This window comes from Dipteris shenzhenensis, chromosome 21 (assembly GCF_047967505.1).
Source record: "Dipteris shenzhenensis isolate YYH24624 ecotype China chromosome 21, Dip_SZ_1.0, whole genome shotgun sequence".
Classification (NCBI taxonomy): domain Eukaryota; kingdom Viridiplantae; phylum Streptophyta; class Polypodiopsida; order Gleicheniales; family Dipteridaceae; genus Dipteris; species Dipteris shenzhenensis.
Window position 1 is genome coordinate 24,240,620 of NC_141616.1, and position 50,965 is coordinate 24,291,584.

At 42.3% G+C, this 50,965-nt stretch overlaps 2 protein-coding genes and 1 pseudogene across 5 annotated transcripts; 2 read left to right on the forward strand and 1 right to left on the reverse strand.

The window, feature by feature from the left end:
• Positions 1-17,750: 17,750 nt before the first annotated feature.
• LOC147888662 (F-box protein At2g32560-like) lies at positions 17,751-21,402 on the reverse strand. The gene is made up of 5 exons (XM_087392941.1): positions 20,312-21,402; positions 20,121-20,200; positions 19,724-19,902; positions 19,556-19,630; positions 17,751-18,199 (listed from the first exon to the last, which is right to left on the reverse strand). The coding sequence occupies exons 1-5, from the start codon at positions 20,864-20,866 to the stop codon at positions 18,012-18,014; spliced, it is 1,077 nt and encodes a 358-aa protein (XP_087249067.1). The 5' UTR covers positions 20,867-21,402; the 3' UTR covers positions 17,751-18,011.
• Positions 21,403-41,129: 19,727 nt separating this feature from the next.
• LOC147888663 (pentatricopeptide repeat-containing protein At2g34400-like) lies at positions 41,130-43,072 on the forward strand. Its single transcript, XM_087392341.1, has 6 exons — positions 41,130-41,321; positions 41,527-41,961; positions 42,070-42,235; positions 42,347-42,409; positions 42,650-42,973; positions 43,068-43,072. The coding sequence occupies exons 1-6, from the start codon at positions 41,130-41,132 to the stop codon at positions 43,070-43,072; spliced, it is 1,185 nt and encodes a 394-aa protein (XP_087248467.1).
• Positions 41,183-44,310, forward strand: LOC147888664 (pentatricopeptide repeat-containing protein At3g24000, mitochondrial pseudogene; annotated as a pseudogene). 3 transcript variants are annotated; one of them, XR_015543044.1, is made up of 3 exons: positions 41,183-41,298; positions 41,371-41,447; positions 41,527-44,310. The product of XR_015543044.1 is annotated as a pentatricopeptide repeat-containing protein At3g24000, mitochondrial pseudogene, transcript variant X1 (transcript). The 3 variants fall into 3 exon arrangements; XR_015543046.1 differs by having other exon boundaries at positions 41,380-41,447; XR_015543045.1 differs by having other exon boundaries at positions 41,371-44,310.
• The last annotated feature ends 6,655 nt before the right edge of the window (positions 44,311-50,965 follow it).

The following is a 50,965-nucleotide window of genomic DNA, read 5'->3' on the forward strand; positions in this document are numbered from 1 at the left end:
AATTGTGGGTGCTTGGGGTACCTTGCCTCTTTCCAAGCTGGACATGTGTTGAAAGCACCTATAAGTAGGGCAGATAGTGGCACCTTGGAGTTGCAAATGAATGGTGTTGTCAGCTTGTTGGTGTGGACTTGCATGGTCCTAGCATGAGCATCCACTAGGAGTAGCGTGGCCTTGAGGTCTTGGTAGCCTAGTAGCTTAGCTTGATCTTGTGCGACCCTTGTGTAGATTATTTCCTTTGAATCTGATACCTTCAAAGTAGAGGTAGCAGTAGGTTCTTGTGGTACTACTCCCATTTTAAGAGTAGGTTCTTGGGGTGCTAGCAAGCTAAATGTTGATGTAGAAGCAAAAGTAGAGGCAAAACTTAGGGGTTTGCCCTTGGAAACCCATCGAGGCTCACCAATTGCTTGGAATTCTGGCTCGCCTCTTGATGCAATAGGTTCTTGTGTCTGTGCCCCCTTTTTAGAAGCAAATTCTTGTGGGAATTCCACAAATGTCGATGGCGTTCTCCCTTATAACATCAAGTGTCAAGGGCATAGTGATGTCATCTGTGACCTTGTTGAGGTGGTTCTTTCTTTTGATGGGCAAGCAATAGGTTTTTGTGGGGCTACCTCTATATTGGAGGCAAGTTATTGTTGGTCTATTGCTGCCATGCTGCTTGATGAGGCTAGAGATTGCCTTCTGCCCTTGGGTTGATTGATGGAAGGTAGAGTAGCCATGTGGTGGGTCTTTGGTACCCAAATACACGCACTGCTATCATAGTAGCACTAAGCTTTTAGTAATTGCTTAGGGATCCACATTGGGTGACTTGTTTTCTTCTTGGGTTTCATTGCACATCTTCTTCTTTGAGATTTCCTTTGTTTGGGGGCTTGAACTAGGTTTAATGTGGGAATTAAAGGCAAAAGCAAAGGTGTTTGTTGAGTCTCTCTCCCTGGATTTCAAATAACATTGGCTTGGAGAGGTTGGTGATACTCGTATGTCACAACTTACCAAATCACATGTCCATAGCTACATCGACTAGCTTTACATCGGGATGCCTCGTCTATAGATCAACTATATAGTCCATGGCAAATCATGACATGTTCAGCCTTGACATGCAGCCATACACATCATCATTCACGCAGTCATCTTTCGATTGACCAATCTTTGATCCAAGTGGACTTTACTTTCTGCATATTTCCTTCATCCTCCCTTTGGCCTAGCTTCTAGGTTTTATTCCCAAAGGCAAAGGATGACCCACAAATTAAGAGGGGGAAATGCACATCTTATACAACACCACATAAGTTGTACTCATTGTACATGCTTTTGTGACATAGTAATTGTGCTCACACACACACATACTACTTCGATTTCTTTTCACTTTTCTTTTCTTGTTTTGGATGCTATCATATGCACCAAACAAAACACAAAAACTTATTGTACATGCACTCTCTTCTTACCCAATGCAATTTAAGAGGGGGTGTTGAGGATGGTGTAAATTGCACCATACCTCTAGGGCATTAGGGGCAAACCCAAACCCTAACGCTAAGGGGTTCACATGTATGTATTCATGTTTATGTTCAATACAACATAGTGTATAGGTAGCTATATCCTGTGCGCTCCTCTCTCTCTCTCTCTCTCTCTCGCCCTCTCACTCCCCACTTCATTAAGGAACACTAAGTGAAAGCTTAAATATTATGGAATGGGTCCGTATTGAGTTGTGTAAATCATGCCACAAGGGTCATGTTGCATCATGACCCTCAATGGAGTTGAAATGGATGGTTTTGTTAAGGAAGTGAAATTAAATGCTATTATGGCCCCTTGACCCTCCAAACCTTACAAGCCATCCATCAACAAAAAGAATTAAAAAGCAAGGTTTCCTCCATGAAGAGGTAGGCAATGAAGAGGCCCAAGCCTGGCAAGCCAAAATGAAACAATTAGGGTTAATATCAATTTGTAAGGATACAATAGAAGGCTAGATCTCCTTGAAGAGCTCACCATTGCTCCTACTAGGTTGCCCGTGAACCTTCAAGTTTGTAAGGAAATGATCCACTCTATTGAAGCTGTCGTGCACCCCAAGCCATAGCCTGAACTCCCATAAGATATGCAACCAACTAATATCAAAGGTGACCCTTGAACCCATTGTCAGACTTGTAAGAGCTGTAAATGGTCAAGGTATGCCAACAATTGGATATGTGGAAGTGCAAATCTTGGTAAATAACCATTGTGTGGCAAGCCAGTTCTATGTGATTCCCACAAATGTGATTGACGAATAGGTAATACTTGGCAAGACATGGTGTTGGGTTGTCAATTGTCAAATTGACTGGTGCGAATGAACAACAACACTAACAAGTGGTGGTTGCACATCTGTGACTCCACCCAGATCTACAAAAAAAACCAAAAAGACACCCACCAAAGTTGAGGCTTTGTCATCCACCCTGCCATCGCTATTACTTCAAATGGAAAATCTTATACCATGATGGGGCTTCCATCCTTCAAGGATGTCACCCACTAACGCTCCTAGAGGAAAGAATCCATCACGAGCCACTATTCTTACAACATTGACAATGCAAGTCTCTAGCTCTTTGAGTCACTAGCACAACCGATAGTAGAAAGGACACCGGTGAATTGACAGCAATGGCAGAGGTATGCTGTAGTAGAACTATAATCTCTATCAAATGATGCATGGTCGAGGAAGACCACATAGTTAGTGTGGACACAGAGCAATCTAGGGGCTGAAAATTAGGGGACGAAGGTGCAAGTGTGATACACATCTCTGCTTATGGAGAGGCCCATGAAAATGATAAGGTATGAGATATTATCAAACTTGTATGCTCAATTGTTATGAGCTGAACGTCTTCTGATGTGTGCATGGCTAAACATCCATCGACATGGGATGTAGAATATGTCAAAGACTCTGACAGTGTAAAGGCCTAGAGGCCTAAAATATCATTGAAAATGCATAAGATGTCCCTGAGGCATATGAGGTGCCAAATGCTGATGTCAGGATCGATCTATAGTCATGGGTCCAGCCACTAATATGCATCAAATATGGACTTTATATGACAGCCATAAGTGCACGCCGCAACACAGTTGAGGTTCCCAAGGTTGTGCTATGGCTGAACCTGATGATGTACACTGCATTGGGGAAGGGCCACACTGATGCATAAATGTCCTCATGCTGAGGCACGATTTGTTGATCGGAAGAGGTCGTGATGGATCCAAGGGTGGTGCAATGCGGCATGACTAAGTTGATGCTGGTCCTAAATACTCATGTGCCGATCTGAACTACTCATGGAAACTATGTCCAAGGATGTGATGACCTCTGTATCAGAGGTGAAAGCATTAGGGATCGATGCTAGCATGGAATCACCTAAGGAGCTGAATGAATTGTGTATCTATACATGCTACTAGAGATGTGCCTCATATTGAGGACTTACCTGCTGTAAAACTGCATGATCATTGGTGAAATCTTGCTGAGTATCTACATTTTATGTGATAGGAAATGGAATTGGATCCATGCATGAAGATGATGGATGGACATCACTAAAATCAAATTGTGCTGATGTAGATGGTACTACCTCATGCTCAAGGCTTACCATTGAATGTGCCTCATGCCGTGGGCTTATCGTTGAATGTGCATGATAAAAAATGTGGGTTGATCCATGCTAGTATGTGGAACATTTGTGTCCAATCGCTCAAGACCGATGAGGCCCGAGTCTACATCATAGACTGGAACATACCCTGTGGCAATGAATGGTCGAAGAAGGTTCTCTTTCCACTCACGGATCTCATCTAGAGTCATGATTGGTGCATCATTAACTGTGTGATGTGGATATCTACATGCTGGAGGCGGTGTGGTGCTTTGTGCAAGAGGCCTACCCATGTATCAGTGAGAGTGTCTACCCATGTGAACACTATTTGAGAGTTGCCACTGTGGGGATTATGCTAAATGGTCAAAACCATGTCATGTGAGAACATGTGCATGCCAAAGATCAAGCCTTGAACCTGATGGGGACAATTGTCTGTTAGGATAGCCAAGAGGCTATACAAGGTTGATGGATATGTGTGCAGGAACCAATGCCAAAAAATAGTCAACAGTGTGTGACTTTATGTGGGTGGCATGCGTGTGCAAAAGTGCAACAATCCTGAATCCAAGGAAGATCACTGCCAGGTGTCACTAATGTATGAAACTGCCAAATGCCAAGAGTATGGAACTAGTCTCAGATGTGTGAACATGTATATTGATGATAGAACTAATGGGACTGACTCTGGTAAAAACTAATTGGGTGATATGGAAATGGATTACTTGGCTTGGTGGAGTTGGATATACTCTATGGATGTGCTAGTCTACTGCTAGACTACATGTTGATGCATAAAATGCAGCAAATGAATTTTATCTTGATTCATTTTAAGTGCTGGGTACGCTTCAATGGATCAAGAGGTGGTTCTAATGATGAGGATTTGATGATGCTACCTTGTGGATAAGTTAAAATGCAAATATGAGGTGCTCAATGCATAGAGCACAATCTCATGATAATTTTTCTTTTTGGATCACCTCCAAATCCCACCTGGATCAAAAGATATGGCTCTCGAAAGAATAGGCCAAACTTTGATCACAAGAGGGGCAGTCAAAATGATGAGGTGTTCTGTGATGAGGTGGCAGGATGAGGTCACATGTAGAAATGTATTGTGCCTATGGAGAGGCAACTATGCTTGGATGGCACTCTACCACGTGGCTACGGATTGGGCAGCTGATGTGGCCCTAGTCCAGTAACCATGGTTAAATAAACCTAAATGATGTGGTAGATAAGGTAGGCCTTGGTAATGCATTAGAGGTGCCATGTGGTTGATCTGGCTGATGTGGAACTGAGCTGATGTGGACATGTATGCTAATGTGCCAATGGTGTGGTAGATGGGTCCTAGTGATGATGTGTTAATATCAGATGATGTGGCATCTAGACGTGTCGACTGACGTGGCCATTGAGCTAATGTGGGTAGTCAGAGGCCAGCTACCATGGCATTGCCAACTTGGATGCTGACATGGTAGAGACTAGCATCTATTGGCATGGCAAGCTTGTGTGACATGGTAGATAGGATAGGATTGATGATGTGGCCACTGCGATGATGCGACAGATAGGTTTGTTGACCTGGCAAGAAGGCCGACGATGCTGATCTAGCTAAAAGATAGTAGTGATATGTGTCAATTGAGGAGCCTTACTGACATGGTGGATCAGATCGCCACATGAGTGACATGCTCGATGAAATCTTTGAGATTCCATCGATCGAATTTCGACCAAATGTCAATAGAAGCGGCACTGGAATCTTTTGCATCATTGGACCATGGAAGCTACATTCTGGAGGTGCAAGGGTAGCTGAGTCACTTGTAGAAAGGCTCATTATTATGCCGTGGCACTGCGTTCGTTGCCTTGCCCGGGGAGAGTTGAGAGCCATTGAGGATGGTGTCTCTTGTAGATGGTCGCCCATCATATTAGCTTCGGTTGCTGCTATGTTGTGGGAGTTCGAGTTGTGTTGCTGGCTTGGCTATTGTTGGAGTTTCCTGGAGTGGGGAGGATCGTTGTTGATGAAGTCAATAGGTGGTGGAGCTACTGTTTTGCTGCCCGTTGAAGCTTTCTTGTGGCTATAGCTGCTAGAGTGTGCCATTTCTGTGAGGCTGGCCACCTTGCATGTAAGATTACGTGGGCGTTGGAGCCCCGTAGGAGCTTTGCCCTTAGATGCAATTGCTAGGATTTTGTTGACAGTGTTGTGGTCGCTCGTTTAGAGGAGCCTGTCGTTCTGCTGATCTCGTTTGGTGGCCTTAGTTGCTGGTCTCAGTCCTATAGTAGGCTATGTTGTAGTGAGGCTATAGAGCCAAAAGCCAGTAGCCAGTCGTGGTTGCTTGCAGTGTAGTTGAGGACGCCCTTCAATCTCATCATCTTTGCAGTCATTTTTTTGCGTTGTATCTCATTGAAGAGCCGTTTTCACTGTAAAGTTGCTGCTGTGGGGTGATGGCATAACCAGTGTTGATGTGCCATGGTCAGTTGGTTGTCAAAGGCACAGGTTGTAGGGAGTCAAAGAAGGTCGCTTTGTGGATATGCATGCGGCTTGTCGTTTAAGCTTTGCATGCGGCTTGTCGTTGGAGGTGTTACATTCGAGATTGACAGAGCCAGTCTTTTGTTGCTGGCAATTTTGTTGATGTTGAGTTTGGGCGTTCTTTCCAGAGGCTCACTGGAGCCTGTGTGCCTTAGTTGCAGACTCGGTGCTATGGAATTGAAGCTGTGTCATGTGGCTTGTGTTGCTTGGTCATAGCGGTGATGTTGTAGGAGACTGCCACCATGAAGGCTGTAGTTGTTGATGCACTGCTCCTCTTCTGCTCTTTGGATAGGCTGTCACATATAGTCTAATTCACTCTCCCAAGCCCTCTAATGACACTTTCTCCCTCAATTGAACTCACGCAAGGAGGATCCTTAACCATAATAGAGAACTCTCTTAAGGAGACATTTCTCTCTACGAATGAGAAAGAAATCTCACAAATGGAAATCTCTCACCCTCAAAGAACATTATAGATTACACCTCTCAAGAAACTCTTAGAAATTCAGAAGATCTCAACTTGAGCTCCAAGAAGTGGAATCAAAAGCTATTTGATCCAAAATAGGGAGGGAGAAGACCTCTACAATGAGAGCTAGAAGCTGATGAAGGTGCCTCACAGGGAGGGTTTGTCACCTTGATGGAGCAAGGGCTTACACTCTCTCAAAATGGAAAACTCTCTTAAGAAGAATGAACCTCATGAATCTCACTCTCGAAGAAGGATGATTCCTCACAGAAGGAGGGCTTAGAGCCTTCACGAGATGCAAGGTCTTGGGAGTATAGTACCTGGTCCTCACCTGGTTCTCCAATACCATGATGAATTGGGGAGTGAGAGAGAGAGAGAGAGAGAGAGAGAGAGAGAGAGAGAGAGAGAGAGAGGAGTGCACATGATATAGATACCCATGCACTATGTTGTATTGAACATAAACATGAATATATACATGTGAACCCCTTAGGGTTAGGAATAGGGTTTGCCTCTAATGCCCTAGAGCTATGGTGCAATTTACACCATCCACTCCTTATGATGTATAATAGCATGACATCACCTTTACTAAGCTCGTTGTTCTTTAGGTTGTGGTCAAACCATCTTTTTTGGCAAAGTTTTTCAACTTTGATACCATATGCCTCCCTAAGTCTTATTTCATCGAGCTTCTTGAGCTCAATCAATCTCTCAAGATAGCTTCTTTGTATATTCTATTTCGAATTGTCACCCTTAGTCTTGGCACTATGAAATCCATGGGCATCACTGCTTCTACCCCAAATGCGAGGCTAAAGGGTGTGCAATTGGTTGTAACTCTATATGTAGTGCGATATGCCCATAATGCAGCGGTGGTGAGTCTGGGTTCCTGTCACTTCAGCTCGCCTCTAGCATGCAGGTCATTTCAAGCACAAAGTTTTATTAGAGCTTTCGGCTTGGTTTTCGCTCTAGGTTAGTATAGAGTGTATTTTCTATGGACTATTAGGAACTCACTCATTAGTGTGTGAATCATTTCATTGTTGAAGTGAGTTCCACAGTCGCTCACAATTTCTAGTGGGAGACTAAAGCATAATATGACATCCTCATAAAGGAATTTGGATGTCGCTCGAGCGTCAGCCTTCCTAGTCACCTTGAAGTAGTCAATCGCAATGATAATGTATTAGTCCTAAGTCCCTTTTGCTGCTAGACTGATAGGTCCTATGAAATTGATGCCCCAGTTTTCCAAGGGTGGGTCTGTAAGAACTCCTATTAGAGGCATATAGGCTTTTGTGTGGGGTATGGAAGTTGTATGGTAGGGCTAATAGCACTTAGTGAATTCAACTGCTCTATGAAGAGAGTGATGGTGGCACATTATGTCATACTTACCTATTAGGCATAAGTGGTCAGCTATCAACAACTAAAGGTCCTTGATAAGTTTTCAGGCCCTATCTTTGTTAAGGGCCTTATCCTACGGGAACCTATTAGACAAAAAATGACCAAACTTCTAAGCCCATTCTAATATTAGTGTGACGAGGAATAGTGGGGCATCTAGGATATCATCATCAACCTCAGTTGCGCACTCTCCATTGAGGAATTCAATCTCCTCGTCGCCACTCTTCTCCTCTCCTTTGTCCATATTTGCTCATGGTATCAGAGCTCCCTTGCCTTCCACTGAGGCATTGTGATTCACATGAGAGTGTGAGAGATCGAGAGATCAAGAGTTATTGAGTGTTCTTTCATTTATGTAGAGTGACAATTTTCATCCATTGAGAGAATTATATCCACTCTTTGAGAAAGATTTCCTTCTCCGTTTCTCGAGTGATTCTTGACAAATCTTTGGTGAGGATTACTATCCATGTCTTTCATTGTGAGAGAGAGACTGTCCTCTAGAGAGACATGTTTTGCCATGAAGCTTGTATGTCCCTTGCAAATTGCCACAAGGAAATAAAATCCTAGTAGGATAACCATACATTGTGTGATGTATCCGGTCATATAGGGCTTGCCTACAAGATAGAGAAGTGCCTAGTGGTCCAAAAAGAACAAAAACTTGTTTGCCAACAAGTAGTGGTGGATTTTCTTAATAGCATAGACCATCGCACGACCTTCCCTCTCTGTAGTTGTTTAATTCATTTCTGCATAATTGGCGACTTGCAAAGTATATAGGATAGTCTAGGTTATACTCTCATGGCTACGCCAATGCACACCCCATTGCAAACTTGGAAGCATGAATATGCACATGGAATATTAAATTCCAGTCTGGTGCTTGCAAGATAGGAGTAAAAGCCAATAAAATTTTAAGAGTCTCATAGGAGGTTTGGGAGACCTCTGTCTAGTTAAATACGATCAACAACTTGTATAAAGGGTGACTAATATTGGCATAGCTATAGATAAAACTTCAATAATACCCATATGCCCAGTGAATCACTACACACCCTTTGCATTTGTAGAGGGTAGTAGCTCCAAGATGAGTTTAATCAAGTTTTGTAACCCATGAAAATTCCATTTTTGGATACAACATGGCCTAAGATACCCCCTGTTTAACCTAGAATTGGCACTTAAGAGGATTTACGGAAATCCTATGGAGGCAACACCTCTCAAAGAGTAGTTTGAGGTATTTGAGATGGTCATCCCATTTAAAATGTTCACATAGTACACCTTTAGGAAACCTCCCAAAGACTCCTTGACAGCTATGATCATCAACCTTTGGAATGTCGTGGGAGCATTAGTGAGCCCAAATAGCATCACTTGGAAGCATAGACCCCCCATTCCATGGCAAATGATGTCTTATGATGATCTTCCAGTGCCATGGATAACTGGTTGTACCTTGCGAATCCATCTAGGAACTTATAAGCTTCCTTCCCTATGATTCTCTTCAACACATGATCTATGATCGAATAGTGGTCTTTATGGTAGCAGTATTGACCTTTTTTAAATTGAAAATACTCTAATTTTCCATTTTTAAAAGCACAATGACTATGGGGGAATACCTAGTCTGTATGTTTGATCTCATAGATAAAGCCCATGTCCATGAGTTTTCTATATATTGGTGAGTTTTCTATATCTCTTCTATCAAAATTGTCACATATTCGGGATTCATGGGATAGGGCCTTTGCATGACTGGTCTGATGTCATCCATAATTGGGATGGTATGTTGAATGACCTCGAGAGGCACACCCTTAATATTTGTATACTTCCAAGCAAAGCAATCCTCATATTCTTAGAGGAGGGAAATCAAGGCCCCAATTCTTTCCTAATTGTGATGTCATTGGCTATATAGACTTAGGGTCTTCATTCTCTGGAGCAAGATCTACTTCCCTAGCCTTAGTCGGGATCATCATTGTAATCGTACGAGTTTCCCTCCTTGGCACTTCTCTTGGCTTGCTCGAGAAGTATCTTGTGATCTTTGACCATGTAGGATTTAAGATGCTTAGAGAAAAGGCATAGATCACCCTCTTCTTCTTTGTCCTTCAAGCCCTTCAATTTGGATTAATTCTCCTTAGGAGAAAAGTCTTCTTGTTTTTGGCCCTTGGGTCCTTATTCTCAAGTGGGGTTTTAGCTTCTGAGGGGGCTTTGGCAGAGGGGATTCCTTTTCCTTTAAGGACCCTAATGGGACCTTTATCTTGTCCAATATAGCTCCCAAATTAGAGGAGAACTTGTGGTGCGCCATGATAGCACTGATAGACCTCAGCCAATGGAGGTCAATCGATCTTCCTAATATCCTTTCCTTCTTTAGGTTCCCTTAACATATTAATCATATTCAATGGGATGATAGCCCTTGGAACCTTAGAGTCATATGCCACCATTTATGTTCCTACCTTCTCGACCGAGTCGATGGTCACAAGGCTTGTGCATCCCATCTTTGGGAATGGTGAGTAACATAATGGGATGGCTTTTGAAGAAACCTCTCTATGAAAATTCCCTTATGATCCTTCTTACAACTTTTACTTAATAGGGGGTGACATTGAAAATAGTCTCAACCTAGATTCATGAAGGGTTTCTTCAAAGAAACCTTATTGAAGCAAGCCATCAAGGTAGTTTCGCCAGCGAAACCCCTTTAAAGTAGGTCCTCCAAGGTAGTTTCATTGGCAAAACTACCATGGACAACACTTTTAAAAGTGACATAACTTTCACATCCAATGTCCAAATATAGTCATTCAACCACTCAAATTGATCACAAAACTCCATTTGAGCACATCTATGGGGTTATACTTTGTAAAATTGTACATATATAGTATTAAATATTACATGTATTTTATGAGAGTGAGTTAATACTTATTTAATTTAAACTTCTTTAGAGACATATGCATAAATATCTTATTATTTAAGCTATTGGAACACTAGAAAGCTCTTGTCATATTGATATAAATGTGTTTAATAAGTAATTATATATGTATAATATTACTACACTGAGAGTGATTATAAGGGATGTTTTTTAAAGGAATTTATTTTCAATACTTTTTAAAGGTAATAATAGGGGTACAAAGGATGTCTATGAATAAGAAAATTTAAAGGATGTCTATGAAAAAGAAAATTTATGTTATGTAAAAATGAATGAGTGACTATTCTGTATATTTTTATGATAAAGCGACCTAGTTTTAGTGAAAATAAAAATGTAAAAACCATGTTTCCTAAAGAAATACATTTTTTTAAATCTCTTGAAAAACACGCTCGAATAAACTTCCTCATAGGTTTTTGCTCATACAATTGACGCATCCAAGGAGATGCAGCTAATTTTTGGCCCAGGGCCAAGGAAGCAGTATAGACTCACAGGATGTGTCAAACCGACAATGAGGGAATGCTATAGGTGGGCACTAGAGAGCTTGTTTTTGCAGGCAAAGACCTATATTATAACAGTCAAGACCAGGGGACTGATGGCACTAGCAAAACATGAACCAGTAGCATGGGGAGCAATGTTGATGGGGATTGATTATTGCACATGGAAGCATGACGGGTGATGACCACTCACCACAGAGGGCAACTGGTGACTTTGAATGTTGGCTAGGTTCTAGAATTATTGTTCCCTTCTCAGCCCAGGAATGTCGTGCCAATTCGGGCCAGTGCTAGAATCACCATGCTGACTCTGGAAGGAGAGCCCTCTAATGCAAGAGAGGAGTCATCACTCAGACCACAGAAGAAGCTCAGATCGGTTGCAGATACACCAAGCAATGACATCAGGAATAGTTTAAGGTTTGAACTCCCTAGGTTCTTCACCCCAATAGCCTCATCTCCGATATCCTCCACCCCTGTGACTGTATCCTCTCCGGCAACATGGACATCCCTCCCCTTGCCTACACCTTTTGTTCCCCTTTCGTCATTTCTATCCAAATCCCTACCAATTCCCATTCCTTCTTCTACATCACCACTCTCCAATCCCCTCGATATATCACCTCTTCCAATACCCTCACTGGATCATGCCTTCCAATCCCTTCTTCCACATCATCACCCCTCATCTGATCCTCATCAATGGCACCCCCTCAAACTCAACTTGGAACCTTGCCGAAAGCCTCCTAGGCAACAGTGGCTACCACAGGAACCCCTACAACAATAGTGATAACACTAAGCACCACAGAAATGCCATAGAGGGATGCTGGCACACAACAGCATTGCCTACCCAGGAGCCTGTGACTGGAGAGGACAAGGTTGTCCTCTCTAGTCATAGGTTAGCAATGGATGAATTTGTTGCCAACCACAAGAGCATCAACCACGTCATCACCGGAGGTGACTATGGCAGTGGCAACAATGTAGCAACAGATTTTCCCCTTAACTTCGACGACAACAACAAAAGCAACAACAAAAAATCCAAGAGTGCCTCGCTTTCATCAGTAGAGAACATGCCTACATGCGGTTTGTAGATTTTTTTGTGACACTGGTTGAACGATTGCCGCAACAAATCCAAATGCAGGAACCGGTGGTGAATTTGGAAAGTCAAATTTGAAGGTTGCAAGAAGAAAACACTGTACAAAGAGCGTAGATTTTTCAAATGGGAAGCAGGGTGCTAGAAGTGGAGCAACGGGCATAGGCGATAGAGAGCATTGCTCCAAACCTATGTTCAAACCATAGAATTTAAGCTTAAGATGAATTTCTTAGTTCTTTGGTTTTACTCCAAACACTATGTTCAACTCATCCCATGCATGTTTGGCATGATCCATAGAGTCTATGTGATGAATTATATTTGGGACACAAGTGCAAGCCCATGAGTGATATTGTTGCTTCATCTTTTCTTTCTAGGTTTCATTCTATGCAGTGGGTATGTCTTCTTTTACAATCTTTTAAAGCTTTTGGTGCATTAATAGATAATTTATCTATGTTGGGGGCAGGTGTTGAAACCTTCCCAGTGAATTTCTCAATGGCCAGGTTACATAACACCATTGCAAAAGGTCTTACCAATAAAAAGAACTCTTCATATTTTCATTGTATAATATCACATAGTAGTTTTTATGTTACAAGTATGTAGGTCTCAAAAAGATGATTATTTTTTCTTTTTGGATCACAGGAAAATTCTTCGTGGATTGAAAGATATGGCTTGTTGAAGTTTTGATCAAGAAGAGGGGTCCAACTGATGGTGTGGTAGTGTGCATTCACATGCTATGTGAGAATTGTGCTTGGGAAGAGGCAAGTGTGCTTGTCTATAACTACCACGTGTTTAAAATCTAACCATTGGATCTTTACCTAAGTTAAAGTGACCTAGTCAAACCTCAACCATGGTTAAATGCCATCTTGCCATGTGTCAATCAATGGGAACCTTTCAAAAGAAAGAAATTTCAAATTGAAGATGCACACGACGACGATGATGGAGATCTAGTCTATGCAGAGGCTTGGAGACTCATGGGTTATGTCATGCTATTTGTTTGATCGTGGTCTTCTATGTCGAGGTTGGATTGCTAGAGCTATTCTTGAGCGTTGCTTGATGCTCCATTGTTGAGAATGCCTTTTTGCCATCCATCACAACCATTTGTTGTATGCTTGTTGAGCTTGTTTCTACTCTCTATTTTTGTGACTCGGATATACCTTCCCTTAACTAGAGTGTGAAGAGGAAGCATGGCTGGCTATGGTGGATGTTGCTTGAAGTTGTTGCATGCCATTAGTGAAGTCGCCATTGGTTGTTTCCATCCTCATTTGCCGTTAGATTTCGTTCTACATCTATAGATTTTTATGAGCATCCAACCTTGTGGTGTATTGCCCTGTTATAGCATTGTCATTGAAGCTTCTTATTTTAGAAGACCATGTATGGTTGATGCTATTGAGCCGCTACTTCTGCACTATGTGGTTCATGTCTTTGCACACTGTTGTTGTTGGAGCTTGTTGCATCATCTGGGTTTAGGTCATCACATTGAAGATTTGTTATGTCTTCCTGGGTAGTAGACTTCGACTCTCTTTAAATTCTACTTTAGGGACCGAGCGCTTGTGCATGGCTCCTTTCGAATGGTGAGGTATTAGAGCAACATCGTAGTATGTATGCAACGAGTTTGAACTAAAGTGTTGTAGAGGCAGATATGAATTTTGGCTGGCCTCGTATATGCTGATTTTTCAATAGACACTTCCCAACATCTACATAAAGTTCCAAGGAGTCCCTGTGGATAGACTGCTGGTTCTTGAGAAAAAACTTTCTGCTAGCAGGGAAAGCACAGGGCCAAAGCCTCCAAAAAGTCAAGCCTTCTCACAGTTGCTCAATTGGCTGAGCATAGGAGCAAAACATGAAGAGTCTCTCTCTCTCTCTCTCTCTCTCTCTCTCTCTAAAAGAAATCTTCACTAAAACTCTCAAGAAGAATAGAAAGAATACTCTCTAAAAATTTCTCCCTTAGTTTTCTCACAAGAAGAGAAAATGAGTAGAGACCTATAGACGAAAACCTCTTCTTCAATGGAAATGAATAGAAGTGAATGGAAATCACTAAAATCACTCAAGGTCCCTCAATCTCAATTCTAGGAGAGCTAGGCCTAAGCTTTGATGCCATGTGAAAAACAAGGAGTGATCTAAGCCTAGACTAGGGAGTGATCTAAGCCTAGTCTAGTCTAGATACATGACGAGCATGATGATCAAGGAAGATCAAAGCACCATGAGAGAGATAGAAGATGGGAAACAATAAATCTATTGCAATGTGTGTACTTCAATAATACAAGAAGGACTCCTGTAATCCACAAAATCAAAAATCATTCTCATTTTATATCTATTACCCAAGCAACTTACTTGGTGAGAGAATGTGCCTATCTAGGTTTCAATTGCGTCAGAGGACGATTTATATTTGATGTTGACAAATTACAATGGAAATATAGTGTGGGTCCATAGATAGGTACAATTATGACCATAGGTCAACTTGGAGTATTGAATTGGATTGACTTAAAATGCTCACTTGAAATGCTCATTTGATGGTTGGGGTAATCCAAGCATGGTAGAGGCATTGAACTTTTTTTGCTCTTTCTTGCCAAAGAAAAAGCTATGTTTCTACAATGGGTGCAAATATGTCCCTTTAGTTGGTTTTCAACACTAAATGATACCAATACAACATTTATGTAACCCAAAGAATATTCTTATTCAATCGAAAATTGGTGATTTGTACTTATATCGTACATAAACTCAATAGAAATGCAGATTTTTGTTATCCGTTATATGGTTATATAGATAAAATGTCAAAAAAATGAAAATTCAATTTGAATTTTGCTTTTCATAATCATTCCTAATACATATGTATATATATATTACATATACATTATAATTTTTAATGGGAAAAAACTTATTTTAAAAAAATCAAAGGAGGTACACAGCATTCAAGACAACTGAACGATATATACAATAGCAACAACATCATCATTAATATGCAAGATGAGGTCTGTATGTATAACAAGAATGATATTATTCATACCTTTTTCACATAATCAATATTTGTAATATGGATGATTAGATATATATTTAGAGCCTTAATCATCTAATCACTAGATATATTAAATAGATATTTTAATCCCTTATTTAGAAATATATTTTTTTGAAATTAGATAAACAACATTTAAGGCCTTTCACAAAGTACAAATATATAGGAGAGCATTTGTAGAATGATTGAAGAATCCCAAAGAGAAGAAACTCATTTAAGACAAGAAAGGACCACAAATGCATCCATGCGACAATCACATCCTTCTTTTGAATAGTTCAAAAATGTCAATGATCGAAATGATCTTGGTGGAATGAACTTAATATGCTTATTTTGTGGAGCCAAGTTCTAGAAAGGCGAGAAACATAATAAATCATTAATGGATACATGCTTTAGAAAGCTATGTTGCTTTAATGGAAGATTAATCTTGCATAGACTTAAAAGCCCTCCAGTTTCATTTGTGGACGCTATTGTGTGGTAATGATATAACAAGTCAAGATTTCAAATTCGAGCTTACAATAGCATTCTAGCTTTCTCATCATTGGGAGCAAGGATAGATGAAAGTGTTTGCGGGAATTGCGGAGTATACACTTTCAAAATACATGGACCATTGTATCATCGCATTAGATAGCAATAAAGTAAGATCACAACCACACAGATGCCAATAATATTGATAAAAGTCAAGTGGGATACTGTTAGGCCCCGATGGATGCTACATACCTAAGCTTAGGCTCCGTAAAGGGGCATTGGAGAAGAGTCCTTTCATAAGATTGTACCATTGAACTAGTAGAGAGTAGAAAATTATTTAATCGATCCTCATATACTGGCAAAGGCGGAGGAGCCATACCTACTATGGCAGAGAGATGCCACTTCGTTAGGCTAGCAATAGCAACATCACCGCACACTTCAGTGACATCTGATCCAAATTCCTATGAATAAGAACAAATGCTACACAAAGTACAAGGACTAGTATCCCCAAGCATGTAGTTATCCTAGCATATCCACAGCACAAATATACCTCCCTAATCTAGAGGTGCTTTGTTAAGCAAGCTCATTGTGCATAGCCTTACCCTAGAATAGACCTGAGAAGCTCCTACTATGACATGCCGTGGTCTCCTTAAGATAAGCCCTATTGATAAGAGAAGCATGAGAGCTCTCATACAAATAGATCTTCCTGGAATCCTCATCATGAAAAGGACTCCCCATTGATGTAGAGTATGATAAATTGATACTTGCATCAATCAAGGAGAAAACTAAAGCTAGAACTAGTGTCGTCTAAGGGACTATAGGTGTGATGTCCACTTGTTATTGATGAGTACCGATGAACCCATGCTTTGCATGGGCAAAGATGCATGACAATCCTCAACCACTCCCCATCTAAAGGTGGATCTTCCCTCAGTCAACCAATAGAATGATCGATTGTTAAATCGCTCAGTCAATTCACCTTGCATACTTAGATTGGCTTTTGAAATTTTGGATGTTTTATTCCATGGATTTAAGACCTTCCATCTCCTCCTTCCATTCCATTTACCTTTCATCTCCTCCTTCCTCCCAAAGTTGAGCTTCCATCTCCTCTATTCCATTGACCTTCTATCTCCTCCTTACCCCTAAAGCTTGCCTCTTGTCTTTCCACCTCCTCTCCACTCAAAGCCTACCTCTTGTCTTTCCACCTCCTCCCCTCTAGCTCCTTCTTTGTGACACATGGCAAGCTCTTCTCCTCCAAGCTGCCACGTGTCCTCTCTTTTTTTTTTTCTCGTGTCCGTGGTTAATAGGTATTCTACCTTCTTAAGCAAACCAAAAATTATTTTGAACTCACTATTTACGACTGGCTCACCTAAACAACCCATTTAGAACTTGTTCCAAGCTACCTCAAGCTCATATATATTAGATTAGAAGCCTATTGTAAATATGAAAGCTAGCATCTTGAAAGAACCCAACATGAACCAGGATGCGATCAAACTTGATTGGTTATGGATTTTTAATTAAATTCCATAAGAGCAGTCAGCTTACTAAAGAGCAGAAGTATAACAAGAACCACGGACTTATCACATCTATCTAATGCACAAAGTCTAATAGGCGAGTAGTCCTACATAGCAAATCTTAATGAGTATACCAGGCAATTGGAAATTTAAAAAATCAAGATGAAATCAAGACGCAACGGCATACCCTTTTTGAAAGAAATTCAACACCAAAACGACCAATGCGGAGGTGAATCTTTCGAGAAGGAGGGCTGCACAGACTCATTATGATGAGTTCGTTCGTAGTAGCGTGCAAGTCTTGCAATTGCTCTGAGAGAAAATTTAAATGAAAGAACAACAAACGTGTGCCCACTGGGTCTTTTGCGCGAAAAATTTCAGTTGGGTATGCAAAAATGCACTCGTTGTGTCAACATGCCATGCCAAGCCGTAAAACAGAGGCAATAAGCAGCACCAATCTTGATCCCCTTTGAAGGCAGCTCATTTTCCACATAAAAAGGATTCCCAGAATTCTTATCAATCAATTATGTACAGCAGTTGGCCAGCTAAAGTCATGAATATCCAACTTTTTCTCTTCCTTTTACCAGCTACGTTTTGATCCCAAATGTGGGGTCTCCCACTAAAGAATTAAATTGAATTGGAATAGCAAATCTGCTATTCCAAGGTCCCATTGGGCCAAAGCTGCTTCCATATAGAGATTTCTCCTTTGGAGCATAATTTTCGAATGCCGGCATAGAAACCTTCGGTTTCATTACCTTCCTCCCGGTGTGTTTTCCTGTTAACTGCGGCTCGCCTCCAACGGGATCCAACTGTATATTGTTTGAACTCCAGCCAGACGGTGTCTGCAATTCAACAAGACGTATTACCAATAGCCTGAGTAACAAAATTCCAAGTCTAAAAAAAACCAAGGCTGCACAATTCAATGCAGATAGACCTTGATCTTAAATCCATCTAACAAGACAGCAGGAAAAAGGATGAATGCTCTTTCTTGTCTATGGCATGCCTTCTCCCACTTCAGAGTTAAACAGAAATCAGCTCTCTCAACTTTTGCACTACACTTTCAAACATCAAGCACCAATTTGTTCTTGTAAAAGGAGGGAAAAAAAGAAGTATTGGCCAAGCACTCTTTCAAACATCAAGCATCAATTTCTTCTTGTAAGAGGGAAGAAAAGGAGTATTGGCTTAGTACATAGGAAGTTTACATGCGTTAGGTAGCATGTTCACTTAGATGTCACTGACATAGACTGTGAGTAGGCAAAACACCAGAATCGGGAGAGCAATGTCCTCTTAGATCTGTCCATTGAACAAGCCTTTGTAGTAACGCTTATACTTTCATGTGCAATGGCTATCGAGGTTAGAAGATGTGAGAGGCAGATATGAACCGCTAGTAGTCCAATCTGCTGGATTAGGAGACAGGCATCTCTATCTGGTAAAGATTGTGCGTACTACTTTTTGTATGTATAATGGCTAGCAAATAGACACTAGCTAGCCAGCTGCCAATGGGGTCCTAGCCTGGTGGTTCCGGCGGGTGGGTGTGTGTGAGTTCAACCCCTGGCTAGGGCCTGGCGGCACCACAATTTTTTTAAATAAGAAAGACACTAGATTAGTCCACATCATTAACCAAACTCCTGAATCTAGGGACTGCATCAAGGATGTCCTATTACTTGAAGTGATTTATATTACACATACATGGAGAGAACTATACCGCAATGTTCTTTAAACTGATGGCGGTCAAATCAAACTGAGAATGACTCCAGGCAAACATTATTGAACAAGATGAATTTTTGGCGGGGGAGCTCAATGGAAAATGCCCAGGAGAGCAGAGTACAAGCGAGTTGAAACCAAGACTTGGTGGTTCAAACGATGTAGATCCCAGGTCCATGAAGAGACCCATATTCCTATTCTAGCAATAATTCTCCATAACCATCCAGAGTTTAACACGATCCTTTCAGCTCATGCCTACTAAACAAGCACACAGAGATTGCCGAGTCTTAACATAAACATGATAGCCCGGATCCTCAACCATAGTAAAACTACTTTCACTGACAGCAGTCCACATTGACCAGCAGGAAAACCTCGCTCCTCTTTTCAAGAAACCTTTTATGCAGAGAAAAAATACTGCTCGAAACTTCAAGCAGGCCGCTAAAGAGCTAGAAGAAAAGCAGGCAGAACTTCTGGAAAAAAGAAGAAAGACTCACCCTCAAGGTGACAGTGGCAATGACGAATCTCTCTATCACATATGTCCATATGTCCAACAACCCCGTACCACCATCCTGCACACACAGGAAGCTTATGATGACATGCTATGGCACCAATAATTAATCCCAGTAATGGTAAAATCGAGAAAATCCGACTTATAGGCGCACCATAAGGAAAGTCCTTATTCCTCCTCCACTGAACTTCCACATGGTCTCCAGGTCGTAAATCATCGAGGCATTCAGATATATACAGCTCATGTGAGAGTGTGTTTACAGGCGGAGCTCGCAATCTTTCCCACTGGACGCCTTCTTCAATGACAACTGTGCGAGATCCATGTGGTGGATATCTACAAATCGAACACTTCGATCATGATATGCTTCTTAACAGCGTAAAACGGAGATACAAATTCTCTTCCTCAGTTAGCCTACCCAAACGGTCCTAGTATTGCACATTGTAAAGGGGCTCCTTATGCTCAACGCAGATCTGTAAAGCTAGAAAGCGTCTCCTGATAGCACCATCATTTCAGATAACTTTTCCAAATGAGGGGCGTGGTTAAGACATCACCTGGCCCTGAACGTGTCTGTTCTACGATCATAGCCGAGTTCTGCGTCGTAGCAAGATAACATGAAACCAACATGTCCATTCTGCAAGCAAAAGGAATTAACCAGGGCTTTTGAATAAGGCAATCGTACAAACGAATGTAGGGATTGTTTCTTGTACGATTTGACGGAATGTTCGGCCTATAAATAATATACCTCGCGATTGTAGACCTGAGCCGGAAACCAGAAGGCACCACTCTCTAGGGCCCGATACCATGCCATAAAAGAATCAAGGGGGAAAGCGTCATCCTTCCTCTCAGGTGCTCGAGGTTTGACCCAATACAAAGGCCACACGCACGACAATGGCCAAACCCAAGCCTTGCGCACGCGCTGCTCCACAGCGCTGCTGTAGCGATGGCGTGCCTCGCTAAGTTTCCATTCTTTGTAGGCAGCAGGCCCTGCAACCTTGCCCCATTTGGCCCTCAGGTGAGGCTCCCAAAGGTGATTGCTCCTACATCTGTCACGCAGCTCCTTGCATACAGTGGCCATCTTACAAAGGCTATGAGGGGGCAGCCTTGCGAGAACGTTCTCGATAGCTAGTTCTGGCAAGTCCAAAAAGGAGCGGATATGAGCATCTTCGACGTTTTGGATCCGGGAGACGCTCCTCCGTTTGAGACACATAGCGGCGAGCAGCTCGACTCTACCGGCTTGGAGGAATCCGAGGAGAAAATCCCACACTCCGAAGGCCAAACAGGCAGAAAAACTGCTCATTGAAGAGCTATGCGTGAATACACCAAGACAGAAGCTCCATGGGAGGGCGTGGAGAGGTCCGAAGAGTGACAAGAAAGATGAAAATCTCGAACGTGGAGTAGCAAAATCATCGACAGAATGAAAGGACTGATCTAAGAAGCTAACTTCGCCCACCAAATCTGTCGCCCATCAAATTCGTCAACCAAATATCAAATCCGTCAACCTAAGCGGTCGCTCAACAAATCCGATCGATGAGCAACACCAAGGTTGAAATTCCGATATGGCTGCAGGAGGGAGGAGCAAAATCATCGACAGAATGGACGGACAGATCTAAGCAGAGTGCAAGGGAAGGACGGAACTCAGCAGAGTGGGAGGACGGATCTAAGAAGCTAATTTCGCCCATCAAATCCGTCAACCGGTTGGCCAGAACGACCGTACTTCCAAAAGGTGCTCATTCATTATGCTTGAGAATCTAACTCTCACCAAATGCTATTCAAGCTGCCAGAAATGGCGACATCTCTAAATGTCCTTAGTGCTGACAAATACTTCAGAAAAAGGGCCACTCAGCTTTACAATATCGAAATGCACAGAGGGACGAATCTTTTGCGGGTGATTGGGTGACGGATTTTGCTAGGCCACGGATTTAGTGGGCGAAGTCGGCGACGGATTTGATGGGCGACGGATTTGGTGGGCACGTTGGTAGTAAGGGTTGGTGTCCCTCAGTTGGATACGATTTTGATGCATTGTCGATTCCTGGCTGACGGATTTGGTAGCCAAACTCGATCCTACTAGGTAGCACGCACCTCATAAGAGGGCATTCCCACGAAGACGTTTCGTCTACCACGGTCTCGGCAAGAATTTCGCCTGGCTCTTCAGGTTAGAAAAGCTCCTCGCTCTGCTCGCTGAAGTCGTCAAATATGTTGATGTTAAGCGGGCAAATAGGGGAGGAGGAACTTAGGAGCAATTGAACAAATGAGAAGGTGCTCCGAGATAACGGAACTATTTGGGCAGAGATGAAAGTACCGTAACAACTGCTAAGAAACTCGCAAAAGCAAAACCGTGTTTTGCTCCCTCGAAATTTCAGCCGTGAAAGCTTCCTACCATGTACCCAATGCATGCGAATGCGCTCTAAGAATATTTACACATGCAAGGCAATGTTGTCAAATGCTAGTGATTGTTCCGCTTGCCTTGCAAATTGCCCAAAAGATAAGAAAAAATGGCCAATGACAAGGAGCAGGCCATGCCTGCAAGCCAATCCACCTAAAAAACAAAAGATAGTCCACCTAAAAAGCTGCAATATGCCTACTCATAGCAAGCCCAAAATTATGTCTTCAATGAAGCATTTCATTGCCAAGTTCTAGCACCTAAGATTTAGGGGAGCATTGAGTGGGAATGTAAGCTACAGTAAGTTTTCCAGCATATTTGCTAGCTTGGCATATCTGGGCACAACCTCGTACTACAGGTGGTTTATTGAATGTATTTTGGCCGTGGGTAGGCAATCTTGCCCATCCATGATCCATGGGCATGACCACTATGGGGAAGTCTGTAAACACCATAAGCTGACCATTTCCAATCACATTACAATTCACCATCAAGGGCCAAAATGGTTGTAGGTTGATGATGGATGCCTCCTTTGAGAACACCTATGCTACTCCCCTTCTCCCCAGCTTCATTCATACAGGCACCAATACGGAGTTCAAGATGATGGTACATGTGACGAGATTCTCCATGGTCCGAGTGGGTTTGCCAACCCTCTGTGGATAGGATAGGACACGGAGCCCAAGGGCGTTCTCCCCTTCTCTCTTCTTGATGATGACCTTGACCTGGAAGACAAAACAGTTTTCCCTTCGTTGGCTAAGGACAAAGAGTTCCATTCCTTTTCTATTGTCACCGTGCTGAGAATCTTCTCCCTCCACCATAGCATTATGGATTCAGAGCCTCTGGTCTTCGTGGAGGAAGAGGGGGACATGCACGTCCCTCTTGCATGTTTGCATCTCAGAAGCCATGGGGTGCGGGATCGTGTCCTCCTGCTCCTGCTTCCTATACAGATGGGTCCTTGGTTGTAGGACTAGGCTACACCAAGTCGGTACCACTAGCGATTGCCAACTTAGAGGAGGGTATAGCGTGCAAAAAGAATGAAGTGAAAACCCAATTCAGGTCTTAGGGATGCAAGCTTTAGCAAAGCCATCTTCCAAGTGAAGTCCTTGATTTCCTCTAAAGAGATCAATCAGACAAGGATGCCCCCTTGTCCCTTTGCAATTTGCAATTTCATCAGATACTTTAGGGTGGTTGCTTAAAAGCCAGGTCAAGGAAGGAAAACTTAGAGGCATAAAACTAATTTCTTACAAATAGCTAGTATGCCAACAGTTTGCCGATAATACAACCCTTATACCTAGAAACATAGCTCAGGATTTGAATGCACCATGAAGTGTCTGGATATCTTTTGTAAGGCCTTTGGTTCCAGGATTAATCACTCAAAGACTAGATATGCTGCTCTCGAAGGGGATGAACATGAAATTATAAAAGAACTGGGACTCCATATCATTAATAAGGGTCATGTTTTCAGAATGCTTGGGATTCCCATGGGATTTGACATATCTATAAAATAAAGATAGGATTGGTTATAAAGAGATTTCAGAAGAAGGTGGACAAATGGAGGGGCTGTCAAGCCAATCTTGTAGGCAGAAGGTTGGTGCTCAACGATTGCATTTACCTATCTCTACCTTCTGTACCAAGCCTAAGGAAGAAGGTGGCATAGGAGTGATTGACATAGCCCAAGCTGCCAGAAAACTTTCTCTACATGGGTGATTAAGGCCATAATGAACCTAGATTATGATTGCACTCAGCTTCTTTTAAGAAACATGAGGCTAGTCAAACCAGTCAGGCTCCTCTCTAGCATTCCATGTGGAAAGCTTTTGAGGAAATAAAGGCCTTTTTCAATTCTCTGGCAAGGGAGCCTTTATGGATATTGACTCTATCTCGGTGTCCACTGTTTTTAGAAATGCCCAACTTAACAATGATCCGTTTCTTCTAGCCAGCCTTATGTTTAAAAAAGGGCTTCAAAACTTGGGGGAAACTATGGGATAAGGAATACTTAAGATGGAAAACTTGGCAAGAGATTAGAAGGGAGTTTGCTTTAAACAATCAGTCTCAGTAGTTTGATTTTAAGTAGGTTAGATCTCTGGCAAGGTAACACATAGTGGAAAAGAGGTACTTTCTTAATATATCATAGGGAAATTTGTTGGGTGGGAACTACTTCACTTCTCCCAACCCCCACCCCATGTTCTGATATTGAAGACATTTTATGAACTATAAATGCAAGGTAGCATCTGTGGGATAGCAGAGAGAAATGGTTTGACAGATTTGGGAAGTTATGGAACAAGAAGGTATCTAAGAAAATGTCATGCCTAGCTTGGATTATACTTCACAAAGCTGTGTGGACCAATGCAAGGGGTCTTAGTATAGCGAGAGCAGATGGTAAATGTAGGTGATGTCTTGGTGCGATTGAAAACATTTTTCATCTTTTAATTGCTTGCCCTCATGCTAGAAAAGTGTGGAAATACATTCAGATAGAAGAAAGAGAATCAATAAACTAGAAAGCTATTTGATTGGGGAATGCCTTCAAGACCAAACAGGAGACATGGTTCCAAATCAAAGATCATGCTTTGTGATTCGTTTGGATATCTAGAAACAATTTCCAATTTAATGATTATGTGATGCTTACTTGTGCTTTGTTTATCTCATGGTGAGACAGGAGAAAATAAGGCTTGACTTTCAAATAAGTGCTTATAATTTGGAACACACCAGGCTAAGAAAGGACCTTGCTGATCACATCAACAAATGCACTTTGGAAGTGGGTAGGGAAGAGAATGTGAGGGGAAGGAAAATTCTTGTTTAGTATATTATTATGCACATTTTACATAAAAAATAAACTCATTGACACCTTCCAATCATTTTGACAACAAACATGACTACATTCTCACAATTTCTATTGAAAGTTATGATGAAAAAAAGGGGAAGGTGAAAAATTGAGGATTATTATTAACGTATAACCTGAAATCACAAAGTACATAAGCTCAAAGAGACAACCATAATTTCCAATCAATTTTATTTTCTCTTTTTTTTAAATTACTTATTAATTAACTACTAATTAGCTTCTTCAAAAATATATACGAATTGTTAATTACTTATCAAAATATTTGTTATATAAGTTTTATTTAAATACCTCCTTAATTATTTATTAAATAATTTCTTAATTATTTACTAATTAAATTCTATGTATTGCTGCTATCAACATAGAGGTGATGTAAAGATACACCATTTTTTGGCAACGATGCATAATATCTTCTCTTATGTCTTTAAATCTCTTCCGAGGTCATTAGACTTAGTTGCAGCCCGTTGATGCATAATCAGAAACTTAACAGCCTATTGATGCACACCCGAATCCTCATGTAGAGTGAAATCCTATATTCAAAGAAATAAAGATTAGTAATGGAAATGGAAAGTAGAATTTAATTGCTTCTAAAATAATTTACTTGACAAGCAACCATCCCTTAAATTAGGAAACAAAATAAAATATGCATGACTATGCTTCTAGCTTATGTGTGTGTCTCTAATGGGCATGATACTTAGCACAAGCGTTAATGTAATTGAGATTAAGGGTTGTACAAAGTATCATACCCATCATTTGCATAGTTGGACATGCATATTTCCTAGTTTCTTACCATGAAGCATGCATGAGTGTTAAAAAAAATGCATCAATGTACTTCTAGCCTATGTATCCATCTCTAACGGGCATAATACTTTACACAAGCCTTAATCTAAGTGCGGTTAAGGCCTGTGCTAAGCAGCATATCCATTGGACATCATTTTCATGGTTGGACATGCATATTTCCTTATTTTCTTACCTAAACCCTAAACCCTAAAACCTAAATCCTAAACCTTAAACATTAAATCCTAAATGCTAAACCTTAAACCCTAAATCCTAAAAGCTAAACCCTAAACCCTAAAATATAAAATAAGTTACTTTGTTTAAGATCTAAACCCTAAACCCCAATTAAATGGTATAAGTTTCTTTTATAATCAAATTCTACAAGCCATTTTTTGAGAAACTCCCATTTTTATGTTAATTTGGTAAAAAAATCAAAATGTGATCAATTGTTCTAAAAAACTCCCATTTTGAGGTACAAAATGGGAAAAAAAAAACAAATGTGAAAATTTGTCTTTTGGGGAAAAAAACAAAAAATTTCAAAATCTAGAAACTTTCATGAAAAGCCCTAATTTTTTGCTATTAATTTGGGAAAAAATCAAAATGGGACATGGTTTGAAATTTCTAATTTTTAAGTATGGATTTGATTTAAAATTAGAAATGTGAAAAAAAAAAAAGAGAGGAGAGGGGGGCATACGGCACATGTGGGTATAATAAGGGGAAGAGGGAGGGAGTGAGGGGGGAGTAGGGAGATGGAGAAGGGGGGTACTAGGGAGCAGGAGAGGGAGAGGGGGGAGCGCAGAGAGGAGGAGAGAGGGAAGGTGAGGGAGGGAGAAGTAGGGAGAGGGAGAGGGAGAGGAAGGGAGAGGGAAGGTGAGGGAGGAGGATGTAGGGAGAGGGTGAGGAAGGGGGAAGTAGGGGGGGCGAGCTCTCTCTCTCTCTCTCTCTCTCAACTCCCCACTCCCTCACCTTCCCACTCCCCTTGTCTCTGCTCCCCGCTCCCCACTCTCCCTCTCCCTACTCCCTCCTCACTCCCTCCCTCTCTCCCTTATTTCTACCCCCGCCCCCCCCACCCTCTTCCTACTCCCCCCTCACTCCCTCTCGCCCCCCCTCACCCACACCACATGTGGTGAAAGGAGGAGGAAAGGAGAGGGGAGGGGAGGGGTGACACGAGAGATAGGAGGGGAAGAGGGAGAGGGGAGAGGGGAGGGGTGACATGAGATAGAGGAGAGGAGAGGTGAGTGATGGGAGTTGAGAGAGAGAAGGGGAGGGGGGACAGAGGAGAGAGGGAAGGGGAGTCAAGGAGAGGGACAGTGGGATTTTTTTTTGAAATTTATAAGCCACATGTTTGGGGTGGGTGTGGAAGGGGGGTGGGGGGGGGTGCAAGGGCCTCTCTCTCTCTCTCTCTCTCTCTCTCTCTCTCTCTCTCTCTCTCACCTTCCTTCTCCCCTCTTGTCTACCCCCCTCTCTCCCTCTCCTTCACCTTAAAGAGCTGGAGTCGACTAAGATATAATCTCAGCCGTCCGATCTCCAAACTTTCAGAACGAGAATTTGATCGGCCCTTTGTGCCAAGTTGATTACGTTATCCCATCCCATTTCAGCTAACCCCACCCGAGACCTAACTACTAACTCAACTAAACTTCACATGCTAAATAACCAAAATTAATCTGACAAATATATAAAACACACTTACCACAACAACAAATTAAATAACATAATATAAATCCACATAATTTTAAACAACATTACAAAAAGACTAAATAATATAAACAAAATTCAAAAACAACAACTAATTAATACCAAATAATTGCATAATTACAAAACAAAATTGTACACCACAAAAGGTCTTCTATTAAAACCCCTTAACAAAATTCAGTATTTACATCTCTAGTGAAATACCTAAAGGTATTTACAAATAAAAAAAATTGACAAGTTCACAGTACTTACATATCCAAAATACTAAAAAGTTTAGAGAAATTTTTCCAAAAACTGTTCTTCACATTCTTGGGCATCTACACTAGACTGCACTCCAGGACCTGATTGCGCACCAGCAAAAGGCACCTCTGTGACACCAGAAAGAGCGACATGAACTTCCTGCTCCTTGTGTAGAATTCTACTAAAACATCTATACATGTTCATCAGGCTCTCAGCCGGATAGAGCTTCTCGTCCAATTTCAAAACCTGAAAGAACACCTCCAGCAAACTATTCAGCTCCCTCAAATCCATCTTCTCTATACGCATATAGTAATCTTGACTTTTCATATTTCTCCACTCATCAAATCTTTTCTTGGCCCATTCATCCTTCATGACACTATGATTCTCACCGCCCCTACACACCTCTGCCAACATAGCATCAACGTCCATAAACAACACTTCACTAGGATCGAAGCACTCTCCACCTACACTCTCCACCTACACACCACTACCATCTCCCAAAGCTCCAACATCCATAGACTCTTCCCTTGCACAAAGCTCGAAGCTCGGCATATCCACCATCAGAAGACGACAAAGAACACAAAAAAACAATCAAACACCTAAGCTCTAATTCAAACTGACTACCAAATATGCAACCCCTACAGCATACCACCATGTGAAAATGCACACCATCCCAGCATCCTAGAGTTCCACCATCTCAGTAGCAAAGAAAGAACATCGATGCAACAAGAGCAAAGCAACAGCATCAACGCACCAGCAAAGCAAGACCACAACAGCTAAATGAAACACACACGACTCCAAACACTCCCCAAAACACATGCAACCAATCACTCACAAGCACGTGCCCCCTACCACTTAACCGCATTTAACACACACATCACCTCACATAAAATCCATGTCACATCCCCACAGCCTTCCATGTGGGGAAATGGGCTGTGGTTGGCCATTTCAGGAAAGAAAGCAGTCCCAAAATGGCTTGTGGCCATCCGACTGCTCGCCATTTTTGAGCTACTTTCTTTTCGGGATGGCCTCCCTCGGCCCATTCCCCTATCCTTCCCTCTCCCTACTCTCCCCTCATTCCCTCCCTCTCCCCCTTATTTCTCCCTCCCCCCTCCTCATCACCCTCTCCCTTCCTTTTCCCTGTCATCCACACCACATATGAAGTGCCTACTCCCCCCTCACTCCCTCCCTCTCACCACATGCACGCAACATGTGGGTGTTCTTTTTTGGGTAAATTGTTTAATTTGCCAAACTTTTGTTGATTTTTAAAACAAACTTTTTAAAAAATATATAGATAGTTTTGAGGAAAACTCTTTTTTGAGAAATGTTTATAAAAAATCGATATTCTGGGAAAAGAAAATTTTGGGTCATTTTTTGGAAAATTTTATAATATATATCAAAATTTTGCTCATTTTGGGTAAATTTTTTAATTTGCAAAACTTATGTTGATTTTTAAAAATAATTTTTTGGAAATATATAAAATTTTGTGCAAATTTTTTTGGAGAAATGTTTATTTTAAAAATCAAAATTTTGGGAAATGTTAAAAACAAAAAACTTTGAACTTTTTTGGGTCTTCCATGTGTGTCTTCCAATGGGACTATTAACCTCATGAAAGGAACTCCCTTGTCACCATCAAGGCTGGGTTTTGGCTTGTGACTAGTGTTATGGATAAATTTGACCAAGGTAAAAGGCATAAATATGTGTGTGTGCTTGTATGTGTGGCAATAGTATAATAAAATATGGTGTGCATAGGGCCCAGGGTTGAGGTGGCAGGGCATGACCATGTGCCACCCTTTCAAGTAAGAGGACCCATAAGGTGTGTTCTACATAATCCATGGTAGTAATATTGTAAAATGTTAAGGTGTTTCTCCATGTGCCACCCCTCCACCTAGGCGGTCCCATGCCTGCATTTAGTGAGACATGGACCAAGGACCATGGGAGAAGTAATATAAAATAGGTGGAGATGGATATTATATTGGATTATTCCCTCCATGTAGGATAGGCCCATGTGCGGGGGGGTGTAGATAGTCAAAGTATGCAAGTTAAATAATGGGGAAAGTAGGATGAGGTGGCGAGACTCCTTGTGCCAACCCTCCACTTGTCCTCCTAGATGTTTGAACGTATTATAAAATTGGGAAGAGAGTATCTTAGACTTGGGATATGGGGTTTGATTTATGTGGAAAAATGAGGCAAAGGGTTATCGTACACAATTGGGACTACGTACCCACCTAGCCCACATGGGAGATTTTTCCACACACACCATGCATGTGGGAGGATGCATTTATTGGGAGAGACCCTCTCTCTTGGCTATAAAAGAAGGGGGCTATTCCTTGATGTAACATGCTCATTCTTGTAAAGTCACCTAGCTAGTACTTTGATTTCCCCCCTCCATCCTTCCTTGACATGCAGATCCCCCATCAACACACACACTTTTGATGGGGCGATTATCTATGATGACATCTACTGTATGTAGGTGATGATCAACTTCTTCAAAGACAGAAGAAATCTCTCGTACCTTTCCCTTTTTCTTGCTCTTCCTTGTTGAGAGCCCTTGCTACAACTCACGTCTCACCTTAGGGCTTAATGCTATTAGTTAAGGAAGCGTGATGCTCAAAGACCAATGAGCATGGTCTTGAACGACCAAATAGTCTTTTTGCCCTGAGCAGATAGGAAAATCCAAGGGCGACCACTTACTCCTACGAGATCTTTTAGTCTTCTCTATTGGTGGGTCTACCATCTCAGCATCTGAGGGCTCTGAGAAGGATACCTTCTTCCTGGGGCGGCCTGGTCCACGGTTTGGAGAGGGGTCCGAGGTGGTTCGACTTCCCTTCCCAAGGTCAACGACCTCTATGTCAGAATCCTCAGTGCCTGATCCACTTAAAAGATTCACCCTTGGAATATTGGGACATTCGGTGAGATAATGACCCTTCTGGTGGCACTCGTAGCACACAACATTGGCACGTTCTCTTGCAGGGTGATTGGCTTGATTTCTAATGCCTACCACCTCAAGTCGAAGATCATTTAGGGCCTTGGTTAGGTCATTGACTCCGAGTTCTTTAGCAGGAGGGGCCGGGGGAGTAGGAAGGAGGGGGGCTCGTGGGCGAGGCTGGGGAAATCTTCCAGGCGAAGGGTGAGGATATACACCTTGTTGAGGGTAAGCATTTAAGGAAGGATCATACATTTGAGGTGGAGGTGGTGGATACATCCCTGATGAGGGGTGGGGGTATGCCCTTGAGTTGGACCCCCAGGTTGTTGTTGCAAGAACTGAGGGGGTTGTAGAAGGGCAACCATCTTCTTTGAAGCGAGGTCAGACTGAACTTTATCAAACTTTTGAGCAATCTCATGTGCTAGCATCATGGTTTATGGATTCTCCCATCTAAGCTTGAGGCAGAATTCGTCACTTGCTCCTACTACAAGGTAGCCCAGCACATGCTCGAAATCCAACATTGTCCTCCTGTGTGGCAATTAAATGGTCCAGGAGCATGGTCGCTTGATCCACATATCGATGCCCTATCTCACCTTCTGACTGCTTCAAGTTTGCCACATGCAGGTACACATTATCCGGCTCCTCATCTTTGCCAAAATACTCAATCATCGCTGCTGTCAACCTTGGCCAACTTCTCATACCACACTTGAGCCAAACCCTCTAGAAATGTGGGAAGAACCAACAGCCAACTATCTTCAGCAAGAAAGTTGAGAGAAACACAACAACGCTTGAAGGCCACAAGATACTCATTTGGATTTTCTTCAACCCATCCACAGAACACGGGAATGTCAGCCATGCTTGGAAAATGGAAAAGAGAGAGATGAAATGAGGCTTATCTATTGGCAAACAATGGAAAGAGGTATCTTGAACTGAAAATCAGGTGAAGATACATGCACAAAGCACACATAGGCAAGGTAGGGTGTGACTGGTGTATTGTGAAATACTACACGGGAAGAATCTTCAGCATAGAATAGCTGATAAACAATCTTAAAAGGACCAACCCTCATGATATTGCATCCATCTTTACAAGTGAGGGTTAGAGACGTGGCGCTACATGAGGTTGTTCATCAAGGCAAACAAGAATGCCACGACAAATGTCAACAGTTAGAGAGCTTGCACATCACCTTCAACTTCTTCCAGTTCTTGCAGTCGCCATGCTATTTCTTCAAGGGGTGTGCAGTCTGGCATCCTTCTTTTGAGCAATGCCCATGCGGACCTTTCTAATGATCTTCCGAGGTCGGTAAACTCATATCAAATATGCCCAAGACTTAGTTTCATGATGACCACAACCTTTGCATTCCTTACAAATGATCACCCTCATTCGTGACTTGCGGCTTTGTTGGGGCGGTGCTTCCACTCGCTTCATGCGTGATTGAAGTACAAGATTCGTGTGCAAAGAAATCAACAACTAAATTTTGAGCTTGAGGGATATGCTGAATTTTTACCTCTTCAAATTGTTGGCAAAGTTCCAATGCTTGTTGATGTCATGGAACCAAGCCTTCGCTCCGCACCTTCCACCTTTTACTAACTTATTTGCACACAGGTTGAGAATCTCCTTGCACCTCAAGTTGCTTGATGTGATGTTCTTTCAACTTTTATAGCCCAAAAATAAGTGCCAAGTACTCAACTTGGTTGCAAGTACTTGATGGTGCAGACTTGCTATAACAATACACCTCACCCCCCCATGAAGTGAGCTTCACACCCACACTAGCAGCCTTGGTTGAAGGTTTCTATGCACCGTCAAATTGATTAAGAGGGGTGGGAATGAAGAGAGGAACTATGCCACAAGGGGGAAGGGAGAGGGGGAAGAGGAGCATGTACATGATGGGAGGTGGAATGTAGAGATGGAGACATCAAGGGAAGAGAGTCATGCTTTATTTGAAATCACGGTGCCCCGTATCATGAAGAAGTTGAATTTGAAATGCACCAGGTGTTCTTCCACTCGAATCAAGGTAGCAGATGGTCAACAACTCGCCACCCTGGGAGTCATTGAGGATTTGCCCATCACTGTCAATGGGTTGACCACCACTGTCAATTTCTATGTAGTGGACATTGAAGATGCAGGCAAGAGTTACCCAGCCATACTTGGGAGACCGTGGTTGAGAAAGAGTGATGCAGTTAGCTATTGGAAGACAGGACACATGTCTTTTGGTGCTTCAAAGGAGGAAATCCCAGTGCAACCAGGTGCCACTGAACGAGAAGAAGAAGAGGAGCAGGACAGTGATACTCGCTCATCCTCGATGTCTGAGTCAATGGAACATTCAGACAGGGGGGAGGAGTTCTCAGAAGAAGAAGTTTACATGAAGGGGGTGTAGAAGAAGTTTACATGAAGGGGGTGTCTCCAACCCCGCCACCCATGGAAAAGGTAATAGCTAGTCCTCAACAGCTTGAATCTATGCTTTCCCCTGACCTCACTTTGAGTGAGAAAGATGAGTTCTTAGAAATGTTCAAAGAGTTCCTTGACCTCTTCGCAACTAGCTACCACCACCTTTGCCATGTGACTGCCATAGAGCACAAGATAGAGCTGAAGTCTGATGCTAAGCCAGTGGCTCAGAAGTATCGGAGGTTAGGGCCCCTATAGATCGACGCTTTGTGCTGAGTTGCGGAAGCTTGTAGAAGCTGGGTTTATTGTTCCAGTCCACAATACTAAATGGTTTTCTCCAGTGGTAGTCACCCCAAAGAAAAACAACAAGTGGCGGGTCTGCATCGACTATAAGAAACTCAATGCAGCCACCAAGAGGGACGATCATCCTCTTCCCTTTCAAGACCTCATTCTTGAGAAGGTAAGTGGTCATGAGATGTATAACTTTTGTGATGGTTACTCCAGGTTTTATCAAATTAAAATTACTGAGGAGGATGTGCTTAAAACCACATTTGCCACACCTTTGGGGGATGTTTGCATTCAAAGTAATGCCATTTGGCCTCACCAATGCTCTTGCTACCTTTCAAAGATTTATGCAAATGGTGTTTGTTCCTTATTTAGGGGTTTTCTTGGAGGTGTTCTTAGATGATTTTTGTATATTCTTGGCACAGAAGGAGCACGTCATGAAGGTTAGGTTGGCCTTCCAAAGGTCAATGATGCAAATGGTAGTCTCAACCCTGATAAATGCACCATTGGAGCCACTCAAGGGAGGTTACTAGGGCATATTGTCTCATCTGAGGGTGTCAAGCCTAACCCCGAGAAGGTAGAAGCTATCCTCAAGATCTTCCCGCCAACAACCAAACGTCAGGTACACTCATTTGTCAATCTAGTAGGACACTATTGCCGCTTCATTGATCAATATGCTACTTTGATGTGACCCCTGACTATGCTATTAAAAGATGGAGTTGATTTCTCTTGGGATGAGGATTGTGATCATGGGCTTGTACAAATCAAGAGTGATCTGGCTTCAGAACCCATTCTATGCAATCTTGATTGGTCAAAGACTTTCTATATCAATCCTGGGTTTGGTGAGCACACTCTAGTAGGTATTCTTCTCCAGCAACAGGAGGATCGGTTCATGTATCCTATTCGATTTGCTTCTTGACAATTGCTCAAAACTAAACGATGCTACTCCGAGGCTGACAAGCATGCCTTGTCTTTGGTGTTCTGCATTGAGAAATTTAAGCATTATGTGGCTGGAGAGTCCTGCATTATAATCTCTAGCAATGGTTTTGCAAAGCAGGTTCTTCAATCATCAAATCCCATGGGCCAGTTGGCCAAATGGTTGGCAGTTTTACAAGAATATGATTTTTCTTCCAAAATTTTAAAAGTAGCTTCTCTACTTCCAAGTGAACTCATTAGTGCTCAAGGTAGGATTTTGCCTTGGCCAAAATTCCCTTCAATAGCTCCCAGTGTGACCTCACCATTGAACGCAGATTCAGTGATGACATCGACCACTATAAGGCCGATGATCTAGCTTGAGAGATCAAGTGCCTGCATTTGCATGCAATTGTTTTCATTTTATTAACTACTTCACACTTCAATTATATCTTCTTGGCACATACTGTGAATCCTATAGCAAATAAGCAGAGCAAACCGAGCAACCAAAGTCACGTAGTTGATCGTGCATGTAAGTATGATATTACACCAATCCATTTTTTTGCACAACACATCAAAAATTTGATGCGCTCGTATGTACTACATCTCCAATGACGACAGTTATTCGAAAGATGTTTACCTAATATAGAATGTAAAACGTTTGTCATATACATACATAGTAAAAACCTGATTTTGAACTTCTATTGCTACATATAGCTACAATGAACAAGAATAGACATTCCATGACACGATAGCAAGGGGTTCCCTCCATCGAAGCTACAACAACCACATGTAGGAAGAATCATAGAAACCTCCACGAGAGGAGATCCATAGCAAAGAAAAATGATATGATATCTAGAAAGATGTCCCTGAGGCCCTCCTCTTCATTGTGGCCCATGATCGAACAAGCGCTCGGTCAATGGATGTCTGACTATAGGTCAACATTATCATAGATAGACATTTGCGAAAATATGCGGTGCTACATCACCACAAGTGAAGTAGCAGAAATCTGTGGTCCTAAATAGTACCAACATTTTGGCCCATGTAGCAACATTGGGCAATGTTATTCCAATTGATGCCTTTGAGGAATTGGATATCGAGGTAATATGCACACCATGCCACATTTGCTCATGAAATACACAATGATCTACATACATGGTTCAATTGCTACCAGATTACATACGTCGAGTGTTAAAGCTGAACCACCTGCATATGCAATTGCTAAAGGCATGCTCAACCGGATATCATTGTTGGACAATCCATTGATTTCATGGACGAAACCAACAATAGATGCATCTTTGACAAGAGAGGTGGTGGCAACTGAGCTCTCAGACATTTTGGCGTACAACATAATAAATGACCCAATCGTATAGAAATACAAAACAAATGGCTACGTGACCAAATCTAAGGATAGGCATGTGCATCTTGCCTCCTGAAACTATTGCAAGTATCTTACAAATACAAAAAGAGTCAATGCCATTTGAGCTGATGTCCATAGCGAAATCACGGCCGAAACTATCATCACTACTGCAGAACATGGCAGAACCAGCAAATCATCAAGCTTTTAAAACCAAGGACATGGAGAGTTTCAATCAATAGAACTACGAGAGCCAAAGAAATTCTATCAGAGAGGGTGGCATCATTCCAAGTGAATGGGTTTCCTACAACCAACAGTGGTTGCCTCAACATGATAACTGAGGTTGCGGTGTTCCCTTTCCTGTTTCCATTTGCACATGGTAACTACAGAGATACAAGGGATCCCTCCATGCACATCTCATACTATGGGTTCATGAAGACGATCATCCACGAATAACAAATGAGATTGCTGCATACATTCCTAGACAAGATGACCCACAATTTCAAACTACAACACTACGCAATTTAGTATTATTGAAACAGCTGCATATTTGCCAAAGAAACTACTACACAGGACCGGCACATCACTCATGCAAGTATGGATTTCCTTTTGAGGTACAACTGACACTTGAACTGGTCCTAGATCCCCACACACAAAGATGGCTTTATTTTTGTCTTGCATTCGAGCATCGAAATGTCGTTCCTTACCATCCGGAAGCCCACATGAACATACAACATGCGACGAACTTTGCGATATCACATTACCACAGAGGCTGCGCTCAATTGCTTGCAGATCCTAGTATTCACAAGGAGCAAGTCTGTTCACTATGTCAACTCATCTCCTCTTGCACTACGTCAACGAATGATCTCAAGAAACCACAATGTATACATGACCCATAAGGCAAAACAAAAACTGTGTAACAAAATGGGAAACGATGTTTTCAGTAATAATGTAGTAAAGAACAACAAGGTCATGAGATTCACTGAATACCACCCTGGTCATCAGCTCAAAGGGTTCTTCTACAATGTGCTTCTGCAGAGAACAAGCTTCCAAAATGATGCTGAGCTCATATCAGAAAACAACACTACACAACCGTACTTTATGGAATGTCAAATACGTGGGCCTTGTGTTGAATAACGAGGACCTTGAAATGTATGTCACAAAGTACATGCAATGAAACCTACTTACAACCGATCATACTAACCAACTCATCAATATGATTTTACATAAAGTCATATTCATCCGAGATAATCCATTGGAGACACCAGTCATTGACCAATGAGGAGCCAATGAGCTATTGAGAATGAGACAAGACTAAAGATACTACAAATCTTGCACGAGTTGCTAATGCAACACGAGCGCATCACTTACAGTTGAGCAAGATTTGATCTTTAGAAAACTCGCAGCATCGATTGCACATCATCACTGGAACTCGAGGAAGCAGAAAGACCTTTCTCATAAAGTACTACTCGCATTTGATCTCACAAAACAAGACGTTCCTATTGCATGCGTCGACTGGAGCAGCCGTGATACAATTAAGTAGCATTGCCACAATAGTGCACTACCAATTCAAGATTCCAATCCATAGTAATCAATACCCACCACTATCCATCCACGAGATGGATGAGCTATCAAGGAGGCAGATGCAATTATCATTGATGAGATGTCCATGTTTTCAAGGATGACTTTCGACCTGGTGGTCCAACAAATAGTAAATGTCAACAATGGCACATTGCTCGACCCATTAAGCAAAAATTAGTGATACTATTCGGCGACTTGGTGCAGCTGCCGCTAGTGTGTAAGCATCAGGTGGAATTATGTGCTCCATGCCCTTTGACATCATCATCGCACTAGGCACATGGGCATATGTGTCACATGAATTTCTCCATGTGTCATGCAAAGGACCGGCCACTATTGGCCTTCCTCCACTCAGTCAGACAAAGAAAGCCTACGGAGCTAGAGATACCGAATGCCTTGGACAATGCATTATCAACGAAGAAGAGGCTCTTTGATTCATTGACAAAAGAACCACCATTATATGCACACATAGAGTAGATGTTCACACAAACAATGACCTATTGATTGAAAAATTTCATCCGCCGGAGTCGGTTGTTCATATACCTCTTCACATGAATGCTACTGATGAATTACACTTCACGAATGGCTGAACGATGCTACTTTCAATGAGATTAGCAAAATTAGCATAAGAGCAAACAATTTTTCATATACATCTTCACATGAATGCTACTGATGATGAGCTAACACTGTATGAATGGCTAAACGATGCTACTTTCAATGAGATCAACAAAATCAGCAAAATCAGCATCAAAGCAAGGGTGATGATCACAGAAAACATTGACCTCACCATCGGTGCTACAAACGGAGCAAAATGCAAGATCCATGAAATTAGTACATTTGGAACATGCACAATAATCGGGATTACTGTCGTCATCAACACAACTAAAGCAAAAATTACAATACGTCGTTCGAAACATCAACAAAAGGCTGTGAAATGGCAAATGGTACCATAAATAAGCATTTTCTTTAACACTCGCATACCCAATCATGGGTCACAAATCGCATGGGCCAACAATCTCAAACAAAGTGTTCCTCATTTTTCATGAAACGTTTGGCACTGGGCCTTAGATACATGATGCTATCTCATGTAACTGACATATCGAAGCTGTGAATCCTCGAAATTCTAGATCTGGACTTCATCACTCTGATGCCACTAGATATTCTACAACAGGGATCTTCATGAAGACAAAGTAGATGTTCACATTTTCATTGTAGAAAATGTATACATCTCTCCACTTGTAGGCTGCCCTAGAATGTAATCTTTTCATTCTTGTTTCTTGTGTCCTTTGTTCTACAAGGTTCAGTTGTTGCTGGCCGATCAAAGCCTGTAAACCAAAAATACAAATGGATACAAATAAGGTACGAATTAGCACATACCACAAAAAAGAAAAACGAAAGTCTTCTCTTGTATCTTCACTCTTGTACTTACGATTACACTCTCTTGCAATCGTTTGAGATGTACAAAAAGACCGTGAAACAAGTGCGCCCATGGCAGCTAGGAGATCACAGTACCTGACAACAAACCAAATGCATTTGGCCTATGTTATAAGCGATCGCCCATGTATGTACATCGATGGATTCATCAATTACAAGGAGCTTCGTGAGTATATTGACAATTGCAATGACCAATAGTTAGCCAGACAGGAATCAAAAGGCATCAGATATGCAAACAGTATGTTGCATTTTACATAACATAGATTGCTTGTATCCATTCATTGCACCATATCTTACTACCAGCCATAGAAACAATCACTATAAAATAGATTTGAACACACATTGTGATCATAACAGGCCTATTGAAAGAGATACTTTATGAGCTCGACATTGATTTCGACGAGTCAAAAGAACCACTCGACAACATCGAGGCTCAAAAAGTACTGGATGAAAAAACAAAGGGGATATCTGAATATGCTTGTGAGTTACTACGATTTGGGTACAATGTCTCTTTAGATTGATTGTTTAGGACACAACAAGAAATCAAGGCAATGTAGTGTTAGAATAGTTCATGAAACAATACAAGCATACACACAATGCCATGAACCCTCCTATCACAATCGAGAAGGTCACTTGCTTTTTCAACAAAACAATTTACGACCAAAGGTTCGGTGTAAATACAGATCCATACAAATGTTCGGAAGCAAACCATGGCAAGTAAATGAAAAGCATTGATTTTTTCATGCAGTACTTAATGCCTTACTCATGCATGCTTCTGCTATTTTCTGGGCAGACAAAACGAACGTGGAGAGCAACACCGACAACCAAGAAGATCCAACAACGAAGTGCCAATGCAAACAAACAAACAAAAGCACATAGTTTACATTATAACATGCATTCCGAGTGGTAAACAGTATATAGGACACATGATAGACCTCATAGGAGGAACTTCTGATAACGTAGACAAGGCTCGCACACTAGAACAATATTACATTAACAAAAATAGTGCGACTAGACTGTTAGGATACAAGACTCTCAATGGCCATCCTGCACGGTCTTGAAAGTATTATTTTTTGAAAACAAGAAAACTACTACAAACAAAAGGGTTTATCTTTTTTCGAAGCTCCTGCAACAAAATTTTGCATTGCTCATGATCTTGAATTTAAAACCCGTTTATATCTTCACTTCGTTCTTTATAGTTTCGTGATTACAATATCCATACCTTTCCATGATTCGTTTCATTATGTCTTACTCGACCATCCTGACAAAAAGTTTTGTGTTGTTTGCAAGCTACAATTTCAAGCACATTTATCTCTTCATGTCAAAAGTAAATTCACTGTGTCTCCCAAAAATTTCTTACAAGTGCTTTCACGTATCGTACTTACAATATCCACATCTATCCACTGTTTGCCTCGTTATATCCTAGCTAAGCATACTCGTTGATTATTAATTACATCATATTCTATTATACCTAAGAAGGCATCTGATGTTTCATTTTATAGGATCAAAGCTATGCATATAACTTCCAAGCATGCTAAATGGGCTACCTTTGTGGTGTTCGTCATCACAAAAATAAACAAAACATGAACCTTCTCATGGAACCCCAATCCTTTGTTCTAGAGAAATCCCCTTGCCCGCCTTGTGTATAGTCCCTTTTACACATGTCTCCTTTCCTTTGGCTTTGGCTTTGGCTTATTTTCCTACTTCCATCATCGCTACCTTTCGTTTGGAAGAAAAGGGTCAGTGGCCGCCATATGCACCTCATGCCCCCTTGCCTGTAAGGTAGATGGTGATGGCATCGTGTTGGTGTTTGGTACAAAGATCCTTAAGGACTTGCATTCCACCCTGTTATAATGCATGATTTACTTTTCTTGTACACACTTTGTGTCCAGCTTTTGAGTGTAGCCGTGGATTGTAAGTAATAGGGCTAATACCTCCTTTGAGCTAAGGCAAGATTCCCACATGATCAGACATTATAGCTAAGGTAAGATTTCCATGCATAATAGGGCTTCTCCCCATCCTATTTGATTAGATAAACATGAGATGGAGCCCTCAAACTTTCACGATTTTTGTATTTGTCCGTGCCTAGGGCGACGAGTCTTGAGATTTTAAGCAATAGATGGGTGAGCACTTTTTGAATGTCAAGTGGGATCCTGCAAGAGTAGTTTCTCACCCTATAGTGCTCACTCAAGACATTTGTTAGCAGTGCCTTCTAGACACTTTTGACCTCCTAATAAATTTTGGGCACTATACTCATCCCATGTGCATGCCTCGATTCACTCTCATTCTACTTGTACATGAGTGAGCACTCCTTTCTATTGTCATTTTACTTGTACATGAGCGAGCACGCTCTCTCTCTCTCTCTCTCACACACACACACACACACACACACACACACACACACACACTTACACTTTTAGTGAGAAAAAATATTTATTTGCTGTGAAATAATTACATTCATAGTTATTCCAAAAGCGGAAGAACTACTATTCAACCGAAAATCTCAGTATAAGCCATATATACATCATGATCAATCAAATGAGTCTCAAGGCACTCATAAAACAATTGCCCCAGAGATCGTTTGAAAAAAACGAAAGATGAAAAAGTAGGATCACCAAAGACTCTACGATTTCTATCCATCCAAGCGCGCACACTCACACACACGTTCTTTTTTTTTTTGAAAATACACACACATCCACACAATGACACACACACACGAGCGCGAAAACATTAACTATCCATAAAAGTATGAATTCTTTGGAGTCGATGGCGAACGTATATGCAGGAGGCCGGAGAGATCCCTGTTATGCTTCCGCAGCGAAGCTATCGCTCTCCGACTGTTTGGCATCGCATCTGCGCAGGCAATTAATCCCTGACTCTCCGATGGCTTCCCCCGAGGACAGGGGAGCGGTGGTGGACGAATGCCCGCGTTCAGGTACTGCCGTATCTTGCAACGGGGTAAATTGAGAGAATCCAGCTATGATTTTAATGTGGGTGGTTTTCGTAGGTAGGTCAGAGGTCGAGCATTTATGGAAGCAGTACTTCACGGATCCCTCCCAGTGGTGGGACAATTGAGAGCACAAAGTAAGTGTTGGACGAGTCTGAACTGAATGATATGCACAGTTTGGCTAGGCTGACAACTTGTTGTGAAACTTAACAATAGGCAAACACAAACTCCCCAGATTTCAAGCATAAGATTACCAAGGAGTCTGTATGGGTAGATACCTGGTACAATCCAGGTTGGGTTAAAGACATGCTGGAGAAACAGGCCAGAGCATCCACTGGTCCAGTCCAACACTGTGGCTTGGTGGAGGAGTGCGGTAAGGCCAGTTTCAGGTCTGGAGCAAAGGTGAATGGATCTAAATCACAAGAACTGCAGGACAAGAATGGCTGGGAAATGCTGAGCGTAGAGGAGGCACTCACGTCTTTTGAACGGAAGCCCGAGGTGCCTTCGATTCAGAACCTTGCCAGTGTCTTGCATGAGTGCAGAAACTTGAAAAATCTAGCGTACACCAAGCGGTTGTATGCCTACATGTGTAAAAGTGGGCTAGAAGATCATAAATCTCTTGGGAACTACCTCATCCCAACGTTGGTCCAAGTTTGAAGTGTGCATGATGCTCAGCATGTTTTTAGCAAGTTGGTGGATCGGAACATGTACTCTTGGAATCCTCTCATCTCGGGTTATAATGAATGTGGCAAATCACAGCAATCCCTCAACCTCTACCAACAAATGCAAGAAGATTCTGTTCATCCTGATAAGTATACCTTTGTGGCCATACTCAAGGCTTGTGCCAGGCTGAAAGATGCAGCAAGAGGGCGAGAAATACATTCTGACATTGCCACAAAGGGGCTAGAAAGAGATCTTTTTGTTGGCAATACCTTGGTGGACATGTATGCCAAATGTGGCTTGCTTGCAGAAGCGCGGGAAGCATTTGACAAGCTGCCAGTTCGAGACATAATCTCATGGACTGCACTAATGGCAGGATATGCCGAGCATGGTCTTAGTGAGGATGCTCTGAATTGTCTTGAAGACATGCAACTGGAGGGTCTGTCACCAAATGCCGTCACATTTGTTTGCGTCTTGAAAGCTTGTAGCAGCACATGAGCCATAGACAAGGGCCGAAGAATACACAGTGAGATTGTCAAAAGGGGGCTGGAAATAAATATTTTTGTTGGCAACACCTTAATCTATATGTATGCCTCATGTGGCTTGGTTGCAGAAGCACATGAAGCGTTTGGCAAGATGCCAGTTTGAAACGAAGTGTCGTGGAATGCACTAATGGCAGGATATGCCGAGCATGGGCTTGGAGAGGAAGCACTGAATTGTCTCGAAGAGATGAAACTAGAAGGTCTCTCTCCAAACGCTATCACATTTGTGTGCATCTTGAAAGCTTGTGGCAGCATAGGATGCGCAGACAAAGGCAGAGAAATACATGCTGAGATTGCCAGGAAGGGGCTGGAAAGACATCTTTCTGCTGGCAGCACCGTGGTGGATATGTACGTGAAGTGTGGCTCGCTTGCCGAAGCACAGGAAGCGTTTGACAAGCTGCCAGTTCGGAATGAGGTCACATGGACTGCACTAGTGGCAGGATACGCTGAGCATGGGCTTGGTGAAGAAGCTTTAAATTGTCTCGAACAGATGCAACTGGAAGGCCTCTCTCCAAATGCTGTGACATTTGTTTGCAGCATGAAAGCTTGTGGCAGCATAGGCACCATAGACAAGGGCTGGGAAATACACATGAGATTGTGAAGAAGGGGTTGGAAAGAGATCTTGTTGTTGGCAACACCTTGGTGGACATGTATGTCAAATGTGGCTCACTTGCAGAAGCACAAGAAGCATTTGATAAGCTGCCAGTTCGAGACGTGGTCTTGTGGAATGTATTGATGGCAGGATATGCTGAGCATGACCTTGGTGAGCAAGCACTGGACTGTCTCAAACAGATGCTACTAGAGGGTCTCTCCCCAAATACTGTCACATTTGTCAGCAGCTTGAAAGCTTGTGGCAGCATGGGAGCAATAGACAAGGGAAGAGAAATACACGCCAATATTGCCAGAAAGGGGCTGGAAAGACCTCTTGCTATTGGCAGTACCTTGGTGGATATGTATGCCAAATTTGGCTTGCTTGAAGAAGCACGGGAAGCTTTTGATGAGCTGGCAGTTCGAAGCGAGGTCTCGTGGAATGCACTCATGATAGGGTATGCTGAGCATGGGCTTGGTGAGGACGTGTTGAGCTGTCTTGAACAGATGCAACTGGATGGTCTCTCTCCAGATTGCGTCACATTTGTTTGTGGCTTGAAAGCTTGTGGCAGCATAGGAGCCATAGAGAAGGGACAAGAGATGCACTCGGAGATTTACAGAAAGGGGCTCGAAGGACATCTTTCCGTTGGCAATACCTTGGTGGATATGTATGCCAAATGTGGCTTGCTTGCCAATGCACAGGAAGTGTTTGACAAGCTGCCAATGCGGAATCAGATCTCGTGGACTGCTCTGATGGGAGGATATGCTGAGCATGGGCTTGGTGAGGATGCGCTGAACTGTCTAAAAGAGATGCAACTTGAGGGTCTCTCTCCTGATGCTTTCACGTTTAGTTGCAGCTTGAAAGCTTGTGGCAGCATAGAAGCCATAGACGAGGGCTGAGAAATACGTGCTGAGATTGCCAGAAAGGGGCTTGAAAGACGTCTTGTTCTTGGCAGTACCTTGGTGGATATGTATACCAAATGTGGATCACTTGCAGAAGCATGGGAAGCTTTTGACAAGCTGCCAGTTCGAAATGAGGTCTCATGGAATACGCTAATGGCAGGATATGCCAAGCATGAGCGTGGTGAGGACCTGCTGAACTGTCTCGAACAGATGCAATCGGAGGGTCTCTCTCCAGATGCTGTCACATGTGTTTGGAGCTTGAAAGCTTGTGGTACCATAGGAGCCCTAAACAAGGGCCAAGAAATACACACAGAGGTTGCTAGAAAGGGGCTCGAAAGAGAGCTTTTTGTTGGCAGCACCTCCTCTCCCAACTCTCTCGCACCTTCGGTAGCATCCAAGCTAAGAGGTATGTTCTCCAAAATGTTTAGACCTTTAGGCCAAACAGAGTCAGCAGACATGGAGAACCCCTTCGCCGGCATGTCTACAGGAAGGGAAGGTCAGCAACATCTAGCTCCCAAAACGCAGATCGGGATGGAAACCACATTCATGGACCCAGGACCCTCCTCCTTTGCAAGGCACCCCCAATGGGAATGCATGGATGATGAAGATCCATGGATGAGGGAATTGCGAGGGCAAGACCCCAGCCGAGGGGTTGTGAGAGGCTTCCAAGGAGGGGTGCCTTATGAACCCCCACCAGCCCATGTGCCACCAACTTTCATCAACTACGGGGCTCCGTAGGCTTCCACTCTATCGCCCATTGCATGGAACCACTGTGCCCATGCCCCATGACCTACACCCTCTGGGAGTACATCCGTTTCCATTCATACCTATTGCACCAATGAGTGCATGCCTTGGCACATCCGTTCCAATGCCAGTACCAGCAACTACATGGATACCACCACTAGGGCCAGAGGCTTAAGGCCTGAAGCACTACTACATCAACACGCAAGCCATCCTCGACAAAAATGAAGATTTGGCAAACCAAGTCTTCCTTAGTTAGGATTAGATTGTATCACGAGCACTCACTAGCATATGTACATTTTTGCACATATAGTTTGTACTAGATTGTTACACGCACACTCACTGGCGTATGCACGTTTTTGCACATTTAGGAAGACCTAATCAAATTCGTATTAGGGATGATTGAGTCTTAGTTTCCCTATTAAATCCAAAAAATAAGCATATAGTTAGACACATCACGTACACTCACACGATTTTGCATAGACATATAACAGATTGCATCAATAATAGTATCACACACTTTCATTCCATACTCTCAAAGCATGCAATGAATTCACAAGCAGGACAAGAAGCTATGCCAAAACTCAAGATAAATTGGCAAAAGAGTTTGGACCCTCAGCAACGAGACCACCGCCAAACATCACAGCCATCTCCTATATGCAAAAATATTATACTTGCATACAAATTATCTACAAGCTTAATGATACGGGTGCAATCGCATCCAACATGTATGCAATATAGCAAAAAATGCCAGCCTCCACAATGAGACCTCGCCAAACCTCTTTCCAAGAAGATTCAATGGCAGAGTCTGCAACCTTATCAACAAGATCCCCTATGAAATTCATAGCCGTCTACCCCTCCTTAAGAGGAGATAAGCTTTCTGACTACAAAACATAAATTGTATGGTGCAAAAGCATTACATCATGAATGACTCGCGTGCCGCAAGCTCAATAGCCACTGGGTTACGCACATGGCATCCCAACTCTGAAATCAAAATACGCCATAACCTGAGGACAAGTAATAAAATGGATTGGGGAGTATGTTGACTCTGTGCCAACATGGACTTAGGTAGAACAAAATGTGTGTGTAGAGTAGCAGTAAAGCTCTACTTGTACTTGCATAAGGCTAGAAATAATCCTTCTTAGAAATCCAACTTGCATGTTCTACATGCAAGTTCTACATGCAAGTTCTACATGCAACTCCTACATGCGAGTTGTACATGCGAGTTCTACATGCAAGTTCTACATATGACTTCTATATACAACTGCTACGTGCAACTCCTACATGCGAGTTGTACATGCAAGTTCTACATACGACTTGTACATGCGAGTTTTTGCATGTTCTACATACGACTTGTACATGCGAGCTCTACATGCAAGTTCTACATACGACTTCTACATACAACTCCTACATGTAACTCCTACATGTGAGTTGTACATGCGAGTTCTACATGCAAGTTCTACATACGACTTCTACATGCAACTCCTACATGCGAGTTTCACATGCAACTCCTACATGCAACTTTTATATGCAAGTTCTACATGTAGAGAGAGAATGTGTTACAATTCCTACATGCAGAGAGAGAAGCTCTCCAACTTGTATAAATACCCTATAATGGAATAAAGCCCACACTCTTGGGGGCATTGTGTTGAGTTCTACTTTGGTATTCCAAGCAATTGTCTCAAGTGTCCATGCTTCCTTGCACTCCACGTCCAAAAGCATGTCCTAACCTTGTAACCCCTCCTCCTCTCTCCTCTAACCTTACAACCCAATCCTCTCCCTCTCCTCCTCCCTCTTCCTCCTCCTCCTCCCTCCTCCTCCTCCTCCTCTCTCCTCCTCCCTTCTCCTCCTCCTCCTCTCTCCTCCTCCCTCCTCCTCCCTCCTCTCTCTTCTTTCCCCCATGCTCTTACATCTTTGATTGGAGTGATTTCCTCTTCGATTCTGATGCTAAATTCAGGGCAGCTGTGCGGTTCACCAAAATGACCTTGTTAGCATTCCAATGGATGTCAACATGACCAATCACTCATGATAAGGCCTTGCACTTCAAGATGTCCTTAGTGCCTCATGGTGAAAATGTTTTGTGGATAACCACAAAGCGCCCTTTTGCTTGGCCAAGGTAATGTGCTAGTGAGTGATCTCGACTGGAAGCTACTGCGAACAAGGCATTACCGAGATAAGAAGAGGTCAACCTCAAATGCCTCCTACAACAATCCAACATTACATTAGAATGCTGATAAATCAAAATTATACCAAGAGAGAAGAAATTCAAAGCTCATAGTTTCTTACCACTATGGAGTCGTCATGCTCGATCCCTTCCTCTTTGTCAATGAGGAAGGATCCATAGGCCTCCTACTGTCTGGAGTGAGATATGGAGGCTTCTTTTGGCACATCAGGTAGGTCGGAGTAGATCTCTTTGTTTGCATCTTTGATTCTAGCTAGTGTGAAAGCAAGAACCTCTTCTATTAAATCATCTGCTCTCAAAAACCTAGGTTCTTGCATAGTCATGTCCACCTCATATTCACACAGGACACCAAGAGCTGCATCCTCCTGGAGACCAAACATAACCTAGAGTAACTTATATCGAGTATATGCAGTTCAGCATGCAAAGTACACACGTGTACCTACTCCAATGGAATCAGTAGAATGGGATACCACTTAGGATCCTTTTTGTGATGATCAGGGGTTGCAATTTGGTTGCAAGAAAGGATGAAAATTTCCCATTGTAGGCTTCCCTTTTGCATCTTCTGAGAGTGGGTGCAAAACAAGCATGCCCATTTTGCATCTACACTTGTATCACAACCATACAAGCACTTGAGGGTCTTTAAATCACTAGCTAGATGCCATTCAACTTGAAACATTCCATGCCCATCCATTGTCAATGTTTGCCCTGCCTCTTGTCTTTGAATAATCAACGGGATGCCAATTCTCTCCAAAACCCACTTCAATGTCTCATGGCACTCCTTTGGGGTCTTAAAGGTTGCAAACCACCATATGTCCTTCTCAAATTGTACTAAGAAACCTTGCTCGACTTCCTCATCCCCTTGAGCAAAATGCAAGGCATCATTCATAATACAAATAATCACCCTCTCTAGCTTGTACTCTTTTACCAACTGACCTTCATCCATTTTTATAACAAATACTAGCTTATCATCTGTACAATGAAAGAGAAATACAGTAAGGATATAGAAATGAGAAGTAAAGTTGAATGCAAAGAGGGAATTTCTCTTACCTTATTCTCTCATCCCATAGAATTTGACCATGGCTCTCTACAAATTCTCTACATTCATGTAAACATTATTGAAAGCATTCATCTCAAATGTTTGGATGTCAGTTTTATTTTTACTCTTCCAAGTCATTCTGCCACTTACACAATGGTATCCTCCAAGCTTTTCTCTAGCACATTGGTTTGTTTCTTGATGTGCAAGCCTTACAGACTAGGGTGTTGGTAATGGAATTGTAGATATCTTATACTTTTCCTCCATAGTAGACGTGAAAATTTTAAAAATAGAGTTCTAAGCTTCACAACTTACACTAGCAGCATCACAAGCTCCAAGCACCTCCTTTGCTTGCATGAGGTCCTTGAAGTCCTTCATTACCTCTCTAGCAACTTGTTCATGTAGCCCTTTTTTGTCTAGGATCTTTCAACACTTCAATGACATCACTTGGCTTTTATTAAACTTCTTAGAACATATGAGGGATCACTATCATCCATTTCCATTGTTCCCATCACATCCTTCATGAAATTCCAAAAGTAGAGTACAAATGATTCTTACTGGAAACAATGCAATACCACAAATATTTTGGAGTAAGGAATTTCATTGAATAATTGGGGAACTAACTTTGTAGCCCATACTCTCCTCTTTTGGGCACCACTATTGGCTAACAATGCATCCATAGTTGTCCTAACCCCCTCATGGTACCTTGGACTAAAATGGATTAATGAGGGGCTAATGGCCCTGGGGACGCGCAAATGACAGCCCCAAAGGTGTTCCCTTCCACTTTTGTACTCATTCTATCGACTTCTCTCATTCCTTTTCCATAGCACGTTGAACTCGGCCATAGATAGACCTTTCCAAATCTTGTTTGCTTTCAGCGAGCTTAGGATTGATACTTACAATTCCTATCACTCCAAGTCCAGTGCATGTGCTTTGTCACCGAGTTCCTTGTTTTGCAATTGGAGATCCTGCATACTACTATGTGTTGCCACAATAGTAATATCTCCCAACTGTGCTAGTCCTTCTACTTGAGCTCTCTACACCTTGCTTTCTTTGCATAGCCAATGTCTGAGAATGGTTCAGTTGATTGCAATAACAGAGCAATCGAGGATGTCTGTTGCCAACAAACCAAACAAAATCATGCACTATATGAAAAGGAGGACTCTTTTGGGTGGTAGGGTCTAAAGGATACAAGGTTCCATCCACCCAAAGGTCAAGATGCTTCTTCCTTTGCAATCAAATACTGCGGAGCACACTTTGAGGAGTTCCACTAAATCCCAAACAGTGTGTGCTTGCAGATTCAGCCTCTAGTTGTAATTTCACATGGTACTTGTTGGATATGTCCTCGAATGGTGCCATGAGTACTCAAGGAGAGGTATTAGGGATGCAGGTTGAAATATAGGGGAGAGCTGGCAAAGATGGAGTAGTGAGAGGGAGAGTAGCAAGGAAGAGGGAGGAGGAGAAGTAGGTCAGGGCAAGAGGAAGAGGATGAGGAGAGCAGGGCGACTAGTGTAGAAGGGAGGGAAGGATCTTCTGCAAAAGGGAGGGGGAGGGGAGAGTTGCTACAGGAGGGAGGAGGAGGGGAGAGCTTATGTAGGAGGGAGGAGCATAGGAGAGGGAGTAGGGTGGCTAGAGAAGGAGGGAGGAGGAGGAGCGAAAAGGAGTAGGAGGAGGAACAAGACAAAGGAGGGGAGAGGAGGAAGGAGCGAGAGGGAGAGGGAGAGGGAGAGGGAGGTGGAGGTGGAGAGAGAGGAGGGAGGGGGAGGGAGGTGGAGAGAGAGGAGGGAGGGGGAGGGAGGTGGAGAGAGAGGAGGGAGGGAGATTTGAAATTTGAAAATTCAAATTGGCCCCTCCCCTCATTGATGGGGGGAGAGGTGGGCTCAATTGTGGGCTTAACCCACCTAGGTTGGGCTGGTTAGGCCTCTTTGGGACCCTCCAAGTCCCTTGCATTAGCCCACTAAGCATTCCCTAATCCATTCCTTATGAGGCCCTTTTGAGACCCCAATTCTCCCCTAATGGCTTCAACTTTTGATAGTCTACCATTGCCACATCTATTTTAGTATTTTCTTCCTCTTTGTAATACAGCTCCAAAAGATTTACAGGAAGTTGAATCAAAGGGCCACCATCCCTATTTTACAAAGCAAATCAAGTATGGATTCAAGACTTAAATGCCGATGCCTTCTATGGTCAAGTCATAGCACAACACTAGACCATGAAAGAATGTTGTAAGTGGATATTCAATTGATGTCAAACTGGCAAAGAGGGGATCCCTTTGTGCTTCTTACATGAATAGGACTAGCGTTGATCTTTTCTTATCTTCCAAAGAGCCTTGTATGATAAACCTTATAAGGTCAACTATGCCACCCACTCCAAAGTCTTGCAACTCATCCAGGATAAACACAAGCTTCTCCCAAGCATCACCGGTCATTGCCATGAAGTGTTCTGTATCAATACCATTGATGCATACAGATTTTGTATCCTCCATTGATAACAGGATGTCATAAGAGAAGCTAAAGGCTGAACCAGTTGCTACTGCTATACTTTGCAAGTTTAGCACCAAGTTGTTCTTCTTGATCTCTACATACTCTTTCTCTAGAATCTTCAAAATCTATCCTCTTGCATACTTTGTTGCAATGCCATCCGCATCTACTGAACACACCCATTTTTTAGCCCACAACCTGTCAATCATTTGACCAAGACGAGGGGCCCACAACCTGTCAGTCATTTGACCAAGACTAAGGACCTTTTTCTTGTCTACATTAACAACTTTACTAGCTAGCCATTGATCCAGATTCAATGAAAACAATACTACTAATAAAACAGTTTCGCTTCTAACCATTTTGGTGACTACTTCATCCAAGTGACTATGCTTGCTCTTCTTCCCAAAGAAGGAGTCACCATCAAGCAACTGCTGGCATGCATCCTTCCTTATTTCATCTAGAATGTACCATATGTTGGAATACTGAAAGGAAAGAGTAGAGTTGACACAAATTCAGAATACTTGCT

Bases quoted from the DNA above. Each gene is read 5' to 3' on its own strand.
- LOC147888662 (XM_087392941.1), bottom strand. From the start codon at position 20,866: ATGAGCAGTTTTTCTGCCTGTTTGGCCTTCGGAGTGTGGGATTTTCTC. The intron at 19,631-19,723 runs GTGCGCCTATAA...CTGTGTGTGCAG, and splicing joins GAATAAGGACTTTCCTTATG to GATGGTGGTACGGGGTTGTT. The intron at 18,200-19,555 runs GTGAGTCTTTCT...GTTGAATTGCAG, and splicing joins TTGCCACTGTCACCTTGAGG to ACACCGTCTGGCTGGAGTTC.
- LOC147888663 (XM_087392341.1), top strand. From the start codon at position 41,130: ATGGCGAACGTATATGCAGGAGGCCGGAGAGATCCCTGTTATGCTTCC. The intron at 41,962-42,069 runs GTTTGAAGTGTG...GGCAAATCACAG, and splicing joins TCATCCCAACGTTGGTCCAA to CAATCCCTCAACCTCTACCA. The intron at 42,410-42,649 runs GTCTGTCACCAA...CACTAATGGCAG, and splicing joins TGAAGACATGCAACTGGAGG to GATATGCCGAGCATGGGCTT.